The sequence below is a fragment of the Sinohyriopsis cumingii genome, chromosome 8 (assembly GCF_028554795.1).
Source record: "Sinohyriopsis cumingii isolate HCF-2022 chromosome 8, ASM2855479v2, whole genome shotgun sequence".
NCBI classification, from domain to species: Eukaryota; Metazoa; Mollusca; class Bivalvia; order Unionida; family Unionidae; genus Sinohyriopsis; species Sinohyriopsis cumingii.
The window spans coordinates 74,819,181-74,891,269 of NC_142968.1; the positions used below are offsets into that span (position 1 = coordinate 74,819,181).

At 35.6% G+C, this 72,089-nt stretch overlaps 10 non-coding genes across 10 annotated transcripts; all 10 read left to right on the plus strand.

The window, feature by feature from the left end:
* Window positions 1-1,321: 1,321 nt before the first annotated feature.
* Window positions 1,322-1,619, plus strand: LOC149793830 (signal recognition particle RNA). Its single transcript, XR_016423092.1, has one exon.
* A 6,800-nt stretch (window positions 1,620-8,419) lies between these two features.
* On the plus strand, window positions 8,420-8,717 carry LOC149793831 (signal recognition particle RNA). The gene has a single exon (XR_016423093.1).
* A 12,011-nt stretch (window positions 8,718-20,728) lies between these two features.
* LOC149793832 (signal recognition particle RNA) lies at window positions 20,729-21,026 on the plus strand. The gene has a single exon (XR_016423094.1).
* Window positions 21,027-27,824: 6,798 nt separating this feature from the next.
* On the plus strand, window positions 27,825-28,122 carry LOC149793833 (signal recognition particle RNA). Its single transcript, XR_016423095.1, has one exon.
* A 6,794-nt stretch (window positions 28,123-34,916) lies between these two features.
* LOC149793834 (signal recognition particle RNA) lies at window positions 34,917-35,214 on the plus strand. Its single transcript, XR_016423096.1, has one exon.
* Window positions 35,215-41,996: 6,782 nt separating this feature from the next.
* On the plus strand, window positions 41,997-42,294 carry LOC149793835 (signal recognition particle RNA). The gene has a single exon (XR_016423102.1).
* A 6,801-nt stretch (window positions 42,295-49,095) lies between these two features.
* On the plus strand, window positions 49,096-49,393 carry LOC149793836 (signal recognition particle RNA). Its single transcript, XR_016423110.1, has one exon.
* Window positions 49,394-56,196: 6,803 nt separating this feature from the next.
* Window positions 56,197-56,494, plus strand: LOC149793837 (signal recognition particle RNA). The gene has a single exon (XR_016423112.1).
* Window positions 56,495-63,293: 6,799 nt separating this feature from the next.
* LOC149793838 (signal recognition particle RNA) lies at window positions 63,294-63,591 on the plus strand. Its single transcript, XR_016423113.1, has one exon.
* Window positions 63,592-70,373: 6,782 nt separating this feature from the next.
* Window positions 70,374-70,671, plus strand: LOC149793839 (signal recognition particle RNA). Its single transcript, XR_016423114.1, has one exon.
* Window positions 70,672-72,089: the final 1,418 nt, after the last annotated feature.

Here is a 72,089-nt window from a genome sequence, read left to right on the forward strand (position 1 = left end):
CTTTTGGTTAAGATTGATGTAGTGACGCTGTATAATTTATCAGATTACCGGTACAGATCATTTGCTAGGAGAGAGGGCTCTTTATGTCCATCCGAATAAATGATGTGAATATATTACTATTCCGACCTAAGTGTAGTAATAAGTGTAGAAATAAATCAAGAATTTATATTTCCACATGCATTAAAGAAAATGCGGCGTTCCAGTTGTGTATATAAAACATAATTTTGTATTACGGGCCGGGGCCTATATTTTTGAAATAAAGTGATTTGATTTGATACTGTTGAGTTTCAAATGAAAATAGGAAAAGCATAACTTATAAATTCCTTTCCAACAGTAAACTGTTGCAGGCAAATTGAACCTATCGAATAGGCAAATACTAGGATTTTGGCTTTCTACATTTTCTTCTAGATTTGATCAAAATGGCAAAGATAATACCAGTGAAAATATCTCTCTTTTTCAGCTTAGTTTAAGCTCTAGTTTAAGTTTCCAAGTATTAAAATGAGGAAATAAAACTTGAAATCTGTGAATACATAACAGTGTTTATCCTGTGTAAATAATAATTAGTATTTATGCAGTTTTGAAGGACAAGAAGGTACATACATATCAAATGCTATTAAAGAATATTGCATACACATTGAAAAGTGATATATGAAACCCGTAATTTTATATGCAAAATCAAAATTAATATTTTCCCTTTCATTTCTGTAGAATTTTTTAATAATTAAATATCCGAAATATATATCGTAGCACTGTCAAAGAGAGAGAGAGAGAGAGAGAGAGAGAGAGAGAGAGAGAGAGAGAATTCGGAGATTTTAATATTGAAAATTAATGATTGTTTAGAACCGTTCAATAGGTGCAAATCTGGACAAATTGGTCGATGCGCTGCCTCACTGACAGATTGCAATGATATAACATCCTATGTGTGTAAATTTGTCCTGTCAGCATAATAATGTCAACAAATTCAATCGGTAACTCGTGTAATACTTCTAGTATTTGGCCACATCTTATTATTCATAAATGAAGGTGATTGGGTACGACCTGTGACAAGAGTAGCAAATCTGAGAACAGATAGTGGTTTTTGTTTGACGACAAGTTGCCTCCCTTAATGGAACATTATGAGTGCGCTCCCTTCGTCAACGAGTGACGCGTACTTCCGCCTTGTCAAATAAGACAGTATAATTTTCCAGGACATTTCGATATTTGTTGTAAATTTTGAGAGTTTCTTCTAAAGCTTGAATTTTGTATCAGTTTCATAAAAGTGTATCATCCAGATTCCACTACATTTTAGAGTTATATATGCTAAGGTTGCAAATTGTTTTCGGCTGGGAGTTGTGGCGTGCTCCTGTAATCCAGCTACTTGGAGGCCGGGGTCGTTGGACGGTTTGAGGGCGGGGGCTCTGCTCCTCGGTGCTCTATGTCGATCGGGTGTCCGCGCTAAGCTCGGCATCAATATGGGTCCCTCGGGGGAGCCTAGGGGGTCCAGGTTGTCTAAGGAGGGACGTACTGGCCCAGGGTGGAAACACAGCAGGCAAAAGTCCCCGTGTCGAGCAGTAGTGGGATCGCGCCTGTGAATAGGCATCGTTGGGTAGCCCGTCCAATATAGTCGGACACGATTCTTTTTCATTTTATTTATTTTGCTATAAAATTATTCATTTTCTTTCCATCTATAGCCATTGAGGTAATTTCTTTTACTTTCTTTTACATACTCGTTCTGATTATAACCCAGTTAATGATATTGTCTTTTATTTTTAGAATTAACTGTACGAAAAGATACATTATAATCATACATAATTTTTATTTTCACGATTCTTTTCTCTTCTAAGCTATTCGGTTTTTCTCTAAAACCTTGTAACCGCTAGCTACATCTTAAAGAGTCGGTATGTGTTCTACCAATAATAATAATAATAATAATAATAATAATTGTCATTATCATTATTATTATTAATTATTATTCCATTGAATAGTTGGTATTATGAAATTAATTTCCAAATGAAATATATGATGTAATTAATTAATAAATTTTAACAGGAAAACATTTGTGAATCTTTCAGAGTACAATATTTCATGATGAATATTAAAATTACAGTCTGCATATGTTCTTAAAAGTTTTATGTTTTTAATATTTTTCTTATTCTTTTTAAAATTTGATTCTATGTATAATTTGTACCCTCGCAGGTCAAGGAAATAGAGACTCTAGTTATGAAAATCATTATGAAGATAATGAAATGATACTGGCGATTGCCATTTCTGAAATACGTACGTATGTTCTTTCTTATAAGATGAGTCTAAGTGCAAGTAACAGATCCTGATGTTCCATCATATAATGCGCTGGCAGATCAATATCTATGTTGTTTGTTCTATTGATCACTCCTGACAAACTGCATGGAACCAGATCTGAGGGCGCATTATGCATACATTCTACAGAAACTGATTTGGTGAAATTCAGTAACAGCTGGGACATTCATGAAGGTATTATTGATGAATTATTTTTGTTATGAAACACTGCAAGCTTTACTGTGCAGAACATAATGTATTATTATATCAGCTATATGAGGGAATATATTCAGTTTTGGCGGATATCTTTGAGGGAGTAATGCACTTGACAAAAATAAGAGAAAACCTATTTTAAAAGTTATTCCCTTTATTTGGACAAGTATATATATTGAATGTATTACACGACAACCCCGCCCCCTTTCTCTCTCTCATCATTTCTCTCCAATGGAAATTTGCCTTTCTAGGATGTTTTTTTTGCTGTTGTTATTTTGTTAAAAAGGACATGAAATTGATATTAGTAATCCAAACATAGTTCAATTTATTTGAATATGTCACTGTATCAAATTTTCTGTTGCCGTAGGTAGTTTGTGGGATGGTACCTTGACCCATGACTACCCATGTACAGTGTTTATCAAATAGGAGAAAAATAATACATTTACTATTGTAATGATATATACCAGAAAAATTGATGGAGTTAATTGAAAACAACACAGATGATCTTATTTCCGTGAGATTTGCATAACAGAATGATACTCTAGTCAGTTCTTTTGTACCACCATCACATATTGGTTAAGATATGTGTTTTGTTCAGTTTCTCTAGTACTTCTCGCTGCATCTTGTATATCTTTTGTGTATGGATGCATGCCAAGTGCAAAGAAAGCTTATTCACAAAGTCACAGATTTATAAAGAATGTATGTTTTCGTAACGTTACGTTTACGAAGTGTGAAATCAGCACCTATCAGCAGCCCCTTCAGAGGTTGTGAGAGGCTCGGGACACGTTAAAATTGTGAGGTCCCAAGGCCCTGTTAATATTGCAGTTTGTAAATGATTCGAATGTACAAATAAGCCCATATAATTTACTATATACAGAATTAAAAGACAACTAAGTACACATTGAAGTATATTTAATATTATACTATTATATATAAAATGCGAGGATCCTTAGGGGTTGAGACCCGGGCCATATCGTCTTCTTTGCCCTCCCACCCTGATTGGGCCCGCCTACGAGTCTTCGTCTGTGAGCAAAACATCCATTGTTTTATATTGCAAATCTATGGATACGTTGCATACTCTAAGTTTCTTATTGATTTCTATATGGTCATTTGACTAAGACCGTATAGAAATTGTGATTTACTTGTGATCCGTCACAGATAGACACTTTCGTTTAGGAAATCAAACTTTGTTGGAAAGCGGGAACATATACACAGACAGACAGACAGACAGACAGACACTCATGCACAGAGCAGCATTACTCCATTGTGATTGTAGGCAAGTGTGGCCTGTATTGTATGCGTCAGTGACTATGCTTAAGTTGTGTGTTTGATTCGAGTTACTTTGGCATGCATTATTGGTCACAAGCAGGTGCGCATCCAGGAAGACCGTGCGGGCGTGGGGGAGGGGAGTGGGATGAACATGTAGGCAAGGGAAGTTTTGGAATGGAATCCCTGTAGCACCTGCATTTTGAAAGTTTCCAGAGTATAATTTTAAGGATCTAAATCGCCGTTGCATTTGGTATGCATTTGGCAAACGATATGGTACCCAGGAGTCGCCTAATAAATATATAGTAAACAAAACCGACCAAAATTGTCATTTCTAATTTTGAATTTTGAGTGTGACCATCGTGAGTAACGATATATGTCATCGCGCACGAACTCCTGCCACAAATTAATATTTGGAACAGGCACACCCTCATTCGTCCTACCTACTCTACTGTATTGATTCCTTTCCCCCTCTCTGTCTCTGTCTCTGTTTCTTTGTCATGATTCTTTTAATGGCTAATCTTTAATATTTTGAATCATCTTATGTCTGAAGGTTGATCGTGTGTAGAAAGGTGATACTATAATATTAGTTTTTCTTCATTAATAAAAGTCTAATATAGATTTTAAATTCTACCGAATGTGAATACAAGTTCGAAACTGATACGGAAAATGTGACATGGGAAACAACTCTTACAATTAGTGTAATTTTACTGGTAGAGTTATTTTTTTTATGTTCTGGCACGTTGTTTCCCTTTATCGATTAACATAGTTAAGATCCACTTGTTTGATATTGGGGCCTCATGCAGGCCTTACGGTACTAATTCCGTTCCCATAGTGAAGCTATGCAAACACCATGATATTAAAAGTTCTAGAACTTTAAATTTCTCAGCTGGTCTGCCTATCTGTCTATACATATATTCACCCACCTAATGGCCAGTAGGTCTGCCTGTCTAGCTATACAAGTATCCACCCACCTATAGGCCAGTTGGTCTGTTTATAGAAATATCCATCCACATACAGGCCAGTTGGTCAGACTATCAGCTTCTTTGTCTGATGACCTCCCAACATCCGACCAGTCTTTCTGCTCACCTGTATTTGTGCATGTTTTTCATCCATTGTTGAATATTGTACGTGAAAATCAAACACAAGAAGATCGTAAATAAAATGAAATAGTCCTACAAAGTGATCCCATTACGATGATGTAATTACGGCGTAAACATTATGTATGTCCCACCGGAACATATAACATTTGACATGGCAGTATTGACAAATTTATACATGTCCACGCGTGAACGATACTATACAGCATGTATTCTGCATTTTAGGGTCCAATGTAGCATAGTTTGATAAGATTTCTTCTCTATTCAAGATGTGTTGTATTGTATTTATTATACTCATTCAAAAGTCAATAAATGATTAAATAAATATTATATTATTTTAGATACACAGTAGAGTTGACATTTTACGACTTTTAAATTGGGACTTGAAGCTTTCTCTGATATGTAAGTATCGAGATAAACTTGATGAAAAGACGACATTGACCTTGTTCGTTGTGTTTAAAGCATTGGATAGATGCTATGGTGCCAAGGAGACGCCAAATGAAAAATATAAAGAAAAGCCACGGAAATTGTCAGTTTTAATGGCAAATCTATCATAAATTAGCATAAAGTGTCAATGTGCACGAGTGTCTAATAGCACGCTAAACACCTGGCAAATTACCGTTGCGAAATTTTCTGTGTTCCTAGTATCCGAACATAATTTCTGTAATTTTCACATATGAAACTGATGATGCGCAGAAGAAACTATTTAAATAACAACAGAACAATGTAGCAGATTTAGAGCATAATTTGTACCGATTTTGACGTATTTGAAAATTAACTTATCTCTTGGTTTTGAAGTTTTGCATTCGAACGTGTATCACAAAATGGCAGGGGTATGGGCTCGCTGGCGATGCTGATAGGAATACGAGTGATACATACAGTGAAAATACAAAAAGATACAGTAAGGAAAAATGAAAGGATAAACCGACTATAACCATAAATTTTTCGATTGACAGTCTTCATTTCAAGGAGGTCCATGGTTGGTTGCCTTGCTTTGCCATTGTTTTCCTTTGCTGCCATTTCCTCGGTATGGCATAACCGATAATGTGGTTAAAATGCCGTTGTAAACCAACCAATATTTCTGCTTGGTAATAGGCAACGATCAAACCTGTAATCTCCAACAAGTAACCAGACCCGTCCATGCTGAGATTCTTAATATCAGCCACGGGCGGCTTCTATATGCTTTGGAAGACATCGAAGGTAAAATGTATGGGTAGCTCTTTGAGACATTAAGGGGCACTGTACGACTTTTGTGAGCATGTGTACAACTTCAGGTGACTACGATCTTTTTGGGTTCGACACATGGCTGGCTCTGTACGACTTCTGACTGGCTCGTTATGAAGTTGCGGAGAAGCACACCAAATTATATTTCTTTTTAAAATCTTTATGTACCCTTTTTATATTCATCTATCAAATGTACTTTGGATTTCATATATTTGAACACCAAATAGGAGAACGAATGCAGAAGCAAATACATAACAAAGAAATGTATTCGCCGTATGTTACAAGTAAGAATGCTATTATTATTATTATTATTGATGCTGTAGAATATCGGAAACAAATATTCAAATTGTCAGTCAGAGCAAATTTCAATTGCAGAGCACACAAATACACCCACTCACACCCCCCACACACACCCACACTCCCCCCACACAAACACACACACACACAAACATACACACACATACACACGTGCGATTATCGGATGATATATCCATATCAATGTTATGTCATGTTCTAAACGTTAGACGATGTTGCATAGAGTCACAATGGCTAAGAAGATTAAAGATTTGCTCTATCAATATGGCCCTGGATATGTGCGGATGACATACGATGTTGGTTATGGAAAAGAAGTTGTTTTGGAGTTCACACAAATGATTAGAGAGACTGCATTTCAATGTTGGTCGGAACGTATTACTAATTCCTCAGAATGTTATTACTGTGCTCAGTATAAATCCCTACTACAATGTGAGAAATACCTCTCATGTAATATACTTTTCAATTTAAGAAAACGTTTATTGCAACTAAGATGTTCCAGGCATAAACGAATGATTGGAACAGGAAGAAGGAAATACAAATTGATAGTGCATTGAGATTTTGTGAACTGTGCATTAGAAGAAATATTTATTTAATAAGTGATGAATTTCAATTTGTTTGCGTTTGCCCAGAATATGATATTATTAGAAGACGATCTCTAAAAAATGTATATTATGTATAACCAAGCGTTACAAAATTTGTGTGGCTTTTGGTTAAGATTGATGTAGTGACGCTGTATAATTTATCAGATTACCGGTACAGATCATTTGCTAGGAGAGAGGGCTCTTTATGTCCATCCGAATAAATGATGTGAATATATTACTATTCCGACCTAAGTGTAGTAATAAGTGTAGAAATAAATCAAGAATTTATATTTCCACATGCATTAAAGAAAATGCGGCGTTCCAGTTGTGTATATAAAACATAATTTTGTATTACGGGCCGGGGGCCTATATTTTTGAAATAAAGTGATTTGATTTGATACTGTTGAGTTTCAAATGAAAATAGGAAAAGCATAACTTATAAATTCCTTTCCAACAGTAAACTGTTGCAGGCAAATTGAACCTATCGAATAGGCAAATACTAGGATTTTGGCTTTCTACATTTTCTTCTAGATTTGATCAAAATGGCAAAGATAATACCAGTGAAAATATCTCTCTTTTTCAGCTTAGTTTAAGCTCTAGTTTAAGTTTCCAAGTATTAAAATGAGGAAATAAAACTTGAAATCTGTGAATACATAACAGTGTTTATCCTGTGTAAATAATAATTAGTATTTATGCAGTTTTGAAGGACAAGAAGGTACATACATATCAAATGCTATTAAAGAATATTGCATACACATTGAAAAGTGATATATGAAACCCGTAATTTTATATGCAAAATCAAAATTAATATTTTCCCTTTCATTTCTGTAGAATTTTTTAATAATTAAATATCCGAAATATATATCGTAGCACTGTCAAAGAGAGAGAGAGAGAGAGAGAGAGAGAGAGAGAGAGAGAGAGAGAGAATTCGGAGATTTTAATATTGAAAATTAATGATTGTTTAGAACCGTTCAATAGGTGCAAATCTGGACAAATTGGTCGATGCGCTGCCTCACTGACAGATTGCAATGATATAACATCCTATGTGTGTAAATTTGTCCTGTCAGCATAATAATGTCAACAAATTCAATCGGTAACTCGTGTAATACTTCTAGTATTTGGCCACATCTTATTATTCATAAATGAAGGTGATTGGGTACGACCTGTGACAAGAGTAGCAAATCTGAGAACAGATAGTGGTTTTTGTTTGACGACAAGTTGCCTCCCTTAATGGAACATTATGAGTGCGCTCCCTTCGTCAACGAGTGACGCGTACTTCCGCCTTGTCAAATAAGACAGTATAATTTTCCAGGACATTTCGATATTTGTTGTAAATTTTGAGAGTTTCTTCTAAAGCTTGAATTTTGTATCAGTTTCATAAAAGTGTATCATCCAGATTCCACTACATTTTAGAGTTATATATGCTAAGGTTGCAAATTGTTTTCGGCTGGGAGTTGTGGCGTGCTCCTGTAATCCAGCTACTTGGAGGCCGGGGTCGTTGGACGGTTTGAGGGCGGGGGCTCTGCTCCTCGGTGCTCTATGTCGATCGGGTGTCCGCGCTAAGCTCGGCATCAATATGGGTCCCTCGGGGGAGCCTAGGGGGTCCAGGTTGTCTAAGGAGGGACGTACTGGCCCAGGGTGGAAACACAGCAGGCAAAAGTCCCCGTGTCGAGCAGTAGTGGGATCGCGCCTGTGAATAGGCATCGTTGGGTAGCCCGTCCAATATAGTCGGACACGATTCTTTTTCATTTTATTTATTTTGCTATAAAATTATTCATTTTCTTTCCATCTATAGCCATTGAGGTAATTTCTTTTACTTTCTTTTACATACTCGTTCTGATTATAACCCAGTTAATGATATTGTCTTTTATTTTTAGAATTAACTGTACGAAAAGATACATTATAATCATACATAATTTTTATTTTCACGATTCTTTTCTCTTCTAAGCTATTCGGTTTTTCTCTAAAACCTTGTAACCGCTAGCTACATCTTAAAGAGTCGGTATGTGTTCTACCAATAATAATAATAATAATAATAATAATAATTGTCATTATCATTATTATTATTAATTATTATTCCATTGAATAGTTGGTATTATGAAATTAATTTCCAAATGAAATATATGATGTAATTAATTAATAAATTTTAACAGGAAAACATTTGTGAATCTTTCAGAGTACAATATTTCATGATGAATATTAAAATTACAGTCTGCATATGTTCTTAAAAGTTTTATGTTTTTAATATTTTTCTTATTCTTTTTAAAATTTGATTCTATGTATAATTTGTACCCTCGCAGGTCAAGGAAATAGAGACTCTAGTTATGAAAATCATTATGAAGATAATGAAATGATACTGGCGATTGCCATTTCTGAAATACGTACGTATGTTCTTTCTTATAAGATGAGTCTAAGTGCAAGTAACAGATCCTGATGTTCCATCATATAATGCGCTGGCAGATCAATATCTATGTTGTTTGTTCTATTGATCACTCCTGACAAACTGCATGGAACCAGATCTGAGGGCGCATTATGCATACATTCTACAGAAACTGATTTGGTGAAATTCAGTAACAGCTGGGACATTCATGAAGGTATTATTGATGAATTATTTTTGTTATGAAACACTGCAAGCTTTACTGTGCAGAACATAATGTATTATTATATCAGCTATATGAGGGAATATATTCAGTTTTGGCGGATATCTTTGAGGGAGTAATGCACTTGACAAAAATAAGAGAAAACCTATTTTAAAAGTTATTCCCTTTATTTGGACAAGTATATATATTGAATGTATTACACGACAACCCCGCCCCCTTTCTCTCTCTCATCATTTCTCTCCAATGGAAATTTGCCTTTCTAGGATGTTTTTTTTGCTGTTGTTATTTTGTTAAAAAGGACATGAAATTGATATTAGTAATCCAAACATAGTTCAATTTATTTGAATATGTCACTGTATCAAATTTTCTGTTGCCGTAGGTAGTTTGTGGGATGGTACCTTGACCCATGACTACCCATGTACAGTGTTTATCAAATAGGAGAAAAATAATACATTTACTATTGTAATGATATATACCAGAAAAATTGATGGAGTTAATTGAAAACAACACAGATGATCTTATTTCCGTGAGATTTGCATAACAGAATGATACTCTAGTCAGTTCTTTTGTACCACCATCACATATTGGTTAAGATATGTGTTTTGTTCAGTTTCTCTAGTACTTCTCGCTGCATCTTGTATATCTTTTGTGTATGGATGCATGCCAAGTGCAAAGAAAGCTTATTCACAAAGTCACAGATTTATAAAGAATGTATGTTTTCGTAACGTTACGTTTACGAAGTGTGAAATCAGCACCTATCAGCAGCCCCTTCAGAGGTTGTGAGAGGCTCGGGACACGTTAAAATTGTGAGGTCCCAAGGCCCTGTTAATATTGCAGTTTGTAAATGATTCGAATGTACAAATAAGCCCATATAATTTACTATATACAGAATTAAAAGACAACTAAGTACACATTGAAGTATATTTAATATTATACTATTATATATAAAATGCGAGGATCCTTAGGGGTTGAGACCCGGGCCATATCGTCTTCTTTGCCCTCCCACCCTGATTGGGCCCGCCTACGAGTCTTCGTCTGTGAGCAAAACATCCATTGTTTTATATTGCAAATCTATGGATACGTTGCATACTCTAAGTTTCTTATTGATTTCTATATGGTCATTTGACTAAGACCGTATAGAAATTGTGATTTACTTGTGATCCGTCACAGATAGACACTTTCGTTTAGGAAATCAAACTTTGTTGGAAAGCGGGAACATATACACAGACAGACAGACAGACAGACAGACACTCATGCACAGAGCAGCATTACTCCATTGTGATTGTAGGCAAGTGTGGCCTGTATTGTATGCGTCAGTGACTATGCTTAAGTTGTGTGTTTGATTCGAGTTACTTTGGCATGCATTATTGGTCACAAGCAGGTGCGCATCCAGGAAGACCGTGCGGGCGTGGGGGAGGGGAGTGGGATGAACATGTAGGCAAGGGAAGTTTTGGAATGGAATCCCTGTAGCACCTGCATTTTGAAAGTTTCCAGAGTATAATTTTAAGGATCTAAATCGCCGTTGCATTTGGTATGCATTTGGCAAACGATATGGTACCCAGGAGTCGCCTAATAAATATATAGTAAACAAAACCGACCAAAATTGTCATTTCTAATTTTGAATTTTGAGTGTGACCATCGTGAGTAACGATATATGTCATCGCGCACGAACTCCTGCCACAAATTAATATTTGGAACAGGCACACCCTCATTCGTCCTACCTACTCTACTGTATTGATTCCTTTCCCCCTCTCTGTCTCTGTCTCTGTTTCTTTGTCATGATTCTTTTAATGGCTAATCTTTAATATTTTGAATCATCTTATGTCTGAAGGTTGATCGTGTGTAGAAAGGTGATACTATAATATTAGTTTTTCTTCATTAATAAAAGTCTAATATAGATTTTAAATTCTACCGAATGTGAATACAAGTTCGAAACTGATACGGAAAATGTGACATGGGAAACAACTCTTACAATTAGTGTAATTTTACTGGTAGAGTTATTTTTTTTATGTTCTGGCACGTTGTTTCCCTTTATCGATTAACATAGTTAAGATCCACTTGTTTGATATTGGGGCCTCATGCAGGCCTTACGGTACTAATTCCGTTCCCATAGTGAAGCTATGCAAACACCATGATATTAAAAGTTCTAGAACTTTAAATTTCTCAGCTGGTCTGCCTATCTGTCTATACATATATTCACCCACCTAATGGCCAGTAGGTCTGCCTGTCTAGCTATACAAGTATCCACCCACCTATAGGCCAGTTGGTCTGTTTATAGAAATATCCATCCACATACAGGCCAGTTGGTCAGACTATCAGCTTCTTTGTCTGATGACCTCCCAACATCCGACCAGTCTTTCTGCTCACCTGTATTTGTGCATGTTTTTCATCCATTGTTGAATATTGTACGTGAAAATCAAACACAAGAAGATCGTAAATAAAATGAAATAGTCCTACAAAGTGATCCCATTACGATGATGTAATTACGGCGTAAACATTATGCATGTCCCACCGGAACATATAACATTTGACATGGCAGTATTGACAAATTTATACATGTCCACGCGTGAACGATACTATACAGCATGTATTCTGCATTTTAGGGTCCAATGTAGCATAGTTTGATAAGATTTCTTCTCTATTCAAGATGTGTTGTATTGTATTTATTATACTCATTCAAAAGTCAATAAATGATTAAATAAATATTATATTATTTTAGATACACAGTAGAGTTGACATTTTACGACTTTTAAATTGGGACTTGAAGCTTTCTCTGATATGTAAGTATCGAGATAAACTTGATGAAAAGACGACATTGACCTTGTTCGTTGTGTTTAAAGCATTGGATAGATGCTATGGTGCCAAGGAGACGCCAAATGAAAAATATAAAGAAAAGCCACGGAAATTGTCAGTTTTAATGGCAAATCTATCATAAATTAGCATAAAGTGTCAATGTGCACGAGTGTCTAATAGCACGCTAAACACCTGGCAAATTACCGTTGCGAAATTTTCTGTGTTCCTAGTATCCGAACATAATTTCTGTAATTTTCACATATGAAACTGATGATGCGCAGAAGAAACTATTTAAATAACAACAGAACAATGTAGCAGATTTAGAGCATAATTTGTACCGATTTTGACGTATTTGAAAATTAACTTATCTCTTGGTTTTGAAGTTTTGCATTCGAACGTGTATCACAAAATGGCAGGGGTATGGGCTCGCTGGCGATGCTGATAGGAATACGAGTGATACATACAGTGAAAATACAAAAAGATACAGTAAGGAAAAATGAAAGGATAAACCGACTATAACCATAAATTTTTCGATTGACAGTCTTCATTTCAAGGAGGTCCATGGTTGGTTGCCTTGCTTTGCCATTGTTTTCCTTTGCTGCCATTTCCTCGGTATGGCATAACCGATAATGTGGTTAAAATGCCGTTGTAAACCAACCAATATTTCTGCTTGGTAATAGGCAACGATCAAACCTGTAATCTCCAACAAGTAACCAGACCCGTCCATGCTGAGATTCTTAATATCAGCCACGGGCGGCTTCTATATGCTTTGGAAGACATCGAAGGTAAAATGTATGGGTAGCTCTTTGAGACATTAAGGGGCACTGTACGACTTTTGTGAGCATGTGTACAACTTCAGGTGACTACGATCTTTTTGGGTTCGACACATGGCTGGCTCTGTACGACTTCTGACTGGCTCGTTATGAAGTTGCGGAGAAGCACACCAAATTATATTTCTTTTTAAAATCTTTATGTACCCTTTTTATATTCATCTATCAAATGTACTTTGGATTTCATATATTTGAACACCAAATAGGAGAACGAATGCAGAAGCAAATACATAACAAAGAAATGTATTCGCCGTATGTTACAAGTAAGAATGCTATTATTATTATTATTATTGATGCTGTAGAATATCGGAAACAAATATTCAAATTGTCAGTCAGAGCAAATTTCAATTGCAGAGCACACAAATACACCCACTCACACCCCCCACACACACCCACACTCCCCCCACACAAACACACACACACACAAACATACACACACATACACACGTGCGATTATCGGATGATATATCCATATCAATGTTATGTCATGTTCTAAACGTTAGACGATGTTGCATAGAGTCACAATGGCTAAGAAGATTAAAGATTTGCTCTATCAATATGGCCCTGGATATGTGCGGATGACATACGATGTTGGTTATGGAAAAGAAGTTGTTTTGGAGTTCACAACACAGCAGGCAAAAGTCCCCGTGTCGAGCAGTAGTGGGATCGCGCCTGTGAATAGGCATCGTTGGGTAGCCCGTCCAATATAGTCGGACACGATTCTTTTTCATTTTATTTATTTTGCTATAAAATTATTCATTTTCTTTCCATCTATAGCCATTGAGGTAATTTCTTTTACTTTCTTTTACATACTCGTTCTGATTATAACCCAGTTAATGATATTGTCTTTTATTTTTAGAATTAACTGTACGAAAAGATACATTATAATCATACATAATTTTTATTTTCACGATTCTTTTCTCTTCTAAGCTATTCGGTTTTTCTCTAAAACCTTGTAACCGCTAGCTACATCTTAAAGAGTCGGTATGTGTTCTACCAATAATAATAATAATAATAATAATAATAATTGTCATTATCATTATTATTATTAATTATTATTCCATTGAATAGTTGGTATTATGAAATTAATTTCCAAATGAAATATATGATGTAATTAATTAATAAATTTTAACAGGAAAACATTTGTGAATCTTTCAGAGTACAATATTTCATGATGAATATTAAAATTACAGTCTGCATATGTTCTTAAAAGTTTTATGTTTTTAATATTTTTCTTATTCTTTTTAAAATTTGATTCTATGTATAATTTGTACCCTCGCAGGTCAAGGAAATAGAGACTCTAGTTATGAAAATCATTATGAAGATAATGAAATGATACTGGCGATTGCCATTTCTGAAATACGTACGTATGTTCTTTCTTATAAGATGAGTCTAAGTGCAAGTAACAGATCCTGATGTTCCATCATATAATGCGCTGGCAGATCAATATCTATGTTGTTTGTTCTATTGATCACTCCTGACAAACTGCATGGAACCAGATCTGAGGGCGCATTATGCATACATTCTACAGAAACTGATTTGGTGAAATTCAGTAACAGCTGGGACATTCATGAAGGTATTATTGATGAATTATTTTTGTTATGAAACACTGCAAGCTTTACTGTGCAGAACATAATGTATTATTATATCAGCTATATGAGGGAATATATTCAGTTTTGGCGGATATCTTTGAGGGAGTAATGCACTTGACAAAAATAAGAGAAAACCTATTTTAAAAGTTATTCCCTTTATTTGGACAAGTATATATATTGAATGTATTACACGACAACCCCGCCCCCTTTCTCTCTCTCATCATTTCTCTCCAATGGAAATTTGCCTTTCTAGGATGTTTTTTTTGCTGTTGTTATTTTGTTAAAAAGGACATGAAATTGATATTAGTAATCCAAACATAGTTCAATTTATTTGAATATGTCACTGTATCAAATTTTCTGTTGCCGTAGGTAGTTTGTGGGATGGTACCTTGACCCATGACTACCCATGTACAGTGTTTATCAAATAGGAGAAAAATAATACATTTACTATTGTAATGATATATACCAGAAAAATTGATGGAGTTAATTGAAAACAACACAGATGATCTTATTTCCGTGAGATTTGCATAACAGAATGATACTCTAGTCAGTTCTTTTGTACCACCATCACATATTGGTTAAGATATGTGTTTTGTTCAGTTTCTCTAGTACTTCTCGCTGCATCTTGTATATCTTTTGTGTATGGATGCATGCCAAGTGCAAAGAAAGCTTATTCACAAAGTCACAGATTTATAAAGAATGTATGTTTTCGTAACGTTACGTTTACGAAGTGTGAAATCAGCACCTATCAGCAGCCCCTTCAGAGGTTGTGAGAGGCTCGGGACACGTTAAAATTGTGAGGTCCCAAGGCCCTGTTAATATTGCAGTTTGTAAATGATTCGAATGTACAAATAAGCCCATATAATTTACTATATACAGAATTAAAAGACAACTAAGTACACATTGAAGTATATTTAATATTATACTATTATATATAAAATGCGAGGATCCTTAGGGGTTGAGACCCGGGCCATATCGTCTTCTTTGCCCTCCCACCCTGATTGGGCCCGCCTACGAGTCTTCGTCTGTGAGCAAAACATCCATTGTTTTATATTGCAAATCTATGGATACGTTGCATACTCTAAGTTTCTTATTGATTTCTATATGGTCATTTGACTAAGACCGTATAGAAATTGTGATTTACTTGTGATCCGTCACAGATAGACACTTTCGTTTAGGAAATCAAACTTTGTTGGAAAGCGGGAACATATACACAGACAGACAGACAGACAGACAGACACTCATGCACAGAGCAGCATTACTCCATTGTGATTGTAGGCAAGTGTGGCCTGTATTGTATGCGTCAGTGACTATACTTAAGTTGTGTGTTTGATTCGAGTTACTTTGGCATGCATTATTGGTCACAAGCAGGTGCGCATCCAGGAAGACCGTGCGGGCGTGGGGGAGGGGAGTGGGATGAACATGTAGGCAAGGGAAGTTTTGGAATGGAATCCCTGTAGCACCTGCATTTTGAAAGTTTCCAGAGTATAATTTTAAGGATCTAAATCGCCGTTGCATTTGGTATGCATTTGGCAAACGATATGGTACCCAGGAGTCGCCTAATAAATATATAGTAAACAAAACCGACCAAAATTGTCATTTCTAATTTTGAATTTTGAGTGTGACCATCGTGAGTAACGATATATGTCATCGCGCACGAACTCCTGCCACAAATTAATGTTTGGAACAGGCACACCCTCATTCGTCCTACCTACTCTACTGTATTGATTCCTTTCCCCCTCTCTGTCTCTGTCTCTGTTTCTTTGTCATGATTCTTTTAATGGCTAATCTTTAATATTTTGAATCATCTTATGTCTGAAGGTTGATCGTGTGTAGAAAGGTGATACTATAATATTAGTTTTTCTTCATTAATAAAAGTCTAATATAGATTTTAAATTCTACCGAATGTGAATACAAGTTCGAAACTGATACGGAAAATGTGACATGGGAAACAACTCTTACAATTAGTGTAATTTTACTGGTAGAGTTATTTTTTTTATGTTCTGGCACGTTGTTTCCCTTTATCGATTAACATAGTTAAGATCCACTTGTTTGATATTGGGGCCTCATGCAGGCCTTACGGTACTAATTCCGTTCCCATAGTGAAGCTATGCAAACACCATGATATTAAAAGTTCTAGAACTTTAAATTTCTCAGCTGGTCTGCCTATCTGTCTATACATATATTCACCCACCTAATGGCCAGTAGGTCTGCCTGTCTAGCTATACAAGTATCCACCCACCTATAGGCCAGTTGGTCTGTTTATAGAAATATCCATCCACATACAGGCCAGTTGGTCAGACTATCAGCTTCTTTGTCTGATGACCTCCCAACATCCGACCAGTCTTTCTGCTCACCTGTATTTGTGCATGTTTTTCATCCATTGTTGAATATTGTACGTGAAAATCAAACACAAGAAGATCGTAAATAAAATGAAATAGTCCTACAAAGTGATCCCATTACGATGATGTAATTACGGCGTAAACATTATGCATGTCCCACCGGAACATATAACATTTGACATGGCAGTATTGACAAATTTATACATGTCCACGCGTGAACGATACTATACAGCATGTATTCTGCATTTTAGGGTCCAATGTAGCATAGTTTGATAAGATTTCTTCTCTATTCAAGATGTGTTGTATTGTATTTATTATACTCATTCAAAAGTCAATAAATGATTAAATAAATATTATATTATTTTAGATACACAGTAGAGTTGACATTTTACGACTTTTAAATTGGGACTTGAAGCTTTCTCTGATATGTAAGTATCGAGATAAACTTGATGAAAAGACGACATTGACCTTGTTCGTTGTGTTTAAAGCATTGGATAGATGCTATGGTGCCAAGGAGACGCCAAATGAAAAATATAAAGAAAAGCCACGGAAATTGTCAGTTTTAATGGCAAATCTATCATAAATTAGCATAAAGTGTCAATGTGCACGAGTGTCTAATAGCACGCTAAACACCTGGCAAATTACCGTTGCGAAATTTTCTGTGTTCCTAGTATCCGAACATAATTTCTGTAATTTTCACATATGAAACTGATGATGCGCAGAAGAAACTATTTAAATAACAACAGAACAATGTAGCAGATTTAGAGCATAATTTGTACCGATTTTGACGTATTTGAAAATTAACTTATCTCTTGGTTTTGAAGTTTTGCATTCGAACGTGTATCACAAAATGGCAGGGGTATGGGCTCGCTGGCGATGCTGATAGGAATACGAGTGATACATACAGTGAAAATACAAAAAGATACAGTAAGGAAAAATGAAAGGATAAACCGACTATAACCATAAATTTTTCGATTGACAGTCTTCATTTCAAGGAGGTCCATGGTTGGTTGCCTTGCTTTGCCATTGTTTTCCTTTGCTGCCATTTCCTCGGTATGGCATAACCGATAATGTGGTTAAAATGCCGTTGTAAACCAACCAATATTTCTGCTTGGTAATAGGCAACGATCAAACCTGTAATCTCCAACAAGTAACCAGACCCGTCCATGCTGAGATTCTTAATATCAGCCACGGGCGGCTTCTATATGCTTTGGAAGACATCGAAGGTAAAATGTATGGGTAGCTCTTTGAGACATTAAGGGGCACTGTACGACTTTTGTGAGCATGTGTACAACTTCAGGTGACTACGATCTTTTTGGGTTCGACACATGGCTGGCTCTGTACGACTTCTGACTGGCTCGTTATGAAGTTGCGGAGAAGCACACCAAATTATATTTCTTTTTAAAATCTTTATGTACCCTTTTTATATTCATCTATCAAATGTACTTTGGATTTCATATATTTGAACACCAAATAGGAGAACGAATGCAGAAGCAAATACATAACAAAGAAATGTATTCGCCGTATGTTACAAGTAAGAATGCTATTATTATTATTATTATTGATGCTGTAGAATATCGGAAACAAATATTCAAATTGTCAGTCAGAGCAAATTTCAATTGCAGAGCACACAAATACACCCACTCACACCCCCCACACACACCCACACTCCCCCCACACAAACACACACACACACAAACATACACACACATACACACGTGCGATTATCGGATGATATATCCATATCAATGTTATGTCATGTTCTAAACGTTAGACGATGTTGCATAGAGTCACAATGGCTAAGAAGATTAAAGATTTGCTCTATCAATATGGCCCTGGATATGTGCGGATGACATACGATGTTGGTTATGGAAAAGAAGTTGTTTTGGAGTTCACACAAATGATTAGAGAGACTGCATTTCAATGTTGGTCGGAACGTATTACTAATTCCTCAGAATGTTATTACTGTGCTCAGTATAAATCCCTACTACAATGTGAGAAATACCTCTCATGTAATATACTTTTCAATTTAAGAAAACGTTTATTGCAACTAAGATGTTCCAGGCATAAACGAATGATTGGAACAGGAAGAAGGAAATACAAATTGATAGTGCATTGAGATTTTGTGAACTGTGCATTAGAAGAAATATTTATTTAATAAGTGATGAATTTCAATTTGTTTGCGTTTGCCCAGAATATGATATTATTAGAAGACGATCTCTAAAAAATGTATATTATGTATAACCAAGCGTTACAAAATTTGTGTGGCTTTTGGTTAAGATTGATGTAGTGACGCTGTATAATTTATCAGATTACCGGTACAGATCATTTGCTAGGAGAGAGGGCTCTTTATGTCCATCCGAATAAATGATGTGAATATATTACTATTCCGACCTAAGTGTAGTAATAAGTGTAGAAATAAATCAAGAATTTATATTTCCACATGCATTAAAGAAAATGCGGCGTTCCAGTTGTGTATATAAAACATAATTTTGTATTACGGGCCGGGGGCCTATATTTTTGAAATAAAGTGATTTGATTTGATACTGTTGAGTTTCAAATGAAAATAGGAAAAGCATAACTTATAAATTCCTTTCCAACAGTAAACTGTTGCAGGCAAATTGAACCTATCGAATAGGCAAATACTAGGATTTTGGCTTTCTACATTTTCTTCTAGATTTGATCAAAATGGCAAAGATAATACCAGTGAAAATATCTCTCTTTTTCAGCTTAGTTTAAGCTCTAGTTTAAGTTTCCAAGTATTAAAATGAGGAAATAAAACTTGAAATCTGTGAATACATAACAGTGTTTATCCTGTGTAAATAATAATTAGTATTTATGCAGTTTTGAAGGACAAGAAGGTACATACATATCAAATGCTATTAAAGAATATTGCATACACATTGAAAAGTGATATATGAAACCCGTAATTTTATATGCAAAATCAAAATTAATATTTTCCCTTTCATTTCTGTAGAATTTTTTAATAATTAAATATCCGAAATATATATCGTAGCACTGTCAAAGAGAGAGAGAGAGAGAGAGAGAGAGAGAGAGAGAGAGAGAGAGAGAGAGAGAATTCGGAGATTTTAATATTGAAAATTAATGATTGTTTAGAACCGTTCAATAGGTGCAAATCTGGACAAATTGGTCGATGCGCTGCCTCACTGACAGATTGCAATGATATAACATCCTATGTGTGTAAATTTGTCCTGTCAGCATAATAATGTCAACAAATTCAATCGGTAACTCGTGTAATACTTCTAGTATTTGGCCACATCTTATTATTCATAAATGAAGGTGATTGGGTACGACCTGTGACAAGAGTAGCAAATCTGAGAACAGATAGTGGTTTTTGTTTGACGACAAGTTGCCTCCCTTAATGGAACATTATGAGTGCGCTCCCTTCGTCAACGAGTGACGCGTACTTCCGCCTTGTCAAATAAGACAGTATAATTTTCCAGGACATTTCGATATTTGTTGTAAATTTTGAGAGTTTCTTCTAAAGCTTGAATTTTGTATCAGTTTCATAAAAGTGTATCATCCAGATTCCACTACATTTTAGAGTTATATATGCTAAGGTTGCAAATTGTTTTCGGCTGGGAGTTGTGGCGTGCTCCTGTAATCCAGCTACTTGGAGGCCGGGGTCGTTGGACGGTTTGAGGGCGGGGGCTCTGCTCCTCGGTGCTCTATGTCGATCGGGTGTCCGCGCTAAGCTCGGCATCAATATGGGTCCCTCGGGGGAGCCTAGGGGGTCCAGGTTGTCTAAGGAGGGACGTACTGGCCCAGGGTGGAAACACAGCAGGCAAAAGTCCCCGTGTCGAGCAGTAGTGGGATCGCGCCTGTGAATAGGCATCGTTGGGTAGCCCGTCCAATATAGTCGGACACGATTCTTTTTCATTTTATTTATTTTGCTATAAAATTATTCATTTTCTTTCCATCTATAGCCATTGAGGTAATTTCTTTTACTTTCTTTTACATACTCGTTCTGATTATAACCCAGTTAATGATATTGTCTTTTATTTTTAGAATTAACTGTACGAAAAGATACATTATAATCATACATAATTTTTATTTTCACGATTCTTTTCTCTTCTAAGCTATTCGGTTTTTCTCTAAAACCTTGTAACCGCTAGCTACATCTTAAAGAGTCGGTATGTGTTCTACCAATAATAATAATAATAATAATAATAATAATTGTCATTATCATTATTATTATTAATTATTATTCCATTGAATAGTTGGTATTATGAAATTAATTTCCAAATGAAATATATGATGTAATTAATTAATAAATTTTAACAGGAAAACATTTGTGAATCTTTCAGAGTACAATATTTCATGATGAATATTAAAATTACAGTCTGCATATGTTCTTAAAAGTTTTATGTTTTTAATATTTTTCTTATTCTTTTTAAAATTTGATTCTATGTATAATTTGTACCCTCGCAGGTCAAGGAAATAGAGACTCTAGTTATGAAAATCATTATGAAGATAATGAAATGATACTGGCGATTGCCATTTCTGAAATACGTGCGTATGTTCTTTCTTATAAGATGAGTCTAAGTGCAAGTAACAGATCCTGATGTTCCATCATATAATGCGCTGGCAGATCAATATCTATGTTGTTTGTTCTATTGATCACTCCTGACAAACTGCATGGAACCAGATCTGAGGGCGCATTATGCATACATTCTACAGAAACTGATTTGGTGAAATTCAGTAACAGCTGGGACATTCATGAAGGTATTATTGATGAATTATTTTTGTTATGAAACACTGCAAGCTTTACTGTGCAGAACATAATGTATTATTATATCAGCTATATGAGGGAATATATTCAGTTTTGGCGGATATCTTTGAGGGAGTAATGCACTTGACAAAAATAAGAGAAAACCTATTTTAAAAGTTATTCCCTTTATTTGGACAAGTATATATATTGAATGTATTACACGACAACCCCGCCCCCTTTCTCTCTCTCATCATTTCTCTCCAATGGAAATTTGCCTTTCTAGGATGTTTTTTTTGCTGTTGTTATTTTGTTAAAAAGGACATGAAATTGATATTAGTAATCCAAACATAGTTCAATTTATTTGAATATGTCACTGTATCAAATTTTCTGTTGCCGTAGGTAGTTTGTGGGATGGTACCTTGACCCATGACTACCCATGTACAGTGTTTATCAAATAGGAGAAAAATAATACATTTACTATTGTAATGATATATACCAGAAAAATTGATGGAGTTAATTGAAAACAACACAGATGATCTTATTTCCGTGAGATTTGCATAACAGAATGATACTCTAGTCAGTTCTTTTGTACCACCATCACATATTGGTTAAGATATGTGTTTTGTTCAGTTTCTCTAGTACTTCTCGCTGCATCTTGTATATCTTTTGTGTATGGATGCATGCCAAGTGCAAAGAAAGCTTATTCACAAAGTCACAGATTTATAAAGAATGTATGTTTTCGTAACGTTACGTTTACGAAGTGTGAAATCAGCACCTATCAGCAGCCCCTTCAGAGGTTGTGAGAGGCTCGGGACACGTTAAAATTGTGAGGTCCCAAGGCCCTGTTAATATTGCAGTTTGTAAATGATTCGAATGTACAAATAAGCCCATATAATTTACTATATACAGAATTAAAAGACAACTAAGTACACATTGAAGTATATTTAATATTATACTATTATATATAAAATGCGAGGATCCTTAGGGGTTGAGACCCGGGCCATATCGTCTTCTTTGCCCTCCCACCCTGATTGGGCCCGCCTACGAGTCTTCGTCTGTGAGCAAAACATCCATTGTTTTATATTGCAAATCTATGGATACGTTGCATACTCTAAGTTTCTTATTGATTTCTATATGGTCATTTGACTAAGACCGTATAGAAATTGTGATTTACTTGTGATCCGTCACAGATAGACACTTTCGTTTAGGAAATCAAACTTTGTTGGAAAGCGGGAACATATACACAGACAGACAGACAGACAGACAGACACTCATGCACAGAGCAGCATTACTCCATTGTGATTGTAGGCAAGTGTGGCCTGTATTGTATGCGTCAGTGACTATGCTTAAGTTGTGTGTTTGATTCGAGTTACTTTGGCATGCATTATTGGTCACAAGCAGGTGCGCATCCAGGAAGACCGTGCGGGCGTGGGGGAGGGGAGTGGGATGAACATGTAGGCAAGGGAAGTTTTGGAATGGAATCCCTGTAGCACCTGCATTTTGAAAGTTTCCAGAGTATAATTTTAAGGATCTAAATCGCCGTTGCATTTGGTATGCATTTGGCAAACGATATGGTACCCAGGAGTCGCCTAATAAATATATAGTAAACAAAACCGACCAAAATTGTCATTTCTAATTTTGAATTTTGAGTGTGACCATCGTGAGTAACGATATATGTCATCGCGCACGAACTCCTGCCACAAATTAATGTTTGGAACAGGCACACCCTCATTCGTCCTACCTACTCTACTGTATTGATTCCTTTCCCCCTCTCTGTCTCTGTCTCTGTTTCTTTGTCATGATTCTTTTAATGGCTAATCTTTAATATTTTGAATCATCTTATGTCTGAAGGTTGATCGTGTGTAGAAAGGTGATACTATAATATTAGTTTTTCTTCATTAATAAAAGTCTAATATAGATTTTAAATTCTACCGAATGTGAATACAAGTTCGAAACTGATACGGAAAATGTGACATGGGAAACAACTCTTACAATTAGTGTAATTTTACTGGTAGAGTTATTTTTTTTATGTTCTGGCACGTTGTTTCCCTTTATCGATTAACATAGTTAAGATCCACTTGTTTGATATTGGGGCCTCATGCAGGCCTTACGGTACTAATTCCGTTCCCATAGTGAAGCTATGCAAACACCATGATATTAAAAGTTCTAGAACTTTAAATTTCTCAGCTGGTCTGCCTATCTGTCTATACATATATTCACCCACCTAATGGCCAGTAGGTCTGCCTGTCTAGCTATACAAGTATCCACCCACCTATAGGCCAGTTGGTCTGTTTATAGAAATATCCATCCACATACAGGCCAGTTGGTCAGACTATCAGCTTCTTTGTCTGATGACCTCCCAACATCCGACCAGTCTTTCTGCTCACCTGTATTTGTGCATGTTTTTCATCCATTGTTGAATATTGTACGTGAAAATCAAACACAAGAAGATCGTAAATAAAATGAAATAGTCCTACAAAGTGATCCCATTACGATGATGTAATTACGGCGTAAACATTATGCATGTCCCACCGGAACATATAACATTTGACATGGCAGTATTGACAAATTTATACATGTCCACGCGTGAACGATACTATACAGCATGTATTCTGCATTTTAGGGTCCAATGTAGCATAGTTTGATAAGATTTCTTCTCTATTCAAGATGTGTTGTATTGTATTTATTATACTCATTCAAAAGTCAATAAATGATTAAATAAATATTATATTATTTTAGATACACAGTAGAGTTGACATTTTACGACTTTTAAATTGGGACTTGAAGCTTTCTCTGATATGTAAGTATCGAGATAAACTTGATGAAAAGACGACATTGACCTTGTTCGTTGTGTTTAAAGCATTGGATAGATGCTATGGTGCCAAGGAGACGCCAAATGAAAAATATAAAGAAAAGCCACGGAAATTGTCAGTTTTAATGGCAAATCTATCATAAATTAGCATAAAGTGTCAATGTGCACGAGTGTCTAATAGCACGCTAAACACCTGGCAAATTACCGTTGCGAAATTTTCTGTGTTCCTAGTATCCGAACATAATTTCTGTAATTTTCACATATGAAACTGATGATGCGCAGAAGAAACTATTTAAATAACAACAGAACAATGTAGCAGATTTAGAGCATAATTTGTACCGATTTTGACGTATTTGAAAATTAACTTATCTCTTGGTTTTGAAGTTTTGCATTCGAACGTGTATCACAAAATGGCAGGGGTATGGGCTCGCTGGCGATGCTGATAGGAATACGAGTGATACATACAGTGAAAATACAAAAAGATACAGTAAGGAAAAATGAAAGGATAAACCGACTATAACCATAAATTTTTCGATTGACAGTCTTCATTTCAAGGAGGTCCATGGTTGGTTGCCTTGCTTTGCCATTGTTTTCCTTTGCTGCCATTTCCTCGGTATGGCATAACCGATAATGTGGTTAAAATGCCGTTGTAAACCAACCAATATTTCTGCTTGGTAATAGGCAACGATCAAACCTGTAATCTCCAACAAGTAACCAGACCCGTCCATGCTGAGATTCTTAATATCAGCCACGGGCGGCTTCTATATGCTTTGGAAGACATCGAAGGTAAAATGTATGGGTAGCTCTTTGAGACATTAAGGGGCACTGTACGACTTTTGTGAGCATGTGTACAACTTCAGGTGACTACGATCTTTTTGGGTTCGACACATGGCTGGCTCTGTACGACTTCTGACTGGCTCGTTATGAAGTTGCGGAGAAGCACACCAAATTATATTTCTTTTTAAAATCTTTATGTACCCTTTTTATATTCATCTATCAAATGTACTTTGGATTTCATATATTTGAACACCAAATAGGAGAACGAATGCAGAAGCAAATACATAACAAAGAAATGTATTCGCCGTATGTTACAAGTAAGAATGCTATTATTATTATTATTATTGATGCTGTAGAATATCGGAAACAAATATTCAAATTGTCAGTCAGAGCAAATTTCAATTGCAGAGCACACAAATACACCCACTCACACCCCCCACACACACCCACACTCCCCCCACACAAACACACACACACACAAACATACACACACATACACACGTGCGATTATCGGATGATATATCCATATCAATGTTATGTCATGTTCTAAACGTTAGACGATGTTGCATAGAGTCACAATGGCTAAGAAGATTAAAGATTTGCTCTATCAATATGGCCCTGGATATGTGCGGATGACATACGATGTTGGTTATGGAAAAGAAGTTGTTTTGGAGTTCACACAAATGATTAGAGAGACTGCATTTCAATGTTGGTCGGAACGTATTACTAATTCCTCAGAATGTTATTACTGTGCTCAGTATAAATCCCTACTACAATGTGAGAAATACCTCTCATGTAATATACTTTTCAATTTAAGAAAACGTTTATTGCAACTAAGATGTTCCAGGCATAAACGAATGATTGGAACAGGAAGAAGGAAATACAAATTGATAGTGCATTGAGATTTTGTGAACTGTGCATTAGAAGAAATATTTATTTAATAAGTGATGAATTTCAATTTGTTTGCGTTTGCCCAGAATATGATATTATTAGAAGACGATCTCTAAAAAATGTATATTATGTATAACCAAGCGTTACAAAATTTGTGTGGCTTTTGGTTAAGATTGATGTAGTGACGCTGTATAATTTATCAGATTACCGGTACAGATCATTTGCTAGGAGAGAGGGCTCTTTATGTCCATCCGAATAAATGATGTGAATATATTACTATTCCGACCTAAGTGTAGTAATAAGTGTAGAAATAAATCAAGAATTTATATTTCCACATGCATTAAAGAAAATGCGGCGTTCCAGTTGTGTATATAAAACATAATTTTGTATTACGGGCCGGGGGCCTATATTTTTGAAATAAAGTGATTTGATTTGATACTGTTGAGTTTCAAATGAAAATAGGAAAAGCATAACTTATAAATTCCTTTCCAACAGTAAACTGTTGCAGGCAAATTGAACCTATCGAATAGGCAAATACTAGGATTTTGGCTTTCTACATTTTCTTCTAGATTTGATCAAAATGGCAAAGATAATACCAGTGAAAATATCTCTCTTTTTCAGCTTAGTTTAAGCTCTAGTTTAAGTTTCCAAGTATTAAAATGAGGAAATAAAACTTGAAATCTGTGAATACATAACAGTGTTTATCCTGTGTAAATAATAATTAGTATTTATGCAGTTTTGAAGGACAAGAAGGTACATACATATCAAATGCTATTAAAGAATATTGCATACACATTGAAAAGTGATATATGAAACCCGTAATTTTATATGCAAAATCAAAATTAATATTTTCCCTTTCATTTCTGTAGAATTTTTTAATAATTAAATATCCGAAATATATATCGTAGCACTGTCAAAGAGAGAGAGAGAGAGAGAGAGAGAGAGAGAGAGAGAGAGAGAGAATTCGGAGATTTTAATATTGAAAATTAATGATTGTTTAGAACCGTTCAATAGGTGCAAATCTGGACAAATTGGTCGATGCGCTGCCTCACTGACAGATTGCAATGATATAACATCCTATGTGTGTAAATTTGTCCTGTCAGCATAATAATGTCAACAAATTCAATCGGTAACTCGTGTAATACTTCTAGTATTTGGCCACATCTTATTATTCATAAATGAAGGTGATTGGGTACGACCTGTGACAAGAGTAGCAAATCTGAGAACAGATAGTGGTTTTTGTTTGACGACAAGTTGCCTCCCTTAATGGAACATTATGAGTGCGCTCCCTTCGTCAACGAGTGACGCGTACTTCCGCCTTGTCAAATAAGACAGTATAATTTTCCAGGACATTTCGATATTTGTTGTAAATTTTGAGAGTTTCTTCTAAAGCTTGAATTTTGTATCAGTTTCATAAAAGTGTATCATCCAGATTCCACTACATTTTAGAGTTATATATGCTAAGGTTGCAAATTGTTTTCGGCTGGGAGTTGTGGCGTGCTCCTGTAATCCAGCTACTTGGAGGCCGGGGTCGTTGGACGGTTTGAGGGCGGGGGCTCTGCTCCTCGGTGCTCTATGTCGATCGGGTGTCCGCGCTAAGCTCGGCATCAATATGGGTCCCTCGGGGGAGCCTAGGGGGTCCAGGTTGTCTAAGGAGGGACGTACTGGCCCAGGGTGGAAACACAGCAGGCAAAAGTCCCCGTGTCGAGCAGTAGTGGGATCGCGCCTGTGAATAGGCATCGTTGGGTAGCCCGTCCAATATAGTCGGACACGATTCTTTTTCATTTTATTTATTTTGCTATAAAATTATTCATTTTCTTTCCATCTATAGCCATTGAGGTAATTTCTTTTACTTTCTTTTACATACTCGTTCTGATTATAACCCAGTTAATGATATTGTCTTTTATTTTTAGAATTAACTGTACGAAAAGATACATTATAATCATACATAATTTTTATTTTCACGATTCTTTTCTCTTCTAAGCTATTCGGTTTTTCTCTAAAACCTTGTAACCGCTAGCTACATCTTAAAGAGTCGGTATGTGTTCTACCAATAATAATAATAATAATAATAATAATAATTGTCATTATCATTATTATTATTAATTATTATTCCATTGAATAGTTGGTATTATGAAATTAATTTCCAAATGAAATATATGATGTAATTAATTAATAAATTTTAACAGGAAAACATTTGTGAATCTTTCAGAGTACAATATTTCATGATGAATATTAAAATTACAGTCTGCATATGTTCTTAAAAGTTTTATGTTTTTAATATTTTTCTTATTCTTTTTAAAATTTGATTCTATGTATAATTTGTACCCTCGCAGGTCAAGGAAATAGAGACTCTAGTTATGAAAATCATTATGAAGATAATGAAATGATACTGGCGATTGCCATTTCTGAAATACGTGCGTATGTTCTTTCTTATAAGATGAGTCTAAGTGCAAGTAACAGATCCTGATGTTCCATCATATAATGCGCTGGCAGATCAATATCTATGTTGTTTGTTCTATTGATCACTCCTGACAAACTGCATGGAACCAGATCTGAGGGCGCATTATGCATACATTCTACAGAAACTGATTTGGTGAAATTCAGTAACAGCTGGGACATTCATGAAGGTATTATTGATGAATTATTTTTGTTATGAAACACTGCAAGCTTTACTGTGCAGAACATAATGTATTATTATATCAGCTATATGAGGGAATATATTCAGTTTTGGCGGATATCTTTGAGGGAGTAATGCACTTGACAAAAATAAGAGAAAACCTATTTTAAAAGTTATTCCCTTTATTTGGACAAGTATATATATTGAATGTATTACACGACAACCCCACCCCCTTTCTCTCTCTCATCATTTCTCTCCAATGGAAATTTGCCTTTCTAGGATGTTTTTTTTGCTGTTGTTATTTTGTTAAAAAGGACATGAAATTGATATTAGTAATCCAAACATAGTTCAATTTATTTGAATATGTCACTGTATCAAATTTTCTGTTGCCGTAGGTAGTTTGTGGGATGGTACCTTGACCCATGACTACCCATGTACAGTGTTTATCAAATAGGAGAAAAATAATACATTTACTATTGTAATGATATATACCAGAAAAATTGATGGAGTTAATTGAAAACAACACAGATGATCTTATTTCCGTGAGATTTGCATAACAGAATGATACTCTAGTCAGTTCTTTTGTACCACCATCACATATTGGTTAAGATATGTGTTTTGTTCAGTTTCTCTAGTACTTCTCGCTGCATCTTGTATATCTTTTGTGTATGGATGCATGCCAAGTGCAAAGAAAGCTTATTCACAAAGTCACAGATTTATAAAGAATGTATGTTTTCGTAACGTTACGTTTACGAAGTGTGAAATCAGCACCTATCAGCAGCCCCTTCAGAGGTTGTGAGAGGCTCGGGACACGTTAAAATTGTGAGGTCCCAAGGCCCTGTTAATATTGCAGTTTGTAAATGATTCGAATGTACAAATAAGCCCATATAATTTACTATATACAGAATTAAAAGACAACTAAGTACACATTGAAGTATATTTAATATTATACTATTATATATAAAATGCGAGGATCCTTAGGGGTTGAGACCCGGGCCATATCGTCTTCTTTGCCCTCCCACCCTGATTGGGCCCGCCTACGAGTCTTCGTCTGTGAGCAAAACATCCATTGTTTTATATTGCAAATCTATGGATACGTTGCATACTCTAAGTTTCTTATTGATTTCTATATGGTCATTTGACTAAGACCGTATAGAAATTGTGATTTACTTGTGATCCGTCACAGATAGACACTTTCGTTTAGGAAATCAAACTTTGTTGGAAAGCGGGAACATATACACAGACAGACAGACAGACAGACAGACACTCATGCACAGAGCAGCATTACTCCATTGTGATTGTAGGCAAGTGTGGCCTGTATTGTATGCGTCAGTGACTATGCTTAAGTTGTGTGTTTGATTCGAGTTACTTTGGCATGCATTATTGGTCACAAGCAGGTGCGCATCCAGGAAGACCGTGCGGGCGTGGGGGAGGGGAGTGGGATGAACATGTAGGCAAGGGAAGTTTTGGAATGGAATCCCTGTAGCACCTGCATTTTGAAAGTTTCCAGAGTATAATTTTAAGGATCTAAATCGCCGTTGCATTTGGTATGCATTTGGCAAACGATATGGTACCCAGGAGTCGCCTAATAAATATATAGTAAACAAAACCGACCAAAATTGTCATTTCTAATTTTGAATTTTGAGTGTGACCATCGTGAGTAACGATATATGTCATCGCGCACGAACTCCTGCCACAAATTAATGTTTGGAACAGGCACACCCTCATTCGTCCTACCTACTCTACTGTATTGATTCCTTTCCCCCTCTCTGTCTCTGTCTCTGTTTCTTTGTCATGATTCTTTTAATGGCTAATCTTTAATATTTTGAATCATCTTATGTCTGAAGGTTGATCGTGTGTAGAAAGGTGATACTATAATATTAGTTTTTCTTCATTAATAAAAGTCTAATATAGATTTTAAATTCTACCGAATGTGAATACAAGTTCGAAACTGATACGGAAAATGTGACATGGGAAACAACTCTTACAATTAGTGTAATTTTACTGGTAGAGTTATTTTTTTTATGTTCTGGCACGTTGTTTCCCTTTATCGATTAACATAGTTAAGATCCACTTGTTTGATATTGGGGCCTCATGCAGGCCTTACGGTACTAATTCCGTTCCCATAGTGAAGCTATGCAAACACCATGATATTAAAAGTTCTAGAACTTTAAATTTCTCAGCTGGTCTGCCTATCTGTCTATACATATATTCACCCACCTAATGGCCAGTAGGTCTGCCTGTCTAGCTATACAAGTATCCACCCACCTATAGGCCAGTTGGTCTGTTTATAGAAATATCCATCCACATACAGGCCAGTTGGTCAGACTATCAGCTTCTTTGTCTGATGACCTCCCAACATCCGACCAGTCTTTCTGCTCACCTGTATTTGTGCATGTTTTTCATCCATTGTTGAATATTGTACGTGAAAATCAAACACAAGAAGATCGTAAATAAAATGAAATAGTCCTACAAAGTGATCCCATTACGATGATGTAATTACGGCGTAAACATTATGCATGTCCCACCGGAACATATAACATTTGACATGGCAGTATTGACAAATTTATACATGTCCACGCGTGAACGATACTATACAGCATGTATTCTGCATTTTAGGGTCCAATGTAGCATAGTTTGATAAGATTTCTTCTCTATTCAAGATGTGTTGTATTGTATTTATTATACTCATTCAAAAGTCAATAAATGATTAAATAAATATTATATTATTTTAGATACACAGTAGAGTTGACATTTTACGACTTTTAAATTGGGACTTGAAGCTTTCTCTGATATGTAAGTATCGAGATAAACTTGATGAAAAGACGACATTGACCTTGTTCGTTGTGTTTAAAGCATTGGATAGATGCTATGGTGCCAAGGAGACGCCAAATGAAAAATATAAAGAAAAGCCACGGAAATTGTCAGTTTTAATGGCAAATCTATCATAAATTAGCATAAAGTGTCAATGTGCACGAGTGTCTAATAGCACGCTAAACACCTGGCAAATTACCGTTGCGAAATTTTCTGTGTTCCTAGTATCCGAACATAATTTCTGTAATTTTCACATATGAAACTGATGATGCGCAGAAGAAACTATTTAAATAACAACAGAACAATGTAGCAGATTTAGAGCATAATTTGTACCGATTTTGACGTATTTGAAAATTAACTTATCTCTTGGTTTTGAAGTTTTGCATTCGAACGTGTATCACAAAATGGCAGGGGTATGGGCTCGCTGGCAATGCTGATAGGAATACGAGTGATACATACAGTGAAAATACAAAAAGATACAGTAAGGAAAAATGAAAGGATAAACCGACTATAACCATAAATTTTTCGATTGACAGTCTTCATTTCAAGGAGGTCCATGGTTGGTTGCCTTGCTTTGCCATTGTTTTCCTTTGCTGCCATTTCCTCGGTATGGCATAACCGATAATGTGGTTAAAATGCCGTTGTAAACCAACCAATATTTCTGCTTGGTAATAGGCAACGATCAAACCTGTAATCTCCAACAAGTAACCAGACCCGTCCATGCTGAGATTCTTAATATCAGCCACGGGCGGCTTCTATATGCTTTGGAAGACATCGAAGGTAAAATGTATGGGTAGCTCTTTGAGACATTAAGGGGCACTGTACGACTTTTGTGAGCATGTGTACAACTTCAGGTGACTACGATCTTTTTGGGTTCGACACATGGCTGGCTCTGTACGACTTCTGACTGGCTCGTTATGAAGTTGCGGAGAAGCACACCAAATTATATTTCTTTTTAAAATCTTTATGTACCCTTTTTATATTCATCTATCAAATGTACTTTGGATTTCATATATTTGAACACCAAATAGGAGAACGAATGCAGAAGCAAATACATAACAAAGAAATGTATTCGCCGTATGTTACAAGTAAGAATGCTATTATTATTATTATTATTGATGCTGTAGAATATCGGAAACAAATATTCAAATTGTCAGTCAGAGCAAATTTCAATTGCAGAGCACACAAATACACCCACTCACACCCCCCACACACACCCACACTCCCCCCACACAAACACACACACACACAAACATACACACACATACACACGTGCGATTATCGGATGATATATCCATATCAATGTTATGTCATGTTCTAAACGTTAGACGATGTTGCATAGAGTCACAATGGCTAAGAAGATTAAAGATTTGCTCTATCAATATGGCCCTGGATATGTGCGGATGACATACGATGTTGGTTATGGAAAAGAAGTTGTTTTGGAGTTCACACAAATGATTAGAGAGACTGCATTTCAATGTTGGTCGGAACGTATTACTAATTCCTCAGAATGTTATTACTGTGCTCAGTATAAATCCCTACTACAATGTGAGAAATACCTCTCATGTAATATACTTTTCAATTTAAGAAAACGTTTATTGCAACTAAGATGTTCCAGGCATAAACGAATGATTGGAACAGGAAGAAGGAAATACAAATTGATAGTGCATTGAGATTTTGTGAACTGTGCATTAGAAGAAATATTTATTTAATAAGTGATGAATTTCAATTTGTTTGCGTTTGCCCAGAATATGATATTATTAGAAGACGATCTCTAAAAAATGTATATTATGTATAACCAAGCGTTACAAAATTTGTGTGGCTTTTGGTTAAGATTGATGTAGTGACGCTGTATAATTTATCAGATTACCGGTACAGATCATTTGCTAGGAGAGAGGGCTCTTTATGTCCATCCGAATAAATGATGTGAATATATTACTATTCCGACCTAAGTGTAGTAATAAGTGTAGAAATAAATCAAGAATTTATATTTCCACATGCATTAAAGAAAATGCGGCGTTCCAGTTGTGTATATAAAACATAATTTTGTATTACGGGCCGGGGGCCTATATTTTTGAAATAAATTGATTTGATTTGATACTGTTGAGTTTCAAATGAAAATAGGAAAAGCATAACTTATAAATTCCTTTCCAACAGTAAACTGTTGCAGGCAAATTGAACCTATCGAATAGGCAAATACTAGGATTTTGGCTTTCTACATTTTCTTCTAGATTTGATCAAAATGGCAAAGATAATACCAGTGAAAATATCTCTCTTTTTCAGCTTAGTTTAAGCTCTAGTTTAAGTTTCCAAGTATTAAAATGAGGAAATAAAACTTGAAATCTGTGAATACATAACAGTGTTTATCCTGTGTAAATAATAATTAGTATTTATGCAGTTTTGAAGGACAAGAAGGTACATACATATCAAATGCTATTAAAGAATATTGCATACACATTGAAAAGTGATATATGAAACCCGTAATTTTATATGCAAAATCAAAATTAATATTTTCCCTTTCATTTCTGTAGAATTTTTTAATAATTAAATATCCGAAATATATATCGTAGCACTGTCAAAGAGAGAGAGAGAGAGAGAGAGAGAGAGAGAGAGAGAGAGAATTCGGAGATTTTAATATTGAAAATTAATGATTGTTTAGAACCGTTCAATAGGTGCAAATCTGGACAAATTGGTCGATGCGCTGCCTCACTGACAGATTGCAATGATATAACATCCTATGTGTGTAAATTTGTCCTGTCAGCATAATAATGTCAACAAATTCAATCGGTAACTCGTGTAATACTTCTAGTATTTGGCCACATCTTATTATTCATAAATGAAGGTGATTGGGTACGACCTGTGACAAGAGTAGCAAATCTGAGAACAGATAGTGGTTTTTGTTTGACGACAAGTTGCCTCCCTTAATGGAACATTATGAGTGCGCTCCCTTCGTCAACGAGTGACGCGTACTTCCGCCTTGTCAAATAAGACAGTATAATTTTCCAGGACATTTCGATATTTGTTGTAAATTTTGAGAGTTTCTTCTAAAGCTTGAATTTTGTATCAGTTTCATAAAAGTGTATCATCCAGATTCCACTACATTTTAGAGTTATATATGCTAAGGTTGCAAATTGTTTTCGGCTGGGAGTTGTGGCGTGCTCCTGTAATCCAGCTACTTGGAGGCCGGGGTCGTTGGACGGTTTGAGGGCGGGGGCTCTGCTCCTCGGTGCTCTATGTCGATCGGGTGTCCGCGCTAAGCTCGGCATCAATATGGGTCCCTCGGGGGAGCCTAGGGGGTCCAGGTTGTCTAAGGAGGGACGTACTGGCCCAGGGTGGAAACACAGCAGGCAAAAGTCCCCGTGTCGAGCAGTAGTGGGATCGCGCCTGTGAATAGGCATCGTTGGGTAGCCCGTCCAATATAGTCGGACACGATTCTTTTTCATTTTATTTATTTTGCTATAAAATTATTCATTTTCTTTCCATCTATAGCCATTGAGGTAATTTCTTTTACTTTCTTTTACATACTCGTTCTGATTATAACCCAGTTAATGATATTGTCTTTTATTTTTAGAATTAACTGTACGAAAAGATACATTATAATCATACATAATTTTTATTTTCACGATTCTTTTCTCTTCTAAGCTATTCGGTTTTTCTCTAAAACCTTGTAACCGCTAGCTACATCTTAAAGAGTCGGTATGTGTTCTACCAATAATAATAATAATAATAATAATAATAATTGTCATTATCATTATTATTATTAATTATTATTCCATTGAATAGTTGGTATTATGAAATTAATTTCCAAATGAAATATATGATGTAATTAATTAATAAATTTTAACAGGAAAACATTTGTGAATCTTTCAGAGTACAATATTTCATGATGAATATTAAAATTACAGTCTGCATATGTTCTTAAAAGTTTTATGTTTTTAATATTTTTCTTATTCTTTTTAAAATTTGATTCTATGTATAATTTGTACCCTCGCAGGTCAAGGAAATAGAGACTCTAGTTATGAAAATCATTATGAAGATAATGAAATGATACTGGCGATTGCCATTTCTGAAATACGTGCGTATGTTCTTTCTTATAAGATGAGTCTAAGTGCAAGTAACAGATCCTGATGTTCCATCATATAATGCGCTGGCAGATCAATATCTATGTTGTTTGTTCTATTGATCACTCCTGACAAACTGCATGGAACCAGATCTGAGGGCGCATTATGCATACATTCTACAGAAACTGATTTGGTGAAATTCAGTAACAGCTGGGACATTCATGAAGGTATTATTGATGAATTATTTTTGTTATGAAACACTGCAAGCTTTACTGTGCAGAACATAATGTATTATTATATCAGCTATATGAGGGAATATATTCAGTTTTGGCGGATATCTTTGAGGGAGTAATGCACTTGACAAAAATAAGAGAAAACCTATTTTAAAAGTTATTCCCTTTATTTGGACAAGTATATATATTGAATGTATTACACGACAACCCCGCCCCCTTTCTATCTCTCATCATTTCTCTCCAATGGAAATTTGCCTTTCTAGGATGTTTTTTTTGCTGTTGTTATTTTGTTAAAAAGGACATGAAATTGATATTAGTAATCCAAACATAGTTCAATTTATTTGAATATGTCACTGTATCAAATTTTCTGTTGCCGTAGGTAGTTTGTGGGATGGTACCTTGACCCATGACTACCCATGTACAGTGTTTATCAAATAGGAGAAAAATAATACATTTACTATTGTAATGATATATACCAGAAAAATTGATGGAGTTAATTGAAAACAACACAGATGATCTTATTTCCGTGAGATTTGCATAACAGAATGATACTCTAGTCAGTTCTTTTGTACCACCATCACATATTGGTTAAGATATGTGTTTTGTTCAGTTTCTCTAGTACTTCTCGCTGCATCTTGTATATCTTTTGTGTATGGATGCATGCCAAGTGCAAAGAAAGCTTATTCACAAAGTCACAGATTTATAAAGAATGTATGTTTTCGTAACGTTACGTTTACGAAGTGTGAAATCAGCACCTATCAGCAGCCCCTTCAGAGGTTGTGAGAGGCTCGGGACACGTTAAAATTGTGAGGTCCCAAGGCCCTGTTAATATTGCAGTTTGTAAATGATTCGAATGTACAAATAAGCCCATATAATTTACTATATACAGAATTAAAAGACAACTAAGTACACATTGAAGTATATTTAATATTATACTATTATATATAAAATGCGAGGATCCTTAGGGGTTGAGACCCGGGCCATATCGTCTTCTTTGCCCTCCCACCCTGATTGGGCCCGCCTACGAGTCTTCGTCTGTGAGCAAAACATCCATTGTTTTATATTGCAAATCTATGGATACGTTGCATACTCTAAGTTTCTTATTGATTTCTATATGGTCATTTGACTAAGACCGTATAGAAATTGTGATTTACTTGTGATCCGTCACAGATAGACACTTTCGTTTAGGAAATCAAACTTTGTTGGAAAGCGGGAACATATACACAGACAGACAGACAGACAGACAGACACTCATGCACAGAGCAGCATTACTCCATTGTGATTGTAGGCAAGTGTGGCCTGTATTGTATGCGTCAGTGACTATGCTTAAGTTGTGTGTTTGATTCGAGTTACTTTGGCATGCATTATTGGTCACAAGCAGGTGCGCATCCAGGAAGACCGTGCGGGCGTGGGGGAGGGGAGTGGGATGAACATGTAGGCAAGGGAAGTTTTGGAATGGAATCCCTGTAGCACCTGCATTTTGAAAGTTTCCAGAGTATAATTTTAAGGATCTAAATCGCCGTTGCATTTGGTATGCATTTGGCAAACGATATGGTACCCAGGAGTCGCCTAATAAATATATAGTAAACAAAACCGACCAAAATTGTCATTTCTAATTTTGAATTTTGAGTGTGACCATCGTGAGTAACGATATATGTCATCGCGCACGAACTCCTGCCACAAATTAATATTTGGAACAGGCACACCCTCATTCGTCCTACCTACTCTACTGTATTGATTCCTTTCCCCCTCTCTGTCTCTGTCTCTGTTTCTTTGTCCTGATTCTTTTAATGGCTAATCTTTAATATTTTGAATCATCTTATGTCTGAAGGTTGATCGTGTGTAGAAAGGTGATACTATAATATTAGTTTTTCTTCATTAATAAAAGTCTAATATAGATTTTAAATTCTACCGAATGTGAATACAAGTTCGAAACTGATACGGAAAATGTGACATGGGAAACAACTCTTACAATTAGTGTAATTTTACTGGTAGAGTTATTTTTTTTATGTTCTGGCACGTTGTTTCCCTTTATCGATTAACATAGTTAAGATCCACTTGTTTGATATTGGGGCCTCATGCAGGCCTTACGGTACTAATTCCGTTCCCATAGTGAAGCTATGCAAACACCATGATATTAAAAGTTCTAGAACTTTAAATTTCTCAGCTGGTCTGCCTATCTGTCTATACATATATTCACCCACCTAATGGCCAGTAGGTCTGCCTGTCTAGCTATACAAGTATCCACCCACCTATAGGCCAGTTGGTCTGTTTATAGAAATATCCATCCACATACAGGCCAGTTGGTCAGACTATCAGCTTCTTTGTCTGATGACCTCCCAACATCCGACCAGTCTTTCTGCTCACCTGTATTTGTGCATGTTTTTCATCCATTGTTGAATATTGTACGTGAAAATCAAACACAAGAAGATCGTAAATAAAATGAAATAGTCCTACAAAGTGATCCCATTACGATGATGTAATTACGGCGTAAACATTATGTATGTCCCACCGGAACATATAACATTTGACATGGCAGTATTGACAAATTTATACATGTCCACGCGTGAACGATACTATACAGCATGTATTCTGCATTTTAGGGTCCAATGTAGCATAGTTTGATAAGATTTCTTCTCTATTCAAGATGTGTTGTATTGTATTTATTATACTCATTCAAAAGTCAATAAATGATTAAATAAATATTATATTATTTTAGATACACAGTAGAGTTGACATTTTACGACTTTTAAATTGGGACTTGAAGCTTTCTCTGATATGTAAGTATCGAGATAAACTTGATTAAAAGACGACATTGACCTTGTTCGTTGTGTTTAAAGCATTGGATAGATGCTATGGTGCCAAGGAGACGCCAAATGAAAAATATAAAGAAAAGCCACGGAAATTGTCAGTTTTAATGGCAAATCTATCATAAATTAGCATAAAGTGTCAATGTGCACGAGTGTCTAATAGCACGCTAAACACCTGGCAAATTACCGTTGCGAAATTTTCTGTGTTCCTAGTATCCGAACATAATTTCTGTAATTTTCACATATGAAACTGATGATGCGCAGAAGAAACTATTTAAATAACAACAGAACAATGTAGCAGATTTAGAGCATAATTTGTACCGATTTTGACGTATTTGAAAATTAACTTATCTCTTGGTTTTGAAGTTTTGCATTCGAACGTGTATCACAAAATGGCAGGGGTATGGGCTCGCTGGCGATGCTGATAGGAATACGAGTGATACATACAGTGAAAATACAAAAAGATACAGTAAGGAAAAATGAAAGGATAAACCGACTATAACCATAAATTTTTCGATTGACAGTCTTCATTTCAAGGAGGTCCATGGTTGGTTGCCTTGCTTTGCCATTGTTTTCCTTTGCTGCCATTTCCTCGGTATGGCATAACCGATAATGTGGTTAAAATGCCGTTGTAAACCAACCAATATTTCTGCTTGGTAATAGGCAACGATCAAACCTGTAATCTCCAACAAGTAACCAGACCCGTCCATGCTGAGATTCTTAATATCAGCCACGGGCGGCTTCTATATGCTTTGGAAGACATCGAAGGTAAAATGTATGGGTAGCTCTTTGAGACATTAAGGGGCACTGTACGACTTTTGTGAGCATGTGTACAACTTCAGGTGACTACGATCTTTTTGGGTTCGACACATGGCTGGCTCTGTACGACTTCTGACTGGCTCGTTATGAAGTTGCGGAGAAGCACACCAAATTATATTTCTTTTTAAAATCTTTATGTACCCTTTTTATATTCATCTATCAAATGTACTTTGGATTTCATATATTTGAACACCAAATAGGAGAACGAATGCAGAAGCAAATACATAACAAAGAAATGTATTCGCCGTATGTTACAAGTAAGAATGCTATTATTATTATTATTATTGATGCTGTAGAATATCGGAAACAAATATTCAAATTGTCAGTCAGAGCAAATTTCAATTGCAGAGCACACAAATACACCCACTCACACCCCCCACACACACCCACACTCCCCCCACACAAACACACACACACACAAACATACACACACATACACACGTGCGATTATCGGATGATATATCCATATCAATGTTATGTCATGTTCTAAACGTTAGACGATGTTGCATAGAGTCACAATGGCTAAGAAGATTAAAGATTTGCTCTATCAATATGGCCCTGGATATGTGCGGATGACATACGATGTTGGTTATGGAAAAGAAGTTGTTTTGGAGTTCACACAAATGATTAGAGAGACTGCATTTCAATGTTGGTCGGAACGTATTACTAATTCCTCAGAATGTTATTACTGTGATCAGTATAAATCCCTACTACAATGTGAGAAATACCTCTCATGTAATATACTTTTCAATTTAAGAAAACGTTTATTGCAACTAAGATGTTCCAGGCATAAACGAATGATTGGAACAGGAAGAAGGAAATACAAATTGATAGTGCATTGAGATTTTGTGAACTGTGCATTAGAAGAAATATTTATTTAATAAGTGATGAATTTCAATTTGTTTGCGTTTGCCCAGAATATGATATTATTAGAAGACGATCTCTAAAAAATGTATATTATGTATAACCAAGCGTTACAAAATTTGTGTGGCTTTTGGTTAAGATTGATGTAGTGACGCTGTATAATTTATCAGATTACCGGTACAGATCATTTGCTAGGAGAGAGGGCTCTTTATGTCCATCCGAATAAATGATGTGAATATATTACTATTCCGACCTAAGTGTAGTAATAAGTGTAGAAATAAATCAAGAATTTATATTTCCACATGCATTAAAGAAAATGCGGCGTTCCAGTTGTGTATATAAAACATAATTTTGTATTACGGGCCGGGGGCCTATATTTTTGAAATAAAGTGATTTGATTTGATACTGTTGAGTTTCAAATGAAAATAGGAAAAGCATAACTTATAAATTCCTTTCCAACAGTAAACTGTTGCAGGCAAATTGAACCTATCGAATAGGCAAATACTAGGATTTTGGCTTTCTACATTTTCTTCTAGATTTGATCAAAATGGCAAAGATAATACCAGTGAAAATATCTCTCTTTTTCAGCTTAGTTTAAGCTCTAGTTTAAGTTTCCAAGTATTAAAATGAGGAAATAAAACTTGAAATCTGTGAATACATAACAGTGTTTATCCTGTGTAAATAATAATTAGTATTTATGCAGTTTTGAAGGACAAGAAGGTACATACATATCAAATGCTATTAAAGAATATTGCATACACATTGAAAAGTGATATATGAAACCCGTAATTTTATATGCAAAATCAAAATTAATATTTTCCCTTTCATTTCTGTAGAATTTTTTAATAATTAAATATCCGAAATATATATCGTAGCACTGTCAAAGAGAGAGAGAGAGAGAGAGAGAGAGAGAATTCGGAGATTTTAATATTGAAAATTAATGATTGTTTAGAACCGTTCAATAGGTGCAAATCTGGACAAATTGGTCGATGCGCTGCCTCACTGACAGATTGCAATGATATAACATCCTATGTGTGTAAATTTGTCCTGTCAGCATAATAATGTCAACAAATTCAATCGGTAACTCGTGTAATACTTCTAGTATTTGGCCACATCTTATTATTCATAAATGAAGGTGATTGGGTACGACCTGTGACAAGAGTAGCAAATCTGAGAACAGATAGTGGTTTTTGTTTGACGACAAGTTGCCTCCCTTAATGGAACATTATGAGTGCGCTCCCTTCGTCAACGAGTGACGCGTACTTCCGCCTTGTCAAATAAGACAGTATAATTTTCCAGGACATTTCGATATTTGTTGTAAATTTTGAGAGTTTCTTCTAAAGCTTGAATTTTGTATCAGTTTCATAAAAGTGTATCATCCAGATTCCACTACATTTTAGAGTTATATATGCTAAGGTTGCAAATTGTTTTCGGCTGGGAGTTGTGGCGTGCTCCTGTAATCCAGCTACTTGGAGGCCGGGGTCGTTGGACGGTTTGAGGGCGGGGGCTCTGCTCCTCGGTGCTCTATGTCGATCGGGTGTCCGCGCTAAGCTCGGCATCAATATGGGTCCCTCGGGGGAGCCTAGGGGGTCCAGGTTGTCTAAGGAGGGACGTACTGGCCCAGGGTGGAAACACAGCAGGCAAAAGTCCCCGTGTCGAGCAGTAGTGGGATCGCGCCTGTGAATAGGCATCGTTGGGTAGCCCGTCCAATATAGTCGGACACGATTCTTTTTCATTTTATTTATTTTGCTATAAAATTATTCATTTTCTTTCCATCTATAGCCATTGAGGTAATTTCTTTTACTTTCTTTTACATACTCGTTCTGATTATAACCCAGTTAATGATATTGTCTTTTATTTTTAGAATTAACTGTACGAAAAGATACATTATAATCATACATAATTTTTATTTTCACGATTCTTTTCTCTTCTAAGCTATTCGGTTTTTCTCTAAAACCTTGTAACCGCTAGCTACATCTTAAAGAGTCGGTATGTGTTCTACCAATAATAATAATAATAATAATAATAATAATTGTCATTATCATTATTATTATTAATTATTATTCCATTGAATAGTTGGTATTATGAAATTAATTTCCAAATGAAATATATGATGTAATTAATTAATAAATTTTAACAGGAAAACATTTGTGAATCTTTCAGAGTACAATATTTCATGATGAATATTAAAATTACAGTCTGCATATGTTCTTAAAAGTTTTATGTTTTTAATATTTTTCTTATTCTTTTTAAAATTTGATTCTATGTATAATTTGTACCCTCGCAGGTCAAGGAAATAGAGACTCTAGTTATGAAAATCATTATGAAGATAATGAAATGATACTGGCGATTGCCATTTCTGAAATACGTGCGTATGTTCTTTCTTATAAGATGAGTCTAAGTGCAAGTAACAGATCCTGATGTTCCATCATATAATGCGCTGGCAGATCAATATCTATGTTGTTTGTTCTATTGATCACTCCTGACAAACTGCATGGAACCAGATCTGAGGGCGCATTATGCATACATTCTACAGAAAATGATTTGGTGAAATTCAGTAACAGCTGGGACATTCATGAAGGTATTATTGATGAATTATTTTTGTTATGAAACACTGCAAGCTTTACTGTGCAGAACATAATGTATTATTATGTCAGCTATATGAGGGAATATATTCAGTTTTGGCGGATATCTTTGAGGGAGTAATGCACTTGACAAAAATAAGAGAAAACCTATTTTAAAAGTTATTCCCTTTATTTGGACAAGTATATATATTGAATGTATTACACGACAACCCCGCCCCCTTTCTATCTCTCATCATTTCTCTCCAATGGAAATTTGCCTTTCTAGGATGTTTTTTTTGCTGTTGTTATTTTGTTAAAAAGGACATGAAATTGATATTAGTAATCCAAACGTAGTTCAATTTATTTGAATATGTCACTGTATCAAATTTTCTGTTGCCGTAGGTAGTTTGTGGGATGGTACCTTGACCCATGACTACCCATGTACAGTGTTTATCAAATAGGAGAAAAATAATACACTTACTATTGTAATGATATATACCAGAAAAATTGATGGAGTTAATTGAAAACAACACAGATGATCTTATTTCCGTGAGATTTGCATAACAGAATGATACTCTAGTCAGTTCTTTTGTACCACCATCACATATTGGTTAAGATATGTGTTTTGTTCAGTTTCTCTAGTACTTCTCGCTGCATCTTGTATATCTTTTGTGTATGGATGCATGCCAAGTGCAAAGAAAGCTTATTCACAAAGTCACAGATTTATAAAGAATGTATGTTTTCGTAACGTTACGTTTACGAAGTGTGAAATCAGCACCTATCAGCAGCCCCTTCAGAGGTTGTGAGAGGCTCGGGACACGTTAAAATTGTGAGGTCCCAAGGCCCTGTTAATATTGCAGTTTGTAAATGATTCGAATGTACAAATAAGCCCATATAATTTACTATATACAGAATTAAAAGACAACTAAGTACACATTGAAGTATATTTAATATTATACTATTATATATAAAATGCGAGGATCCTTAGGGGTTGAGACCCGGGCCATATCGTCTTCTTTGCCCTCCCACCCTGATTGGGCCCGCCTACGAGTCTTCGTCTGTGAGCAAAACATCCATTGTTTTATATTGCAAATCTATGGATACGTTGCATACTCTAAGTTTCTTATTGATTTCTATATGGTCATTTGACTAAGACCGTATAGAAATTGTGATTTACTTGTGATCCGTCACAGATAGACACTTTCGTTTAGGAAATCAAACTTTGTTGGAAAGCGGGAACATATACACAGACAGACAGACAGACAGACAGACACTCATGCACAGAGCAGCATTACTCCATTGTGATTGTAGGCAAGTGTGGCCTGTATTGTATGCGTCAGTGACTATGCTTAAGTTGTGTGTTTGATTCGAGTTACTTTGGCATGCATTATTGGTCACAAGCAGGTGCGCATCCAGGAAGACCGTGCGGGCGTGGGGGAGGGGAGTGGGATGAACATGTAGGCAAGGGAAGTTTTGGAATGGAATCCCTGTAGCACCTGCATTTTGAAAGTTTCCAGAGTATAATTTTAAGGATCTAAATCGCCGTTGCATTTGGTATGCATTTGGCAAACGATATGGTACCCAGGAGTCGCCTAATAAATATATAGTAAACAAAACCGACCAAAATTGTCATTTCTAATTTTGAATTTTGAGTGTGACCATCGTGAGTAACGATATATGTCATCGCGCACGAACTCCTGCCACAAATTAATGTTTGGAACAGGCACACCCTCATTCGTCCTACCTACTCTACTGTATTGATTCCTTTCCCCCTCTCTGTCTCTGTCTCTGTTTCTTTGTCCTGATTCTTTTAATGGCTAATCTTTAATATTTTGAATCATCTTATGTCTGAAGGTTGATCGTGTGTAGAAAGGTGATACTATAATATTAGTTTTTCTTCATTAATAAAAGTCTAATATAGATTTTAAATTCTACCGAATGTGAATACAAGTTCGAAACTGATACGGAAAATGTGACATGGGAAACAACTCTTACAATTAGTGTAATTTTACTGGTAGAGTTATTTTTTTTTATGTTCTGGCACGTTGTTTCCCTTTATCGATTAACATAGTTAAGATCCACTTGTTTGATATTGGGGCCTCATGCAGGCCTTACGGTACTAATTCCGTTCCCATAGTGAAGCTATGCAAACACCATGATATTAAAAGTTCTAGAACTTTAAATTTCTCAGCTGGTCTGCCTATCTGTCTATACATATATTCACCCACCTAATGGCCAGTAGGTCTGCCTGTCTAGCTATACAAGTATCCACCCACCTATAGGCCAGTTGGTCTGTTTATAGAAATATCCATCCACATACAGGCCAGTTGGTCAGACTATCAGCTTCTTTGTCTGATGACCTCCCAACATCCGACCAGTCTTTCTGCTCACCTGTATTTGTGCATGTTTTTCATCCATTGTTGAATATTGTACGTGAAAATCAAACACAAGAACATCGTAAATAAAATGAAATAGTCCTACAAAGTGATCCCAATACGATGATGTAATTACGGCGTAAACATTATGTATGTCCCACCGGAACATATAACATTTGACATGGCAGTATTGACAAATTTATACATGTCCACGCGTGAACGATACTATACAGCATGTATTCTGCATTTTAGGGTCCACTGTAGCATAGTTTGATAAGATTTCTTCTCTATTCAAGATGTGTTGTATTGTATTTATTATACCCATTCAAAAGTCAATAAATGATTAAATAAATATTATATTATTTTAGATACACAGTAGAGTTGACATTTTACGATTTTTAAATTGGGACTTGAAGCTTTGTCTGATACGTAAGTATCGACATAAACTTGATGAAAAGACGACATTGACCTTGTTCGTTGTGTTTAAAGCATTGGACAGATGCTATGGTGCCAAGGAGACGCCAAATGAAAAATATAAAGAAAAGCCACGGAAATTGTCAGTTTTAATAGCAAATCTATCATAAATTAGCATAAAGTGTCAATGTGCACGAGTGTCTAATAGCACGCTAAACACCTGGCAAATTACCGTTGGGAAATTTTCTGTGTTCCTAGTATCCGAACATAATTTCTGTAATTTTCACATATGAAACTGATGATGCGCAGAAGAAACTATTTAAATAACAACAGAACAATGTAGCAGATTTAGAGCATAATTTGTACCGATTTTGACGTATTTGAAAATTAACTTATCTCTTGGTTTTGAAGTTTTGCATTCGAACGTGTATCACAAAATGGCAGGGGTATGGGCTCGCTGGCGATGCTGATAGGAAGACGAGTGATACATACAGTGAAAATACAAAAAGATACAGTAAGGAAAATTGAAAGGATAAACCGACTATAACCATAAATTTTTCGATTGACAGTCTTCATTTCAAGGAGGTCCATGGTTGGTTGCCTTGCTTTGCCATTGTTTTCCTTTGCTGCCATTTCCTCGGTATGGCATAACCGATAATGTGGTTAAAATGCCGTTGTAAACCAACCAATATTTCTGCTTGGTAATAGGCAACGATCAAACCTGTAATCTCCGACAAGTAACCAGACCCGTCCATGGTGAGATTCTTAATATCAGCCACGGACGGCTTCTATATGCTTTGGAAGACATCGAAGGTAAAATGTATGGGTAGCTCTTTGAGACATTAAGGGGCACTGTACGACTTTTGTGAGCATGTGTACAACTTCAGGTGACTACGATCTTTTTGGGTTCGACACATGGCTGGCTCTGTACGACTTCTGACTGGCTCGTTATGAAGTTGCGGAGAAGCACACCAAATTATATTTCTTTTTAAAATCTTTATGTACCCTTTTTATATTCATCTATCAAATGTACTTTGGATTTCATATATTTGAACACCAAATAGGAGAACGAATGCAGAAGCAAATACATAACAAAGAAATGTATTCGCCGTATGTTACAAGTAAGAATGCTATTATTATTATTATTATTGATGCTGTAGAATATCGGAAACAAATATTCAAATTGTCAGTCAGAGCAAATTTCAATTGCAGAGCACACAAATACACCCACTCACACCCCCCACACACACCCACACTCCCCCCACACAAACACACACACACACAAACATACACACACATACACACGTGCGATTATCGGATGATATATCCATATCAATGTTATGTCATGTTCTAAACGTTAGACGATGTTGCATAGAGTCACAATGGCTAAGAAGATTAAAGATTTGCTCTATCAATATGGCCCTGGATATGTGCGGATGACATACGATGTTGGTTATGGAAAAGAAGTTGTTTTGGAGTTCACACAAATGATTAGAGAGACTGCATTTCAATGTTGGTCGGAACGTATTACTAATTCCTCAGAATGTTATTACTGTGATCAGTATAAATCCCTACTACAATGTGAGAAATACCTCTCATGTAATATACTTTTCAATTTAAGAAAACGTTTATTGCAACTAAGATGTTCCAGGCATAAACGAATGATTGGAACAGGAAGAAGGAAATACAAATTGATAGTGCATTGAGATTTTGTGAACTGTGCATTAGAAGAAATATTTATTTAATAAGTGATGAATTTCAATTTGTTTGCGTTTGCCCAGAATATGATATTATTAGAAGACGATCTCTAAAAAATGTATATTATGTATAACCAAGCGTTACAAAATTTGTGTGGCTTTTGGTTAAGATTGATGTAGTGACGCTGTATAATTTATCAGATTACCGGTACAGATCATTTGCTAGGAGAGAGGGCTCTTTATGTCCATCCGAATAAATGATGTGAATATATTACTATTCCGACCTAAGTGTAGTAATAAGTGTAGAAATAAATCAAGAATTTATATTTCCACATGCATTAAAGAAAATGCGGCGTTCCAGTTGTGTATATAAAACATAATTTTGTATTACGGGCCGGGGGCCTATATTTTTGAAATAAAGTGATTTGATTTGATACTGTTGAGTTTCAAATGAAAATAGGAAAAGCATAACTTATAAATTCCTTTCCAACAGTAAACTGTTGCAGGCAAATTGAACCTATCGAATAGGCAAATACTAGGATTTTGGCTTTCTACATTTTCTTCTAGATTTGATCAAAATGGCAAAGATAATACCAGTGAAAATATCTCTCTTTTTCAGCTTAGTTTAAGCTCTAGTTTAAGTTTCCAAGTATTAAAATGAGGAAATAAAACTTGAAATCTGTGAATACATAACAGTGTTTATCCTGTGTAAATAATAATTAGTATTTATGCAGTTTTGAAGGACAAGAAGGTACATACATATCAAATGCTATTAAAGAATATTGCATACACATTGAAAAGTGATATATGAAACCCGTAATTTTATATGCAAAATCAAAATTAATATTTTCCCTTTCATTTCTGTAGAATTTTTTAATAATTAAATATCCGAAATATATATCGTAGCACTGTCAAAGAGAGAGAGAGAGAGAGAGAGAGAGAGAGAGAGAGAGAGAGAGAGAATTCGGAGATTTTAATATTGAAAATTAATGATTGTTTAGAACCGTTCAATAGGTGCAAATCTGGACAAATTGGTCGATGCGCTGCCTCACTGACAGATTGCAATGATATAACATCCTATGTGTGTAAATTTGTCCTGTCAGCATAATAATGTCAACAAATTCAATCGGTAACTCGTGTAATACTTCTAGTATTTGGCCACATCTTATTATTCATAAATGAAGGTGATTGGGTACGACCTGTGACAAGAGTAGCAAATCTGAGAACAGATAGTGGTTTTTGTTTGACGACAAGTTGCCTCCCTTAATGGAACATTATGAGTGCGCTCCCTTCGTCAACGAGTGACGCGTACTTCCGCCTTGTCAAATAAGACAGTATAATTTTCCAGGACATTTCGATATTTGTTGTAAATTTTGAGAGTTTCTTCTAAAGCTTGAATTTTGTATCAGTTTCATAAAAGTGTATCATCCAGATTCCACTACATTTTAGAGTTATATATGCTAAGGTTGCAAATTGTTTTCGGCTGGGAGTTGTGGCGTGCTCCTGTAATCCAGCTACTTGGAGGCCGGGGTCGTTGGACGGTTTGAGGGCGGGGGCTCTGCTCCTCGGTGCTCTATGTCGATCGGGTGTCCGCGCTAAGCTCGGCATCAATATGGGTCCCTCGGGGGAGCCTAGGGGGTCCAGGTTGTCTAAGGAGGGACGTACTGGCCCAGGGTGGAAACACAGCAGGCAAAAGTCCCCGTGTCGAGCAGTAGTGGGATCGCGCCTGTGAATAGGCATCGTTGGGTAGCCCGTCCAATATAGTCGGACACGATTCTTTTTCATTTTATTTATTTTGCTATAAAATTATTCATTTTCTTTCCATCTATAGCCATTGAGGTAATTTCTTTTACTTTCTTTTACATACTCGTTCTGATTATAACCCAGTTAATGATATTGTCTTTTATTTTTAGAATTAACTGTACGAAAAGATACATTATAATCATACATAATTTTTATTTTCACGATTCTTTTCTCTTCTAAGCTATTCGGTTTTTCTCTAAAACCTTGTAACCGCTAGCTACATCTTAAAGAGTCGGTATGTGTTCTACCAATAATAATAATAATAATAATAATAATAATTGTCATTATCATTATTATTATTAATTATTATTCCATTGAATAGTTGGTATTATGAAATTAATTTCCAAATGAAATATATGATGTAATTAATTAATAAATTTTAACAGGAAAACATTTGTGAATCTTTCAGAGTACAATATTTCATGATGAATATTAAAATTACAGTCTGCATATGTTCTTAAAAGTTTTATGTTTTTAATATTTTTCTTATTCTTTTTAAAATTTGATTCTATGTATAATTTGTACCCTCGCAGGTCAAGGAAATAGAGACTCTAGTTATGAAAATCATTATGAAGATAATGAAATGATACTGGCGATTGCCATTTCTGAAATACGTGCGTATGTTCTTTCTTATAAGATGAGTCTAAGTGCAAGTAACAGATCCTGATGTTCCATCATATAATGCGCTGGCAGATCAATATCTATGTTGTTTGTTCTATTGATCACTCCTGACAAACTGCATGGAACCAGATCTGAGGGCGCATTATGCATACATTCTACAGAAAATGATTTGGTGAAATTCAGTAACAGCTGGGACATTCATGAAGGTATTATTGATGAATTATTTTTGTTATGAAACACTGCAAGCTTTACTGTGCAGAACATAATGTATTATTATGTCAGCTATATGAGGGAATATATTCAGTTTTGGCGGATATCTTTGAGGGAGTAATGCACTTGACAAAAATAAGAGAAAACCTATTTTAAAAGTTATTCCCTTTATTTGGACAAGTATATATATTGAATGTATTACACGACAACCCCGCCCCCTTTCTATCTCTCATCATTTCTCTCCAATGGAAATTTGCCTTTCTAGGATGTTTTTTTTGCTGTTGTTATTTTGTTAAAAAGGACATGAAATTGATATTAGTAATCCAAACGTAGTTCAATTTATTTGAATATGTCACTGTATCAAATTTTCTGTTGCCGTAGGTAGTTTGTGGGATGGTACCTTGACCCATGACTACCCATGTACAGTGTTTATCAAATAGGAGAAAAATAATACACTTACTATTGTAATGATATATACCAGAAAAATTGATGGAGTTAATTGAAAACAACACAGATGATCTTATTTCCGTGAGATTTGCATAACAGAATGATACTCTAGTCAGTTCTTTTGTACCACCATCACATATTGGTTAAGATATGTGTTTTGTTCAGTTTCTCTAGTACTTCTCGCTGCATCTTGTATATCTTTTGTGTATGGATGCATGCCAAGTGCAAAGAAAGCTTATTCACAAAGTCACAGATTTATAAAGAATGTATGTTTTCGTAACGTTACGTTTACGAAGTGTGAAATCAGCACCTATCAGCAGCCCCTTCAGAGGTTGTGAGAGGCTCGGGACACGTTAAAATTGTGAGGTCCCAAGGCCCTGTTAATATTGCAGTTTGTAAATGATTCGAATGTACAAATAAGCCCATATAATTTACTATATACAGAATTAAAAGACAACTAAGTACACATTGAAGTATATTTAATATTATACTATTATATATAAAATGCGAGGATCCTTAGGGGTTGAGACCCGGGCCATATCGTCTTCTTTGCCCTCCCACCCTGATTGGGCCCGCCTACGAGTCTTCGTCTGTGAGCAAAACATCCATTGTTTTATATTGCAAATCTATGGATACGTTGCATACTCTAAGTTTCTTATTGATTTCTATATGGTCATTTGACTAAGACCGTATAGAAATTGTGATTTACTTGTGATCCGTCACAGATAGACACTTTCGTTTAGGAAATCAAACTTTGTTGGAAAGCGGGAACATATACACAGACAGACAGACAGACAGACAGACACTCATGCACAGAGCAGCATTACTCCATTGTGATTGTAGGCAAGTGTGGCCTGTATTGTATGCGTCAGTGACTATGCTTAAGTTGTGTGTTTGATTCGAGTTACTTTGGCATGCATTATTGGTCACAAGCAGGTGCGCATCCAGGAAGACCGTGCGGGCGTGGGGGAGGGGAGTGGGATGAACATGTAGGCAAGGGAAGTTTTGGAATGGAATCCCTGTAGCACCTGCATTTTGAAAGTTTCCAGAGTATAATTTTAAGGATCTAAATCGCCGTTGCATTTGGTATGCATTTGGCAAACGATATGGTACCCAGGAGTCGCCTAATAAATATATAGTAAACAAAACCGACCAAAATTGTCATTTCTAATTTTGAATTTTGAGTGTGACCATCGTGAGTAACGATATATGTCATCGCGCACGAACTCCTGCCACAAATTAATGTTTGGAACAGGCACACCCTCATTCGTCCTACCTACTCTACTGTATTGATTCCTTTCCCCCTCTCTGTCTCTGTCTCTGTTTCTTTGTCCTGATTCTTTTAATGGCTAATCTTTAATATTTTGAATCATCTTATGTCTGAAGGTTGATCGTGTGTAGAAAGGTGATACTATAATATTAGTTTTTCTTCATTAATAAAAGTCTAATATAGATTTTAAATTCTACCGAATGTGAATACAAGTTCGAAACTGATACGGAAAATGTGACATGGGAAACAACTCTTACAATTAGTGTAATTTTACTGGTAGAGTTATTTTTTTTTATGTTCTGGCACGTTGTTTCCCTTTATCGATTAACATAGTTAAGATCCACTTGTTTGATATTGGGGCCTCATGCAGGCCTTACGGTACTAATTCCGTTCCCATAGTGAAGCTATGCAAACACCATGATATTAAAAGTTCTAGAACTTTAAATTTCTCAGCTGGTCTGCCTATCTGTCTATACATATATTCACCCACCTAATGGCCAGTAGGTCTGCCTGTCTAGCTATACAAGTATCCACCCACCTATAGGCCAGTTGGTCTGTTTATAGAAATATCCATCCACATACAGGCCAGTTGGTCAGACTATCAGCTTCTTTGTCTGATGACCTCCCAACATCCGACCAGTCTTTCTGCTCACCTGTATTTGTGCATGTTTTTCATCCATTGTTGAATATTGTACGTGAAAATCAAACACAAGAACATCGTAAATAAAATGAAATAGTCCTACAAAGTGATCCCAATACGATGATGTAATTACGGCGTAAACATTATGTATGTCCCACCGGAACATATAACATTTGACATGGCAGTATTGACAAATTTATACATGTCCACGCGTGAACGATACTATACAGCATGTATTCTGCATTTTAGGGTCCACTGTAGCATAGTTTGATAAGATTTCTTCTCTATTCAAGATGTGTTGTATTGTATTTATTATACCCATTCAAAAGTCAATAAATGATTAAATAAATATTATATTATTTTAGATACACAGTAGAGTTGACATTTTACGATTTTTAAATTGGGACTTGAAGCTTTGTCTGATACGTAAGTATCGACATAAACTTGATGAAAAGACGACATTGACCTTGTTCGTTGTGTTTAAAGCATTGGACAGATGCTATGGTGCCAAGGAGACGCCAAATGAAAAATATAAAGAAAAGCCACGGAAATTGTCAGTTTTAATAGCAAATCTATCATAAATTAGCATAAAGTGTCAATGTGCACGAGTGTCTAATAGCACGCTAAACACCTGGCAAATTACCGTTGCGAAATTTTCTGTGTTCCTAGTATCCGAACATAATTTCTGTAATTTTCACATATGAAACTGATGATGCGCAGAAGAAACTATTTAAATAACAACAGAACAATGTAGCAGATTTAGAGCATAATTTGTACCGATTTTGACGTATTTGAAAATTAACTTATCTCTTGGTTTTGAAGTTTTGCATTCGAACGTGTATCACAAAATGGCAGGGGTATGGGCTCGCTGGCGATGCTGATAGGAATACGAGTGATACATACAGTGAAAATACAAAAAGATACAGTAAGGAAAAATGAAAGGATAAACCGACTATAACCATAAATTTTTCGATTGACAGTCTTCATTTCAAGGAGGTCCATGGTTGGTTGCCTTGCTTTGCCATTGTTTTCCTTTGCTGCCATTTCCTCGGTATGGCATAACCGATAATGTGGTTAAAATGCCGTTGTAAACCAACCAATATTTCTGCTTGGTAATAGGCAACGATCAAACCTGTAATCTCCAACAAGTAACCAGACCCGTCCATGCTGAGATTCTTAATATCAGCCACGGGCGGCTTCTATATGCTTTGGAAGACATCGAAGGTAAAATGTATGGGTAGCTCTTTGAGACATTAAGGGGCACTGTACGACTTTTGTGAGCATGTGTACAACTTCAGGTGACTACGATCTTTTTGGGTTCGACACATGGCTGGCTCTGTACGACTTCTGACTGGCTCGTTATGAAGTTGCGGAGAAGCACACCAAATTATATTTCTTTTTAAAATCTTTATGTACCCTTTTTATATTCATCTATCAAATGTACTTTGGATTTCATATATTTGAACACCAAATAGGAGAACGAATGCAGAAGCAAATACATAACAAAGAAATGTATTCGCCGTATGTTACAAGTAAGAATGCTATTATTATTATTATTATTGATGCTGTAGAATATCGGAAACAAATATTCAAATTGTCAGTCAGAGCAAATTTCAATTGCAGAGCACACAAATACACCCACTCACACCCCCCACACACACCCACACTCCCCCCACACAAACACACACACACACAAACATACACACACATACACACGTGCGATTATCGGATGATATATCCATATCAATGTTATGTCATGTTCTAAACGTTAGACGATGTTGCATAGAGTCACAATGGCTAAGAAGATTAAAGATTTGCTCTATCAATATGGCCCTGGATATGTGCGGATGACATACGATGTTGGTTATGGAAAAGAAGTTGTTTTGGAGTTCACACAAATGATTAGAGAGACTGCATTTCAATGTTGGTCGGAACGTATTACTAATTCCTCAGAATGTTATTACTGTGATCAGTATAAATCCCTACTACAATGTGAGAAATACCTCTCATGTAATATACTTTTCAATTTAAGAAAACGTTTATTGCAACTAAGATGTTCCAGGCATAAACGAATGATTGGAACAGGAAGAAGGAAATACAAATTGATAGTGCATTGAGATTTTGTGAACTGTGCATTAGAAGAAATATTTATTTAATAAGTGATGAATTTCAATTTGTTTGCGTTTGCCCAGAATATGATATTATTAGAAGACGATCTCTAAAAAATGTATATTATGTATAACCAAGCGTTACAAAATTTGTGTGGCTTTTGGTTAAGATTGATGTAGTGACGCTGTATAATTTATCAGATTACCGGTACAGATCATTTGCTAGGAGAGAGGGCTCTTTATGTCCATCCGAATAAATGATGTGAATATATTACTATTCCGACCTAAGTGTAGTAATAAGTGTAGAAATAAATCAAGAATTTATATTTCCACATGCATTAAAGAAAATGCGGCGTTCCAGTTGTGTATATAAAACATAATTTTGTATTACGGGCCGGGGGCCTATATTTTTGAAATAAAGTGATTTGATTTGATACTGTTGAGTTTCAAATGAAAATAGGAAAAGCATAACTTATAAATTCCTTTCCAACAGTAAACTGTTGCAGGCAAATTGAACCTATCGAATAGGCAAATACTAGGATTTTGGCTTTCTACATTTTCTTCTAGATTTGATCAAAATGGCAAAGATAATACCAGTGAAAATATCTCTCTTTTTCAGCTTAGTTTAAGCTCTAGTTTAAGTTTCCAAGTATTAAAATGAGGAAATAAAACTTGAAATCTGTGAATACATAACAGTGTTTATCCTGTGTAAATAATAATTAGTATTTATGCAGTTTTGAAGGACAAGAAGGTACATACATATCAAATGCTATTAAAGAATATTGCATACACATTGAAAAGTGATATATGAAACCCGTAATTTTATATGCAAAATCAAAATTAATATTTTCCCTTTCATTTCTGTAGAATTTTTTAATAATTAAATATCCGAAATATATATCGTAGCACTGTCAAAGAGAGAGAGAGAGAGAGAGAGAGAGAGAGAGAGAGAGAGAGAGAGAGAATTCGGAGATTTTAATATTGAAAATTAATGATTGTTTAGAACCGTTCAATAGGTGCAAATCTGGACAAATTGGTCGATGCGCTGCCTCACTGACAGATTGCAATGATATAACATCCTATGTGTGTAAATTTGTCCTGTCAGCATAATAATGTCAACAAATTCAATCGGTAACTCGTGTAATACTTCTAGTATTTGGCCACATCTTATTATTCATAAATGAAGGTGATTGGGTACGACCTGTGACAAGAGTAGCAAATCTGAGAACAGATAGTGGTTTTTGTTTGACGACAAGTTGCCTCCCTTAATGGAACATTATGAGTGCGCTCCCTTCGTCAACGAGTGATGCGTACTTCCGCCTTGTCAAATAAGACAGTATAATTTTCCAGGACATTTCGATATTTGTTGTAAATTTTGAGAGTTTCTTCTAAAGCTTGAATTTTGTATCAGTTTCATAAAAGTGTATCATCCAGATTCCACTACATTTTAGAGTTATATATGCTAAGGTTGCAAATTGTTTTCGGCTGGGAGTTGTGGCGTGCTCCTGTAATCCAGCTACTTGGAGGCCGGGGTCGTTGGACGGTTTGAGGGCGGGGGCTCTGCTCCTCGGTGCTCTATGTCGATCGGGTGTCCGCGCTAAGCTCGGCATCAATATGGGTCCCTCGGGGGAGCCTAGGGGGTCCAGGTTGTCTAAGGAGGGACGTACTGGCCCAGGGTGGAAACACAGCAGGCAAAAGTCCCCGTGTCGAGCAGTAGTGGGATCGCGCCTGTGAATAGGCATCGTTGGGTAGCCCGTCCAATATAGTCGGACACGATTCTTTTTCATTTTATTTATTTTGCTATAAAATTATTCATTTTCTTTCCATCTATAGCCATTGAGGTAATTTCTTTTACTTTCTTTTACATACTCGTTCTGATTATAACCCAGTTAATGATATTGTCTTTTATTTTTAGAATTAACTGTACGAAAAGATACATTATAATCATACATAATTTTTATTTTCACGATTCTTTTCTCTTCTAAGCTATTCGGTTTTTCTCTAAAACCTTGTAACCGCTAGCTACATCTTAAAGAGTCGGTATGTGTTCTACCAATAATAATAATAATAATAATAATAATAATTGTCATTATCATTATTATTATTAATTATTATTCCATTGAATAGTTGGTATTATGAAATTAATTTCCAAATGAAATATATGATGTAATTAATTAATAAATTTTAACAGGAAAACATTTGTGAATCTTTCAGAGTACAATATTTCATGATGAATATTAAAATTACAGTCTGCATATGTTCTTAAAAGTTTTATGTTTTTAATATTTTTCTTATTCTTTTTAAAATTTGATTCTATGTATAATTTGTACCCTCGCAGGTCAAGGAAATAGAGACTCTAGTTATGAAAATCATTATGAAGATAATGAAATGATACTGGCGATTGCCATTTCTGAAATACGTGCGTATGTTCTTTCTTATAAGATGAGTCTAAGTGCAAGTAACAGATCCTGATGTTCCATCATATAATGCGCTGGCAGATCAATATCTATGTTGTTTGTTCTATTGATCACTCCTGACAAACTGCATGGAACCAGATCTGAGGGCGCATTATGCATACATTCTACAGAAAATGATTTGGTGAAATTCAGTAACAGCTGGGACATTCATGAAGGTATTATTGATGAATTATTTTTGTTATGAAACACTGCAAGCTTTACTGTGCAGAACATAATGTATTATTATGTCAGCTATATGAGGGAATATATTCAGTTTTGGCGGATATCTTTGAGGGAGTAATGCACTTGACAAAAATAAGAGAAAACCTATTTTAAAAGTTATTCCCTTTATTTGGACAAGTATATATATTGAATGTATTACACGACAACCCCGCCCCCTTTCTCTCTCTCATCATTTCTCTCCAATGGAAATTTGCCTTTCTAGGATGTTTTTTTTGCTGTTGTTATTTTGTTAAAAAGGACATGAAATTGATATTAGTAATCCAAACGTAGTTCAATTTATTTGAATATGTCACTGTATCAAATTTTCTGTTGCCGTAGGTAGTTTGTGGGATGGTACCTTGACCCATGACTACCCATGTACAGTGTTTATCAAATAGGAGAAAAATAATACACTTACTATTGTAATGATATATACCAGAAAAATTGATGGAGTTAATTGAAAACAACACAGATGATCTTATTTCCGTGAGATTTGCATAACAGAATGATACTCTAGTCAGTTCTTTTGTACCACCATCACATATTGGTTAAGATATGTGTTTTGTTCAGTTTCTCTAGTACTTCTCGCTGCATCTTGTATATCTTTTGTGTATGGATGCATGCCAAGTGCAAAGAAAGCTTATTCACAAAGTCACAGATTTATAAAGAATGTATGTTTTCGTAACGTTACGTTTACGAAGTGTGAAATCAGCACCTATCAGCAGCCCCTTCAGAGGTTGTGAGAGGCTCGGGACACGTTAAAATTGTGAGGTCCCAAGGCCCTGTTAATATTGCAGTTTGTAAATGATTCGAATGTACAAATAAGCCCATATAATTTACTATATACAGAATTAAAAGACAACTAAGTACACATTGAAGTATATTTAATATTATACTATTATATATAAAATGCGAGGATCCTTAGGGGTTGAGACCCGGGCCATATCGTCTTCTTTGCCCTCCCACCCTGATTGGGCCCGCCTACGAGTCTTCGTCTGTGAGCAAAACATCCATTGTTTTATATTGCAAATCTATGGATACGTTGCATACTCTAAGTTTCTTATTGATTTCTATATGGTCATTTGACTAAGACCGTATAGAAATTGTGATTTACTTGTGATCCGTCACAGATAGACACTTTCGTTTAGGAAATCAAACTTTGTTGGAAAGCGGGAACATATACACAGACAGACAGACAGACAGACAGACACTCATGCACAGAGCAGCATTACTCCATTGTGATTGTAGGCAAGTGTGGCCTGTATTGTATGCGTCAGTGACTATGCTTAAGTTGTGTGTTTGATTCGAGTTACTTTGGCATGCATTATTGGTCACAAGCAGGTGCGCATCCAGGAAGACCGTGCGGGCGTGGGGGAGGGGAGTGGGATGAACATGTAGGCAAGGGAAGTTTTGGAATGGAATCCCTGTAGCACCTGCATTTTGAAAGTTTCCAGAGTATAATTTTAAGGATCTAAATCGCCGTTGCATTTGGTATGCATTTGGCAAACGATATGGTACCCAGGAGTCGCCTAATAAATATATAGTAAACAAAACCGACCAAAATTGTCATTTCTAATTTTGAATTTTGAGTGTGACCATCGTGAGTAACGATATATGTCATCGCGCACGAACTCCTGCCACAAATTAATGTTTGGAACAGGCACACCCTCATTCGTCCTACCTACTCTACTGTATTGATTCCTTTCCCCCTCTCTGTCTCTGTCTCTGTTTCTTTGTCATGATTCTTTTAATGGCTAATCTTTAATATTTTGAATCATCTTATGTCTGAAGGTTGATCGTGTGTAGAAAGGTGATACTATAATATTAGTTTTTCTTCATTAATAAAAGTCTAATATAGATTTTAAATTCTACCGAATGTGAATACAAGTTCGAAACTGATACGGAAAATGTGACATGGGAAACAACTCTTACAATTAGTGTAATTTTACTGGTAGAGTTATTTTTTTTTATGTTCTGGCACGTTGTTTCCCTTTATCGATTAACATAGTTAAGATCCACTTGTTTGATATTGGGGCCTCATGCAGGCCTTACGGTACTAATTCCGTTCCCATAGTGAAGCTATGCAAACACCATGATATCAAAAGTTCTAGAACTTTAAATTTCTCAGCTGGTCTGCCTATCTGTCTATACATATATTCACCCACCTAATGGCCAGTAGGTCTGCCTGTCTAGCTATACAAGTATCCACCCACCTATAGGCCAGTTGGTCTGTTTATAGAAATATCCATCCACATACAGGCCAGTTGGTCAGACTATCAGCTTCTTTGTCTGATGACCTCCCAACATCCGACCAGTCTTTCTGCTCACCTGTATTTGTGCATGTTTTTCATCCATTGTTGAATATTGTACGTGAAAATCAAACACAAGAACATCGTAAATAAAATGAAATAGTCCTACAAAGTGATCCCAATACGATGATGTAATTACGGCGTAAACATTATGTATGTCCCACCGGAACATATAACATTTGACATGGCAGTATTGACAAATTTATACATGTCCACGCGTGAACGATACTATACAGCATGTATTCTGCATTTTAGGGTCCACTGTAGCATAGTTTGATAAGATTTCTTCTCTATTCAAGATGTGTTGTATTGTATTTATTATACCCATTCAAAAGTCAATAAATGATTAAATAAATATTATATTATTTTAGATACACAGTAGAGTTGACATTTTACGATTTTTAAATTGGGACTTGAAGCTTTGTCTGATACGTAAGTATCGACATAAACTTGATGAAAAGACGACATTGACCTTGTTCGTTGTGTTTAAAGCATTGGACAGATGCTATGGTGCCAAGGAGACGCCAAATGAAAAATATAAAGAAAAGCCACGGAAATTGTCAGTTTTAATAGCAAATCTATCATAAATTAGCATAAAGTGTCAATGTGCACGAGTGTCTAATAGCACGCTAAACACCTGGCAAATTACCGTTGCGAAATTTTCTGTGTTCCTAGTATCCGAACATAATTTCTGTAATTTTCACATATGAAACTGATGATGCGCAGAAGAAACTATTTAAATAACAACAGAACAATGTAGCAGATTTAGAGCATAATTTGTACCGATTTTGACGTATTTGAAAATTAACTTATCTCTTGGTTTTGAAGTTTTGCATTCGAACGTGTATCACAAAATGGCAGGGGTATGGGCTCGCTGGCGATGCTGATAGGAATACGAGTGATACATACAGTGAAAATACAAAAAGATACAGTAAGGAAAAATGAAAGGATAAACCGACTATAACCATAAATTTTTCGATTGACAGTCTTCATTTCAAGGAGGTCCATGGTTGGTTGCCTTGCTTTGCCATTGTTTTCCTTTGCTGCCATTTCCTCGGTATGGCATAACCGATAATGTGGTTAAAATGCCGTTGTAAACCAACCAATATTTCTGCTTGGTAATAGGCAACGATCAAACCTGTAATCTCCAACAAGTAACCAGACCCGTCCATGCTGAGATTCTTAATATCAGCCACGGACGGCTTCTATATGCTTTGGAAGACATCGAAGGTAAAATGTATGGGTAGCTCTTTGAGACATTAAGGGGCACTGTACGACTTTTGTGAGCATGTGTACAACTTCAGGTGACTACGATCTTTTTGGGTTCGACACATGGCTGGCTCTGTACGACTTCTGACTGGCTCGTTATGAAGTTGCGGAGAAGCACACCAAATTATATTTCTTTTTAAAATCTTTATGTACCCTTTTTATATTCATCTATCAAATGTACTTTGGATTTCATATATTTGAACACCAAATAGGAGAACGAATGCAGAAGCAAATACATAACAAAGAAATGTATTCGCCGTATGTTACAAGTAAGAATGCTATTATTATTATTATTATTGATGCTGTAGAATATCGGAAACAAATATTCAAATTGTCAGTCAGAGCAAATTTCAATTGCAGAGCACACAAATACACCCACTCACACCCCCCACACACACCCACACTCCCCCCACACAAACACACACACACACAAACATACACACACATACACACGTGCGATTATCGGATGATATATCCATATCAATGTTATGTCATGTTCTAAACGTTAGACGATGTTGCATAGAGTCACAATGGCTAAGAAGATTAAAGATTTGCTCTATCAATATGGCCCTGGATATGTGCGGATGACATACGATGTTGGTTATGGAAAAGAAGTTGTTTTGGAGTTCACACAAATGATTAGAGAGACTGCATTTCAATGTTGGTCGGAACGTATTACTAATTCCTCAGAATGTTATTACTGTGATCAGTATAAATCCCTACTACAATGTGAGAAATACCTCTCATGTAATATACTTTTCAATTTAAGAAAACGTTTATTGCAACTAAGATGTTCCAGGCATAAACGAATGATTGGAACAGGAAGAAGGAAATACAAATTGATAGTGCATTGAGATTTTGTGATCTGTGCATTAGAAGAAATATTTATTTAATAAGTGATGAATTTCAATTTGTTTGCGTTTGCCCAGAATATGATATTATTAGAAGACGATCTCTAAAAAATGTATATTATGTATAACCAAGCGTTACAAAATTTGTGTGGCTTTTGGTTAAGATTGATGTAGTGACGCTGTATAATTTATCAGATTACCGGTACAGATCATTTGCTAGGAGAGAGGGCTCTTTATGTCCATCCGAATAAATGATGTGAATATATTACTATTCCGACCTAAGTGTAGTAATAAGTGTAGAAATAAATCAAGAATTTATATTTCCACATGCATTAAAGAAAATGCGGCGTTCCAGTTGTGTATATAAAACATAATTTTGTATTACGGGCCGGGGGCCTATATTTTTGAAATAAAGTGATTTGATTTGATACTGTTGAGTTTCAAATGAAAATAGGAAAAGCATAACTTATAAATTCCTTTCCAACAGTAAACTGTTGCAGGCAAATTGAACCTATCGAATAGGCAAATACTAGGATTTTGGCTTTCTACATTTTCTTCTAGATTTGATCAAAATGGCAAAGATAATACCAGTGAAAATATCTCTCTTTTTCAGCTTAGTTTAAGCTCTAGTTTAAGTTTCCAAGTATTAAAATGAGGAAATAAAACTTGAAATCTGTGAATACATAACAGTGTTTATCCTGTGTAAATAATAATTAGTATTTATGCAGTTTTGAAGGACAAGAAGGTACATACATATCAAATGCTATTAAAGAATATTGCATACACATTGAAAAGTGATATATGAAACCCGTAATTTTATATGCAAAATCAAAATTAATATTTTCCCTTTCATTTCTGTAGAATTTTTTAATAATTAAATATCCGAAATATATATCGTAGCACTGTCAAAGAGAGAGAGAGAGAGAGAGAGAGAGAGAGAGAGAGAGAGAGAGAATTCGGAGATTTTAATATTGAAAATTAATGATTGTTTAGAACCGTTCAATAGGTGCAAATCTGGACAAATTGGTCGATGCGCTGCCTCACTGACAGATTGCAATGATATAACATCCTATGTGTGTAAATTTGTCCTGTCAGCATAATAATGTCAACAAATTCAATCGGTAACTCGTGTAATACTTCTAGTATTTGGCCACATCTTATTATTCATAAATGAAGGTGATTGGGTACGACCTGTGACAAGAGTAGCAAATCTGAGAACAGATAGTGGTTTTTGTTTGACGACAAGTTGCCTCCCTTAATGGAACATTATGAGTGCGCTCCCTTCGTCAACGAGTGACGCGTACTTCCGCCTTGTCAAATAAGACAGTATAATTTTCCAGGACATTTCGATATTTGTTGTAAATTTTGAGAGTTTCTTCTAAAGCTTGAATTTTGTATCAGTTTCATAAAAGTGTATCATCCAGATTCCACTACATTTTAGAGTTATATATGCTAAGGTTGCAAATTGTTTTCGGCTGGGAGTTGTGGCGTGCTCCTGTAATCCAGCTACTTGGAGGCCGGGGTCGTTGGACGGTTTGAGGGCGGGGGCTCTGCTCCTCGGTGCTCTATGTCGATCGGGTGTCCGCGCTAAGCTCGGCATCAATATGGGTCCCTCGGGGGAGCCTAGGGGGTCCAGGTTGTCTAAGGAGGGACGTACTGGCCCAGGGTGGAAACACAGCAGGCAAAAGTCCCCGTGTCGAGCAGTAGTGGGATCGCGCCTGTGAATAGGCATCGTTGGGTAGCCCGTCCAATATAGTCGGACACGATTCTTTTTCATTTTATTTATTTTGCTATAAAATTATTCATTTTCTTTCCATCTATAGCCATTGAGGTAATTTCTTTTACTTTCTTTTACATACTCGTTCTGATTATAACCCAGTTAATGATATTGTCTTTTATTTTTAGAATTAACTGTACGAAAAGATACATTATAATCATACATAATTTTTATTTTCACGATTCTTTTCTCTTCTAAGCTATTCGGTTTTTCTCTAAAACCTTGTAACCGCTAGCTACATCTTAAAGAGTCGGTATGTGTTCTACCAATAATAATAATAATAATAATAATAATAATTGTCATTATCATTATTATTATTAATTATTATTCCATTGAATAGTTGGTATTATGAAATTAATTTCCAAATGAAATATATGATGTAATTAATTAATAAATTTTAACAGGAAAACATTTGTGAATCTTTCAGAGTACAATATTTCATGATGAATATTAAAATTACAGTCTGCATATGTTCTTAAAAGTTTTATGTTTTTAATATTTTTCTTATTCTTTTTAAAATTTGATTCTATGTATAATTTGTACCCTCGCAGGTCAAGGAAATAGAGACTCTAGTTATGAAAATCATTATGAAGATAATGAAATGATACTGGCGATTGCCATTTCTGAAATACGTACGTATGTTCTTTCTTATAAGATGAGTCTAAGTGCAAGTAACAGATCCTGATGTTCCATCATATAATGCGCTGGCAGATCAATATCTATGTTGTTTGTTCTATTGATCACTCCTGACAAACTGCATGGAACCAGATCTGAGGGCGCATTATGCATACATTCTACAGAAACTGATTTGGTGAAATTCAGTAACAGCTGGGACATTCATGAAGGTATTATTGATGAATTATTTTTGTTATGAAACACTGCAAGCTTTACTGTGCAGAACATAATGTATTATTATATCAGCTATATGAGGGAATATATTCAGTTTTGGCGGATATCTTTGAGGGAGTAATGCACTTGACAAAAATAAGAGAAAACCTATTTTAAAAGTTATTCCCTTTATTTGGACAAGTATATATATTGAATGTATTACACGACAACCCCGCCCCCTTTCTCTCTCTCATCATTTCTCTCCAATGGAAATTTGCCTTTCTAGGATGTTTTTTTTGCTGTTGTTATTTTGTTAAAAAGGACATGAAATTGATATTAGTAATCCAAACATAGTTCAATTTATTTGAATATGTCACTGTATCAAATTTTCTGTTGCCGTAGGTAGTTTGTGGGATGGTACCTTGACCCATGACTACCCATGTACAGTGTTTATCAAATAGGAGAAAAATAATACATTTACTATTGTAATGATATATACCAGAAAAATTGATGGAGTTAATTGAAAACAACACAGATGATCTTATTTCCGTGAGATTTGCATAACAGAATGATACTCTAGTCAGTTCTTTTGTACCACCATCACATATTGGTTAAGATATGTGTTTTGTTCAGTTTCTCTAGTACTTCTCGCTGCATCTTGTATATCTTTTGTGTATGGATACATGCCAAGTGCAAAGAAAGCTTATTCACAAAGTCACAGATTTATAAAGAATGTATGTTTTCGTAACGTTACGTTTACGAAGTGTGAAATCAGCACCTATCAGCAGCCCCTTCAGAGGTTGTGAGAGGCTCGGGACACGTTAAAATTGTGAGGTCCCAAGGCCCTGTTAATATTGCAGTTTGTAAATGATTCGAATGTACAAATAAGCCCATATAATTTACTATATACAGAATTAAAAGACAACTAAGTACACATTGAAGTATATTTAATATTATACTATTATATATAAAAAGCGAGGATCCTTAGGGGTTGAGACCCGGGCCATATCGTCTTCTTTGCCCTCCCACCCTGATTGGGCCCGCCTACGAGTCTTCGTCTGTGAGCAAAACATCCATTGTTTTATATTGCAAATCTATGGATACGTTGCATACTCTAAGTTTCTTATTGATTTCTATATGGTCATTTGACTAAGACCGTATAGAAATTGTGATTTACTTGTGATCCGTCACAGATAGACACTTTCGTTTAGGAAATCAAACTTTGTTGGAAAGCGGGAACATATACACAGACAGACAGACAGACAGACAGACACTCATGCACAGAGCAGCATTACTCCATTGTGATTGTAGGCAAGTGTGGCCTGTATTGTATGCGTCAGTGACTATGCTTAAGTTGTGTGTTTGATTCGAGTTACTTTGGCATGCATTATTGGTCACAAGCAGGTGCGCATCCAGGAAGACCGTGCGGGCGTGGGGGAGGGGAGTGGGATGAACATGTAGGCAAGGGAAGTTTTGGAATGGAATCCCTGTAGCACCTGCATTTTGAAAGTTTCCAGAGTATAATTTGAAGGATCTAAATCGCCGTTGCATTTGGTATGCATTTGGCAAACGATATGGTACCCAGGAGTCGCCTAATAAATATATAGTAAACAAAACCGACCAAAATTGTCATTTCCAATTTTGAATTTTGAGTGTGACCATCGTGAGTAACGATATATGTCATCGCGCACGAACTCCTGCCACAAATTAATGTTTGGAACAGGCACACCCTCATTCGTCCTACCTACTCTACTGTATTGATTCCTTTCCCCCTCTCTGTCTCTGTCTCTGTTTCTTTGTCATGATTCTTTTAATGGCTAATCTTTAATATTTTGAATCATCTTATGTCTGAAGGTTGATCGTGTGTAGAAAGGTGATACTATAATATTAGTTTTTCTTCATTAATAAAAGTCTAATATAGATTTTAAATTCTACCGAATGTGAATACAAGTTCGAAACTGATACGGAAAATGTGACATGGGAAACAACTCTTACAATTAGTGTAATTTTACTGGTAGAGTTATTTTTTTTATGTTCTGGCACGTTGTTTCCCTTTATCGATTAACATAGTTAAGATCCACTTGTTTGATATTGGGGCCTCATGCAGGCCTTACGGTACTAATTCCGTTCCCATAGTGAAGCTATGCAAACACCATGATATTAAAAGTTCTAGAACTTTAAATTTCTCAGCTGGTCTGCCTATCTGTCTATACATATATTCACCCACCTAATGGCCAGTAGGTCTGCCTGTCTAGCTATACAAGTATCCACCCACCTATAGGCCAGTTGGTCTGTTTATAGAAATATCCATCCACATACAGGCCAGTTGGTCAGACTATCAGCTTCTTTGTCTGATGACCTCCCAACATCCGACCAGTCTTTCTGCTCACCTGTATTTGTGCATGTTTTTCATCCATTGTTGAATATTGTACGTGAAAATCAAACACAAGAACATCGTAAATAAAATGAAATAGTCCTACAAAGTGATCCCATTACGATGATGTAATTACGGCGTAAACATTATGTATGTCCCACCGGAACATATAACATTTGACATGGCAGTATTGACAAATTTATACATGTCCACGCGTGAACGATACTATACAGCATGTATTCTGCATTTTAGGGTCCAATGTAGCATAGTTTGAGAAGATTTCTTCTCTATTCAAGATGTGTTGTATTGTATTTATTATACTCATTCAAAAGTCAATAAATGATTAAATAAATATTATATTATTTTAGATCCACAGTAGAGTTGACATTTTACGATTTTTAAATTGGGACTTGAAGCTTTGTCTGATACGTAAGTATCGACATAAACTTGATGAAAAGACGACATTGACCTTGTTCGTTGTGTTTAAAGCATTGGACAGATGCTATGGTGCCAAGGAGACGCCAAATGAAAAATATAAAGAAAAGCCACGGAAATTGTCAGTTTTAATAGCAAATCTATCATAAATTAGCATAAAGTGTCAATGTGCACGAGTGTCTAATAGCACGCTAAACACCTGGCAAATTACCGTTGCGAAATTTTCTGTGTTCCTAGTATCCGAACATAATTTCTGTAATTTTCACATATGAAACTGATGATGCGCAGAAGAAACTATTTAAATAACAACAGAACAATGTAGCAGATTTAGAGCATAATTTGTACCGATTTTGACGTATTTGAAAATTAACTTATCTCTTGGTTTTGAAGTTTTGCATTCGAACGTGTATCACAAAATGGCAGGGGTATGGGCTCGCTGGCGATGCTGATAGGAATACGAGTGATACATACAGTGAAAATACAAAAAGATACAGTAAGGAAAAATGAAAGGATAAACCGACTATAACCATAAATTTTTCGATTGACAGTCTTCATTTCAAGGAGGTCCATGGTTGGTTGCCTTGCTTTGCCATTGTTTTCCTTTGCTGCCATTTCCTCGGTATGGCATAACCGATAATGTGGTTAAAATGCCGTTGTAAACCAACCAATATTTCTGCTTGGTAATAGGCAACGATCAAACCTGTAATCTCCAACAAGTAACCAGACCCGTCCATGCTGAGATTCTTAATATCAGCCACGGACGGCTTCTATATGCTTTGGAAGACATCGAAGGTAAAATGTATGGGTAGCTCTTTGAGACATTAAGGGGCACTGTACGACTTTTGTGAGCATGTGTACAACTTCAGGTGACTACGATCTTTTTGGGTTCGACACATGGCTGGCTCTGTACGACTTCTGACTGGCTCGTTATGAAGTTGCGGAGAAGCACACCAAATTATATTTCTTTTTAAAATCTTTATGTACCCTTTTTATATTCATCTATCAAATGTACTTTGGATTTCATATATTTGAACACCAAATAGGAGAACGAATGCAGAAGCAAATACATAACAAAGAAATGTATTCGCCGTATGTTACAAGTAAGAATGCTATTATTATTATTATTATTGATGCTGTAGAATATCGGAAACAAATATTCAAATTGTCAGTCAGAGCAAATTTCAATTGCAGAGCACACAAATACACCCACTCACACCCCCCACACACACCCACACTCCCCCCACACAAACACACACACACACAAACATACACACACATACACACGTGCGATTATCGGATGATATATCCATATCAATGTTATGTCATGTTCTAAACGTTAGACGATGTTGCATAGAGTCACAATGGCTAAGAAGATTAAAGATTTGCTCTATCAATATGGCCCTGGATATGTGCGGATGACATACGATGTTGGTTATGGAAAAGAAGTTGTTTTGGAGTTCACACAAATGATTAGAGAGACTGCATTTCAATGTTGGTCGGAACGTATTACTAATTCCTCAGAATGTTATTACTGTGATCAGTATAAATCCCTACTACAATGTGAGAAATACCTCTCATGTAATATACTTTTCAATTTAAGAAAACGTTTATTGCAACTAAGATGTTCCAGGCATAAACGAATGATTGGAACAGGAAGAAGGAAATACAAATTGATAGTGCATTGAGATTTTGTGAACTGTGCATTAGAAGAAATATTTATTTAATAAGTGATGAATTTCAATTTGTTTGCGTTTGCCCAGAATATGATATTATTAGAAGACGATCTCTAAAAAATGTATATTATGTATAACCAAGCGTTACAAAATTTGTGTGGCTTTTGGTTAAGATTGATGTAGTGACGCTGTATAATTTATCAGATTACCGGTACAGATCATTTGCTAGGAGAGAGGGCTCTTTATGTCCATCCGAATAAATGATGTGAATATATTACTATTCCGACCTAAGTGTAGTAATAAGTGTAGAAATAAATCAAGAATTTATATTTCCACATGCATTAAAGAAAATGCGGCGTTCCAGTTGTGTATATAAAACATAATTTTGTATTACGGGCCGGGGGCCTATATTTTTGAAATAAAGTGATTTGATTTGATACTGTTGAGTTTCAAATGAAAATAGGAAAAGCATAACTTATAAATTCCTTTCCAACAGTAAACTGTTGCAGGCAAATTGAACCTATCGAATAGGCAAATACTAGGATTTTGGCTTTCTACATTTTCTTCTAGATTTGATCAAAATGGCAAAGATAATACCAGTGAAAATATCTCTCTTTTTCAGCTTAGTTTAAGCTCTAGTTTAAGTTTCCAAGTATTAAAATGAGGAAATAAAACTTGAAATCTGTGAATACATAACAGTGTTTATCCTGTGTAAATAATAATTAGTATTTATGCAGTTTTGAAGGACAAGAAGGTACATACATATCAAATGCTATTAAAGAATATTGCATACACATTGAAAAGTGATATATGAAACCCGTAATTTTATATGCAAAATCAAAATTAATATTTTCCCTTTCATTTCTGTAGAATTTTTTAATAATTAAATATCCGAAATATATATCGTAGCACTGTCAAAGAGAGAGAGAGAGAGAGAGAGAGAGAGAATTCGGAGATTTTAATATTGAAAATTAATGATTGTTTAGAACCGTTCAATAGGTGCAAATCTGGACAAATTGGTCGATGCGCTGCCTCACTGACAGATTGCAATGATATAACATCCTATGTGTGTAAATTTGTCCTGTCAGCATAATAATGTCAACAAATTCAATCGGTAACTCGTGTAATACTTCTAGTATTTGGCCACATCTTATTATTCATAAATGAAGGTGATTGGGTACGACCTGTGACAAGAGTAGCAAATCTGAGAACAGATAGTGGTTTTTGTTTGACGACAAGTTGCCTCCCTTAATGGAACATTATGAGTGCGCTCCCTTCGTCAACGAGTGACGCGTACTTCCGCCTTGTCAAATAAGACAGTATAATTTTCCAGGACATTTCGATATTTGTTGTAAATTTTGAGAGTTTCTTCTAAAGCTTGAATTTTGTATCAGTTTCATAAAAGTGTATCATCCAGATTCCACTACATTTTAGAGTTATATATGCTAAGGTTGCAAATTGTTTTCGGCTGGGAGTTGTGGCGTGCTCCTGTAATCCAGCTACTTGGAGGCCGGGGTCGTTGGACGGTTTGAGGGCGGGGGCTCTGCTCCTCGGTGCTCTATGTCGATCGGGTGTCCGCGCTAAGCTCGGCATCAATATGGGTCCCTCGGGGGAGCCTAGGGGGTCCAGGTTGTCTAAGGAGGGACGTACTGGCCCAGGGTGGAAACACAGCAGGCAAAAGTCCCCGTGTCGAGCAGTAGTGGGATCGCGCCTGTGAATAGGCATCGTTGGGTAGCCCGTCCAATATAGTCGGACACGATTCTTTTTCATTTTATTTATTTTGCTATAAAATTATTCATTTTCTTTCCATCTATAGCCATTGAGGTAATTTCTTTTACTTTCTTTTACATACTCGTTCTGATTATAACCCAGTTAATGATATTGTCTTTTATTTTTAGAATTAACTGTACGAAAAGATACATTATAATCATACATAATTTTTATTTTCACGATTCTTTTCTCTTCTAAGCTATTCGGTTTTTCTCTAAAACCTTGTAACCGCTAGCTACATCTTAAAGAGTCGGTATGTGTTCTACCAATAATAATAATAATAATAATAATAATAATTGTCATTATCATTATTATTATTAATTATTATTCCATTGAATAGTTGGTATTATGAAATTAATTTCCAAATGAAATATATGATGTAATTAATTAATAAATTTTAACAGGAAAACATTTGTGAATCTTTCAGAGTACAATATTTCATGATGAATATTAAAATTACAGTCTGCATATGTTCTTAAAAGTTTTATGTTTTTAATATTTTTCTTATTCTTTTTAAAATTTGATTCTATGTATAATTTGTACCCTCGCAGGTCAAGGAAATAGAGACTCTAGTTATGAAAATCATTATGAAGATAATGAAATGATACTGGCGATTGCCATTTCTGAAATACATACGTATGTTCTTTCTTATAAGATGAGTCTAAGTGCAAGTAACAGATCCTGATGTTCCATCATATAATGCGCTGGCAGATCAATATCTATGTTGTTTGTTCTATTGATCACTCCTGACAAACTGCATGGAACCAGATCTGAGGGCGCATTATGCATACATTCTACAGAAACTGATTTGGTGAAATTCAGTAACAGCTGGGACATTCATGAAGGTATTATTGATGAATTATTTTTGTTATGAAACACTGCAAGCTTTACTGTGCAGAACATAATGTATTATTATATCAGCTATATGAGGGAATATATTCAGTTTTGGCGGATATCTTTGAGGGAGTAATGCACTTGACAAAAATAAGAGAAAACCTATTTTAAAAGTTATTCCCTTTATTTGGACAAGTATATATATTGAATGTATTACACGACAACCCCGCCCCCTTTCTCTCTCTCATCATTTCTCTCCAATGGAAATTTGCCTTTCTAGGATGTTTTTTTTGCTGTTGTTATTTTGTTAAAAAGGACATGAAATTGATATTAGTAATCCAAACATAGTTCAATTTATTTGAATATGTCACTGTATCAAATTTTCTGTTGCCGTAGGTAGTTTGTGGGATGGTACCTTGACCCATGACTACCCATGTACAGTGTTTATCAAATAGGAGAAAAATAATACATTTACTATTGTAATGATATATACCAGAAAAATTGATGGAGTTAATTGAAAACAACACAGATGATCTTATTTCCGTGAGATTTGCATAACAGAATGATACTCTAGTCAGT